This window comes from Tetrao urogallus (assembly GCF_951394365.1).
Source record: "Tetrao urogallus genome assembly, chromosome: 3".
Lineage (NCBI taxonomy): Eukaryota > Metazoa > Chordata > Aves > Galliformes > Phasianidae > Tetrao > Tetrao urogallus.
In genome coordinates, this window is record NC_136815.1 from 66,705,713 (window position 1) to 66,777,801 (window position 72,089).

General features: G+C 38.7%; 1 protein-coding gene across 1 annotated transcript; it reads left to right on the forward strand.

The window, feature by feature from the left end:
- Nucleotides 1–2,813: 2,813 nt before the first annotated feature.
- On the forward strand, nt 2,814–54,236 carry FIGNL1 (fidgetin like 1; the record flags this gene model as incomplete). The annotated part of the gene is made up of 16 exons (XM_079533897.1): nt 2,814–3,014; nt 7,674–7,787; nt 8,432–8,551; nt 13,218–13,352; nt 16,934–17,077; nt 22,471–22,537; nt 25,102–25,196; nt 26,950–27,017; nt 31,875–31,951; nt 35,864–35,883; nt 36,585–36,683; nt 43,189–43,290; nt 47,331–47,542; nt 50,130–50,397; nt 51,953–51,968; nt 52,162–54,236. The coding sequence occupies 16 exons, from the start codon at nt 2,814–2,816 to the stop codon at nt 54,234–54,236; spliced, it is 3,813 nt and encodes a 1,270-aa protein (XP_079390023.1).
- Nucleotides 54,237–72,089: the final 17,853 nt, after the last annotated feature.

A 72,089-nucleotide genomic window follows, 5' to 3' on the forward strand; every position in this document is an offset into this window, starting at 1 on the left:
TCAACTTATATATTGTGTTGCAATTAACTCATGACTGATTTGGGATGGATGCTTCATTTTCCCTTTTTTGTGTGTGTGTGCACGCCTAATCTTCTGAGATCAATTACTATCCCATGCAAAACAGTGAGTTTCCCTCGTAATTTAATTCTTTTTCCAGAAGTTCGAGAATGCTGTTGTAACAGTGTGTTAATAAGAGAAGCAGTGCAGCCACGACAATGTTAGGATGAGCCACTGGACCTTCCATTCTCAGGAATAACGATAGTTAGCAAAGAACAAATAAAAGCTCAGTGATTATCTAAAGCTTGTATTTGGTGCAAACAGCTGACAAATTTCATTCCAGTGGTGATAGGCCCAAGACACAAAATATGTACGTGATGTTCAGATCCAAACTTTATTTGCTTAAGCTGATATCCAGAAAGAGCTTTGTCCAATCTGCTATTAATAAAAAGTGGCAATGAATTGCATCAGTGAACTATATAGGTATAAGATGATGCAAATAACTTATAATACAAAGAGATCTCAGATCAAAAAAAGCTGGGCAGTAGAAAAACAGTCACAAGCTGTATAATGTAGTGTCTACAGTGTATTAATGTGGTAAATTACATTTATTTTTATCTGTTTGTGAGCTGTTCTAAGCTTATGCATGATGCTATTTAATCTACGCAATTTGATTTGTATTTCGGGAAAAGACAAAGTGATGCACAGACATGGTCCATCTTTGAGTAATATCAAGTAAAGCTAGAGAGCTAATGAAAGGATAGTGATGCTTGTATCCGCTCTGACATTGCACTAGAATTCATTGGACACAGACGCTTACATGATGGTTAAAAAGAATAATGTAGTGATGATAGAGTAGCACTGAAAAGGGCTATTTCTATATCTGCGGTGCAGATCCCCACTTTCCTAAGTGGTTGGTGACCTATAGCAGCACCCTTCTTTCCTAAATAGAAGTAGCAGCTACTTCACAGCAGTCCCTCTATTTGTGGCAGCAGAGGTGTTTAGAGGACGATGTTCATCAATGATGTCTTTCTTCTGTGATGGGACAGTGCTGAGTCAAATGTAGTAAAGCCCTGTAGGGCCTCTTTCCTCAGTTATGATGCCTTCAGTTATAAGTGCTCAGCAGAAATAACCAATACCTAAAGAAATTGCCTCTTAATTACATAATATTTGCATTTTGCTTAATGTAATTATTTCCTTACAGAGCGAAGGTCTTGAAGGTATGTGAACTAAGCGTAGTAATTATTCATAGCAGCAGTGAGTATCCTTGTTTCTCTTGCCAGTTTTCTTTCTGGATCCTGAAGAACAACATTACTCACTCCATGTGAGTTCATAAAGATGCTTAGGAGTTTTTTTAGTCAGTGTTGTATTCACTGAGCTTCCAAAATGCACAGCCACATAAAGCACAAAACCTGGGTGGGCTGGGATGACAGGAGCAGGCACCCTAGCAATACAAGCTTGTCGGCACAGCTTCAGCTCAGTCATCTCAGCCATACAACACCTTGAGTATACTCGCCCAGTTTCTTCCTGGCTCAGAGCATACGTTTCCTGATGTCTTGGAAACAGGGATTGCCCCAGACAGAGCTTCTTTGCATCCTCCTGCAAAATGCAACACAGATAACTCTAAGTGAATTTGTACTGAAACCTCAATAAGAAATAAGGTTTTATTGTAAGCACATGTGTGTATTTACAGTGACAGAGTAAGGCTGGTGAACGTTGAAGCAAGACAGGAGGCAAGAAGTAGATAGAATGACAGGGCAGCCAATATAACTGCAGTTACTATAGCTTGGTGTTATGGATTATAATAGAGATGTGTTGCATGCTATTTCCTTTGGTCTCTCATTCAAAAGGCAAGAGGGAGCTGATTACAACGTGAGCAGTGCCACATTCTTGTATTGACCAGCTGCAGTAGGGGTTACATTTGTGATTTCAGAATCTTCATCAGTGTGCCTCTGCCTGTGTTAATCTAATGTACTTCATAATGTAGACATCAAAGCTTTAGTAGCATTGTTTACTCCTAAGCAATGTCCAGCAAAACTGGAGTGGAGCAGAATGCAATGTTGTATGGATATTGATACAATATGCAGAAATAAAAGAACATGTGGTCTTGGTTTTTACAAAGGACTGTGAGAGTGATCTTATAAATCACCTGAATAAGAGGTCTGCATTGTGGACAGAAACAACTACACTATATATCTTAATAGTAAGAGAGAAGCAGGAATATATTTATTGATATATTTTAAATATAATGTAGTGATTTAACAGCAACTTATCAAGATTTGAGGTTGCTTGATAATTTACTGTGTAGAGGTTAAGGTTAAACACACACATGGAAGAGACCCTCTTAGTGAGTGGACACCTTTGCTTTCTAAACTCCTTGAACCATGAAGGTAATGAGCCCAAGTGCAGCAGAATCCACTGTTATTCCCAGACTTGGTGAGCAGTTTATGTCTAAGGGATTATATGTGCACAATCAAAGAAATAGAAAAGCTAATGAAGCTTGAAATAAACTATTAATCACTTAGTGAGGATCTGTATCAACAAGGCATTTTGACATCAAGGTGTAAAGGATCTCTGCAGCAAGTGTAACCTCCAGAGTCATCCCAGCTGAGGGGAGATCCTCTCACGCAGCCTGATGCCATGCAGGTGAGCAAGGTCAGGACAAAGCAGGAAGTTGGAAGAAAGAAAGAAGTGTGGGGGGAAGCCCAGCATCACAGTCTGAAACCAGTGATATTTTTTTTTCAAATGGGACTTTTCTTTCTTTTTAGGTTTTCGTTTTGTTTTATTTTTCTGCTAAGTCCTAGACTGTGGTATCCATGGATGCTGCAGAGTTCCGCAAGAGAGGGAAGGAGATGGTGGACTACGTTGCAGATTACCTGGAGAAGATAGAAAAAAGACAGGTCTTCCCAGATGTGGAACCAGGATATCTGAGGACTCTCATTCCAGACTGTGCACCACAGGATCCTGAGAGCTTTGAGGATGTCTTTAAGGACATTGAGAAGATCATTATGCCAGGGGTAAGGAAAATAGATCTGTAGTGCAATATTCAATGCTGCATCTGGGATTTCAAAAGCAAAAAGAAAAGTGTGGATGAAACTTGTGCAGATAAACTTTACAAACAGAAGTACCCACATTACTTAGCTTTTAAAAGGGAGGAATCTGCTATGTATCTGTAGTTAAACATGATCCAACACTTTACTAACACTTTCTGCTCTTTCTAGAAAAAATAAAATGATTATTTTGCTTCATGTGAGGCTTGCTTTTGGAGATAATCCCCTTTTCTATCTTGAATGGGTTAAGGCAGATCTTCCTGCCATTCCATTTTATGTGCTACTTTTGCTGTTTGCAAAGCACAGTGAATATTTTCTAAAATGGAATTTTTATTAGTCTACTGTACATAAAATGTTCCTTCAAACTGATCTTTAAATATTGAAGTTCTCTTCTGAGATTTCTTTTTATTACAGATCTGACTAGAAAGGATTCTCTCCAATACTTGTCATGTTGACATATTCTCCTAAATGCTGACTTCTTCTAGTACACTTTAAGGCAGATGGTCATTGCCTAAATATTAGTCTTTGGATAGATTACTATTGAACAGACAATGTAAATCAAAGCATCTGGCATTTGTTCAGCTCTGAATCTTTCTTGTTTCTCCAGTCATGCTATACATTTTTTATTTTAAATATATATATATTTGTCTTCTAATGACTTGAAACAGCTTGAAAAGGACTGGATGATTAATAGATGTTAATTAAAAAATATCCTTTGGATCCTTTCAATAGTAGTTTTATATTACTTTTCTGTGTGTAGATAGGTGATACAATTGTTATATGACTAAACATGGAATCACTGCTCTGTAGATGCTTTTAGTCAGTGTACTTTAATATCAGTTCCTTTTCATTGACCAGTGTAAATATTTGATGCATTTTTTTATCGTTTCCCTCGGTGCCAACCTGCTGTCGTTTCACCGACTAAAACTCCACTGAATTCAATGAAAATTGCTCCACTCTTCACAAAGGTCTGTGGATAAAGTCTTAAATCCAAAAGAATTAAATTAGTGTAAATTCAATAAGAGAATTATGGCCAATGCATGCAAATACTTTGTTTCTTATAGCACTGTTGTTTAAATATGAAATGTATTATAATACACTGCAGTTCATTTTAAAGACAGTTTATACCAAATGCTCATACTATGTGATGATAATAAAATGCTAGATATGAAAATACATTTAGTTTTGACAGCCTTTTCTTTTTCACTGGAGGAAAATGTTAACCATTTGTTTTTCTTGAAGTAGAACAGAGAGCACTTTGCTAATCAGAATACTTCAGAATGCTCAGTGAAATAATAACAAATTAAAAAAAATAAGAGATGAATCATTTGAGACTAGAATGTGAGACACTGAATTCCAGTTATTTCATTTTGTCATGTTTCCTCTTACCTAACGTGGTTTTGCAAATAAATAGCAAATAACTACTGACTTAGTGAAAGTGCATTTTGAACAAAAAAAGTTTTATCCAGAACTTTCATCTGGTATGAAATGTTAGTATTTGTGACACAATGAGCGTGAGTATATAAATCCTAGTTCTAGTAGTAACTCTGATTGTGCCTGTGTTGTTTAAATTAAATACTGAAATCTCATGAAAACTGTGTCACAGGATAGCTTAGGATGGATAGCATCTCTGAAGATCATGTAGTCCACCTCTATGCCAAAAGCAGAGTCAGTCAGAATGTGGCAAATTGAGTGTTGAACATCTCCAAAGATTGTCTTTGCTACCTCTCTTTCCTGTTCCAAAGTTTGGTCATCCTTACAGTAAAAGAAGTTCTTACATTTAAGTGGAATTTCCTGTATTTCAATTTGTTGACATCTTGTCTTGAAACTGGATACCTCTGAAAAGAATGTGGCATCTTTTTTATGTGCTCCAGTGAGGCATTTATACACCTTCACAAGATCCCTCACCTGGGTTTTTACAAGCTGAACAATCTTAGCTTCTCAGCTTCTTGTTATATGAGCGATACTCTAATCCATTAATTGACTTCCTGGCCCTTCATTGGACTCACTTCAGAATGTCCATGTATTTCTTGTATTGAAGAAGTCCAGAGTTGGATACAGACTGCTGATGTGGCCTCACCAGCGCTGAATAAAGGGGAAGGATCACCTCTCTTGACCTGCTGGTAACAGTTTTCCTGATGTAGCCAGGATGCTGTTAGCCTTTATTTGCCAAAAGGGCACATTAATAAACCATGTTCCAATGTATTTTTCCCATTATCCCTAAATCCAGTTCTGCAGAGTTGCTTTCCAGATAGTTGATCCCTGGCTTATGCTAGTTCAGGGTGGAACTGAAGGAACAGCCAGACTTTGATTTCTGCAGCAGGAAGCCAAGTGGAAGGAATCTGGGTACAAAAAATATCAGACTTCTGTCTCAGACTTACTTTGTTCTTTGGAAATATCTGCCCTCTTTTTTTGGAGCTAAAAACGCTCAAGTTTATCTGTGACTGCACGTAGTGCCAAGACAATACTTTGCAAACTGGATTCCTTAATCTGTGAGCTTTCTGCTGAAGCACCTACTGCTACTATGTGGTGAAGGAAGACTTGTTCAGTCTAAGCAAACCACAGAAAAAAAGACATCCTTAGATGAGATCTGTGGGAAAAAAAGTCTTTGAAAAACACGAGTATGATAATTATTTAACCGAAGACACTTGTGTATCATAGTTTATCAGTACAGGGCTAAATAAACAAGCATCAATGGTGTCATACCCTTTGCAATGTTTGACTAAGTGTGTCTGCTGGCAAAAGAGATGAATTTTAGAGCTGATTCACATGAAAGGGAGGCAGGAGAGGAAGAATCACAGCTGCACTTGCCCTGGGGCTTTTGGCTTTTTCACTCCGTGAAAGTGGTGCAAATTGTATTTGCTGTGTTTCATCAAATGAATGGCTCCCAGCAAGTAGGCAGTTTAACCTGATTAACCCAAGATGAATGTCAAAAGTCTTGCAGATCACGAAGGATTATAGCTGGGTAGATGAACGGTAGCAGCTCTGGTTCATTATGAACGTCAGTGAAAGTCTGTGCATGTGGGTCCTATCAGAGACTTCTGTTTATTGGGTATTTTTAATCTGTTTTGTGTTTTGCTGTTAATAACCATATCCCAACCCAATTTTTTCTGATTTCTGAAAGAAAGTGTCTACCACTAGTGCTCTAAATCTTCATTGCAGCAAAGAAATATCACTACTGTATAGAGCAGAGACAGACAAAAACATTTACAGTGGCTTGCCTTTGAATTTGTGATTTGAGTAGATCTGAACGTAGTGACTGTGAGAGTGAAATCTTGAACGTACCATATGCATGGCTCTTTTAAGCAACAGAAAATGTAATGAGATGGTTTCATGTGAAGGGGCAGGGGCATCTGAAAGGTATGTATGGTATACTGCAGTATAGAAAGTGACACCTGATTCATTATACACATCTAAGACAGTTTACATTAGCAAGGTGTATGTTCCCAAGAAACAGCTGCTTGTTGGCATGAAGAAGGTTAGGCGAGGAAAAAAAAAAAGCGTGTTTGCAGCCTGTGGAACAGTGGGAATACATGCAGAACAAATCAGTAAGAAAGACACTGAGATCAGGCAAGAGATTATGTGTGTTCCTCCTATTCTTCACTTGTAACAGAAGAACTCCAATATTAAATAACAAAAAAAAACCTAACGGTTTAAGGCAAGGCTAGCTTCAGTAACTCAGCAGCCTCCAGATTTCTTGCTGAGGAAAAGCACTTGTAAGCAAAAATTCAGCAGAACGCTTATAATTCACCTAATTCTCTAAAAGCATTTTTTTTCTTAAATTTACCTATTATCTTGAATAAGATAAGCACTTTGTACCTTATTACTTCCACTGAGCATTACAGTGTGGCAGAACATTTCTTGTTTTCAAATTTTATTAGATTGGAGTTGTGGAGCCCTATTGAGTGTCTTATAAAGTCTTTAAAATTGCTTAGGTACTGCAAAAAAATGCTTCTAAATGTGGTTGCTGCAAAATGGTCACCAGGTTTTGTGCAGTTATTGTGTTTTTATTAGTATGCACAATTTAAAATTGTATATAAATCATAATCTGTTACTGGAAGGTGATAGTGTAATTTTCTGGAGAAAGCACTGGGTATTGGAATGGGTTCTTTCATTTTGGGGGAGGGGCTATTTGGTCAGATTTGGTGCATGAATTTGAGATAACGGATGCAAGGCATGGGCGAGAGAGGTCTGCGCATTTAAGGACACATTTGCTAAATCAGTTGCATGACTGAGATCAAATAGAGAACTCTGGAGGAGTCTCTGAAAACAGAGGATCAAGAACCGTACCCTGCACAGAAACTCATGCTGCCACTGTGCAAACAGTTCTTCTAGGCTGACAAAAACAGAGCTCTGATTATGGGACTGTTAGGAAGCAGGGGCAAGAACTAAATTCAGCCAACATTTTCTTTCTAATTTGAGTAAAAAGGAGACTTTTTTTTTTTTTTTTTTTTTTTTTTAAAGAGAAAAACAAGCTAAGCTTCTCTTAAAAAAACTGGATCCTATGTTACAGCCATGTAATGAAGAACTGTTGACTGGTCCTTACCTCCTGTCCTCTTCTGATTTTGTGACCACTTGTTTGTGCTTCTGCATTAGTTATAAATGACTGTTTTTCTCTTACTACAGGTGACTCACTGGCACAGTCCCTACTTTTTTGCCTACTTCCCTGCAGCCAGTTCCTTCCCAGCTCTTCTTGCAGACATGTTATGTGGTGGAATAGGATGTGTGGGCTTCTCTTGGGTAAGTTTATTGGGGTATATATAGCTATGAGGTAACGACACTTCCCCTTGCCAAGATTTAAAGTGTTTCAATGACAGTCTTCAGTGAAATTATTAATAGTAATGAAGTCACAGGACTATTTTTTATAACTACATTTCCTTGACTTACTAAGTGCTTTCACAGAGCACTACTTCCTCTTGGAAGTTCTGTCCTAGAAAAATTGCCATCATTTAGAATTAGTAGTAATAGTGCAAGCTTACTGGTTACTAGCTGCATAGTATGACCATGCTTACTGCCTGGTTATGTTATTTCTTGTATTGTGGAAAATTATGTTAAAAAAAAACAAAAAACATTAATGCCAGATGGTCTCTTCTCAGAAAAGGTTGGTACTGGATGTGGAAGAAAAGAAGAGTTCTGAAGATACAAGTCCTAGCTTTGACATTTGACAGTCACAGTTCTTCTATATGAGGTCCAATTTGACATTTTTAAATAATCAGGCATGCCATTTATGAACTGGTTGCTAGGTCCCTAATTTAGCTGGTAAAGGAAGCGAGTCTTTTCCTCTGTATTCTAAAGATAGCAGGAGAATGATGCACCAGGGCAAGGCTTTTGTTTCTCTTCATACCCTAGTGAGGTTATTTTCTCTGTACTTTTTTTCATCACAGGCTGCAAGTCCAGCATGCACGGAGCTGGAAACTGTCATGCTGGATTGGCTAGGGAAGATGATTAACTTGCCTGAAGAGTTTTTAGCTGGAAAGGATGGGCAAGGTGGAGGAGTCATTCAGGTAAGAGAAGGAATACAGGTTAAGAAAAATACAAGATGAATTTCTGATCTTTATGATTTTGTGACACCACCATACCAAAATATTAATAAAGGGTATTTTTGTTGTCACTTGGGTGGATTCTTTTTAGGCTTTCAGAAACACTGATGCATAGGGAGAATGTCCATGGGTGGGTAGGAACATTCATGGCAGTAATGGAAAACAAACAAACAAACAACAAAAAAGCTCTGAAATACTATTCTCCATGAAAAATTGTTATCAGCAACTTAAGAAAGCTATCAACAATATGCAGCAATGTTTAATGCCTGAAAATGACAATAAAAAATCTTCTCAAGTAGAAATATATGTTAGGATTATAAATAAAAGGGTTTACGAAAGCTTATGTGAAGTTCATCTTGGACATCTTTGAGTATTTGTTTCAGCCTTCCTTTTTTTTTTTTTTATTAGGGATTAAACAATGGATAAGAATATAGCAGAGAAACTACTTGAAGTAGAAATAACTCAGTGCAGTAGAAAGTCTGTCAATCTTTTTCAAAGAAATTGACATAATTTTAAGAAGTTTTCCTTATATTAAAAAAAATGGAAAGTTTAGAAGTAGATAGTTGGAATAAAATGAAGCTGCTTAAAATTTGAACCAAAAATGTTTTGTCGTTAGATAGCACAGTTTTCAGTCTACAGTTCCATATCCAACATAAAACTCCAAACTTTTGGAAAGTTGTGTCCTTAATGAAAGCCCACACTATCTGAACAGAGCATCTGTATGATAATGAATATATTATCAGTGGGTGATCTTGCATGCGTAATAAAGCTGTATAGATTGTTTACCATGGCTTGCTCCTGCACTGCATGATCTTTATTCAAATGCACAGAATTTGGTTGTGGTTATTCACCTAATTAAAATAGATTTCTGCCATGGGAAAGACAGAACTTTTAAATATTTTTTCTTTGCTCATTTGGTAATTTCTGAAGTCCAGTGATTGGAGATAGGCATAGTCTGTTTTATGCTTTGTTTTATGCTAAGATTGGCTTCTAAAACATATCTGAGCTACATGCTAAAAACGGGAGCTTCTTTCTTTGATCTCAGCTGCAACCACTTGAGGCATATTTCAGTAAATTCTGCCAGCGTCTTCCCAGGTAACTCCAAATTTAACCCAACTGCTGTAATTCTCATAGGTGGACCTGCACCTACACCTGTGTATTTTTCAGAGTAACTTTACTCATTCTGCTTGCTTTGTTGGGATCTTTTCCATTACAGTTACTAGGCAGAGTGTTTGAGAAATCAAGCTTTTGTCATGCATCTCTAGCATTTATTTGGTACCAAGTAAAAGCAAGCAATTATGCCTGATGGTTATCGGCAGGAAAAATTGCCCTTCCAGGCTGACAGTGCTGGATTGCCTATAATTTTCATCAGACACAAGTCGTTTCAAGAATCGAAAGTAAGTTCTGTGTTCTTGCTTACAATGAAGTCATTTATGCTGCAGATCTTGTCTTGCTCTTGAAACAGTAATGATACAAATAAGAGAGCATGAGGCAAAAGCAACGTGAGAGTGTGAAACTGCCAGTCATTCCCTTGGCAAATACCAAGTAATTGTTGCAGTATTGGGTAAAACTGAGCCTGTGAAAATTAGCTTTTAATTACATCTGAAAGCTTATGTCAATATGAAGCACTGTGTTATTGTGAGCGGGATGACACTTGAAAATGGCAAAAGATGAAAGAAAATTTCAGTTCAGAGCTCTGGTGGACATGAACATCAGCTCTTACTGATATTTCTTCTGCCTCTTGAGCCTGCTTGCCATGGCAACCTTTGTTTGCTTGCGGTAAAAGGAAAGGTATCATCATCCTTCACTTAATGCAGAATGCAGCATTCAAGAGCAGAAAAAAACAGCTTTTAAAAATGAGAAAACTACTTTCTTCGTGAAGCTTGTCTGAGTACAGCACACATATCCTGCTGTTCATTCTAGACAAACTGCTGAAAAGGTTGAATTTTAAAAGAGTTTAAACTCTGCAAAGAAGAAGTATTTTAAGAGTGAAATAAAATCAGACTCAGCCTATCTTTGGTTTGGTGAGAAATATCCTGATTTTCCCATCAGTAAACAGTAGTCTGAGAACCAGAGGATTTTTTACTCAGTCATTTAGGGCATGACTGTGGTGCCAAGTGAATAGATAAACCCTACAGACCACATTTACAAACATTTTTAGTCCAAAAAGGGGACTAATGGAATTGAGGGAAAGGTGGGAAAAAGTCTGTTTCTGTTATGAGCCATCAAAATGCATTTCCAGGTTGCTTCTAGGCCATATTCCAGTTTCTCCAGCCAGTAGGCAAGATCCAGCTGCATAGATGGCCTCTTTCTGTCTAACTATGCTTCCATGAAATAAGATTTAGACAATAGCTGTTGTATTTGGTGTTTAGGCACCAGGTGGGTGAAAGATAGTCAGGATACCAGAACAGATCATGGCACTTCTCAGAAGATGGAGGCGTTTCCTGAGCCCAAGTGATTTGCCCTGATTAAGCCCTTAGAATAGTGGGAGCTTAGATTTCCAAATATCAAAGTAATGCCTTAGCTTTTGGAATTTCCTACAGTCATTTTCCTGCATATACTTTTGCACACTTATTAAAAATACAAACTTATTATATGTCCTAGAAAGATGCTAAGAGTTTTACAAGGCCTTATCTTTGCCAAAAACAAAGAAAAAAAAAAAAAAAAAAAAAGGATTTTTCCATATATACTTGAAAGATGTGTCCTCATAATCAAGTATTTTAATACTTTAATAATAAGTTATACTTCCTCCCAGATACTGAACGCATGGATGCTAGAGGAAACTTTACAGTGAAGAACTGTGGTTTGGAAAGGTTGCTCTGAGTGACTTGCAGAATTAAGATAAAACCCACAGATAAGTTTTATGCTGCCCGACTTATTTCTGTAGACATATAACTCATCTGAAAGACTGTGTGAGCACCACAGTAAGTTGCAGCAGTTTGCACTGTATTTTCATCTGCTGGAAATGATGTTTTGGACGGTGTAGTATGGCATGGGGATTCTAGCATGTTACTTTTTGTAGTCAATGGACAACATTTCTTTCACCCTTTGCCTCACAAAGAAGTGCTGCCTTACTTGAACCAGGAGTGATATATATCTTCTTACAACATTCTGCATAGGATGTATGCTTTCCTGTAATGTTCTGTGTATATTTTTCTGTAATATTTCTTTGAGATACTGTGAGGCTATGAGCAGCATCAGCAGCTAGGAGTGTTTCTTACTCATCTTTGTATTTTGCTACAGGCTCTGGGGTTTACATCCTCAAATCCCACACCCCTGGGAAGACAGATAAAACCTCTTAATCACGGCAATGCATTTAATAAATATTTAGAGACTGTACTTTTTCCTGCTCACTCTGTTCACTTTCAGCTGCTTTAAGGGCTTACTCACTGTTGATGTGTAAAAAGCAGCTCTGTCTCTTGATAATAGCTCAACTAACTTCAGTATTAGCGAGGAGGAAATCTAAGTTCACTGGGATCGTTCTCATGTATAAAATCTGTAGTATCAGGTTTATTACCAGGGAAGAATTAAGACTTCCTAAATACTTAATTACTTTATAATTAGTAAGTATGCACAGATCTTTAGTAGAGAGAGGATAGAATTTTGGTACAGAGCAAGAAACATCACTCCAAAATTATCTTGTTGACATTGGATTTTTCTGAGGTATAATCATTAATATAAGGAGGTGTATTCATTGCAGTATTACGTGCTTGGCAGAGGAAGACTTGCATAACAGTAGCTCAACTTTGAAAGTACCTAAAACCTTTGCATATGCACTTGCATATGCACACCCAAAATATGGACATTTATAAACATATGTTTACAGAAAGTTTCTTATAGTTTAAAAGAGCAGTTTGCAGCACATTTCATCTGCCTGATCCAGAGAAAAGCATACAGTGTAATTTGTGGAAACTTGTATTCTCCTCTGAAATTTACAGATCAGTTGATACAAAGAAATTCCCTGTCTTTATAGCCACAGATTACCTAATGCACAATTGAAATTCTTTTTTTTTTTTTTTTTTTTTTTTTTTTTTTAAGTCAAAATGCAATTTAGGAGTATCCTTATGTTTTTGATGACAGGAAATTATATAAATAATCCTTCAAAAAGCAGTCATCTATATTGAGTCAGAACTTTTTTGTTTTTTAGTATTTTTTCTCTTGACTACAAGGTAACTCTCCTGACTCTGGCTAAGTATTAAAAAAGCGCTATAGCTTTTTTTTGACAGAAATGGGAGTTGTTAGATTCTGATTGAAGTTAAACGTGAAATCTAGAGTAACAGAAATCAACAGGTACTCTACTATGGCCACTGGTCAACAGATGGTCAACATCTAATTGTTGAGAGCATTTTCATGTACCCTTAATTCTGTGAGTCTGGCTTTCTAGAATTGACTGCAAGGTTGGTGCCTACAATGAATAAGCATAGAGCAGACAAGCAGAGGCATCAGGGGAGAGAAGACAAAGGTCAAAAAGAGATTCCTCGCTTGCTGTCACGCCTTCTCTTAGAAAGCATTAGATCGTGCAATTTCTCATATGCAATTTCTATTACCAACTTTGCAAATTCATATAAAAGAATATGGTGCTTTTCCTCTGAAATGTCTTCCTTTTGAACTTTTCTTCAATTTGTCACAGGGAAGTGCAAGTGAAGCCACTCTTGTTGCACTGCTTGCTGCAAGAACAAAAACCATCAGACGGGTGCAGTCAGAAAAGCCTGAGCTAACAGAGGCAGATGTCATGGGCAGGCTGGTGGCCTATGCTTCTGATCAGGTGAGTGTCCTCCAAAAGCATGAACATCGAATCATGGTATTTATACTTAAAATAATTAGGTTGTCTCAATTGGCAGATTAATTAACATACTCTTTGGATTAGGGAGTATTTGGTTTTGCTTGCTTAAATCTTATCATACAGCCCACATAAGTGAGCTAGAATCTACATGTGCTACCATAATATAAATAGTAACTACTTGGAGGTCAGTGTCATGGAAGTATTGGTTCTCCTGAAGTAAATCAAGATATTTGTGCAAGAGATTAATTTCAGTTGTGGTGAGTAAGCCTTGATCATATTTTGTCACTTATAGGCCTGTGTGTCCATGTCTGCACATGCAAATACACACACGTATATCATGCCCCTGTGTGCGTGGGTGCAGATGCTTGTACACAGACAAACCCACTGCATGAATATAAGACAAATTTGTCATACTGCTTCACAGAATCACAGAATGGCCAGGGTTGGAAGGGACCTCCATGAGGATCATGAATCCCCAACCCCCCTGCCACATGCAGGGCCACCAACCTCCCAGTTCAATACTAGACCAGGCTGCCCAGGGGCCCATCCAGCCTGGCCTTGAACACCTCCAGGGGCAGAGCATCCTCAACCTCTCTGGGCAGCCTGTTCCAGCACCTCACCACTCTCTCTGTAAAGAACTTCCCCCTGACATCCAACCTAAATCTTCCCTTCCTCAACTTAAAACCATTTCCCCTTGCCCTGCAGTTATCAACCCTTTCAAAGAGTTGATACTTCAGGAAATCCAAAACATTCTAGAACTCCTAAAATCTCTATTAATCTAGCTGAGAAATCTAAGGAAACAAAAATGCATAATCCTTGTTTTCTGTGAGTGGTGCTTAGCAGACTGAACGAGGCTAAACTCTCAGCAGGTCAGGACTGTGAGAGGCTTTTACTGTTAATTAAAGCAAATTGTAGTTTTGTGAGTTCTGCTGCTCCTACCTTCCTAGCACTCTAATCCTATTGAAGGGCTGAGCAGTGTTGCTCCTCTCAACAGCTGTGACATTTTCTTAGTTAAATGTCAACGAGATAGAGGAAAATTTCTTAGCACTTGATGTTTAATGCAAAGTAATATCTGATTATGCAGAATAAAACAGCCTGGTTTCAAGTTTGCCTTCATTTACTACTGTTAGTTGAAAAGCATTGGAAAGAAATTTAAGAGTGCATTAGGAGGGAAAAAGGACTTGTTGCATGAGATCAGTCAGGACAAGTAAATATAAGAACAGACAACTGTTTTCAAAAGGCACAAAAGATATTTGTTCTTTTTTTGTCTGGATCCTAAGGTCTGTGTTCTGCTCAAACTTTGACCCAGTGATGCACAAAGCCTGCTACTTGTTTCCCTTTTTCTTTTTTTCCCCATGTAAATGACTGACTTGAAATGAGAACTGACAGGCCGCCATGTATGCTGAAGGTCAGGGGATCTTGTGTTTACAGAAGGATTTGCCTTAAGATATTGCTGACCTTTAAAAGCAGATTGTTGCAGAGCTCGCTGGTCCTTCTGCATTAAGAACAGATCTGTGTGACTCATAGCAATAATCCACAAAAGAAAGTAAGCCTAAGGCATTCTGAGGGAGAGAAAACTGTGCACCAGCAGAGCAAAACAGTGCAAGACTGCAGTAGCAGGGTGGCAGAAAGCTGGTCAGTAGGGAGACTCAGATCTCATATACCTTGGGAGATGATCTTAGATTTTATGTTTTTCAGGAAGTCTCCCTGAAATTGTTCTGCTCTGTATTAATGAGCACAGAGCAGGGCCAGTGACTTTCCACAGTAACTACTTGAGGGTCTGGGGACAACGTAAGTGCCTGGGCTGAGGCACCTACTGCAAGGCCATTAACAGTGAGAGCTCGGAGCTTGAAGAAGCACCCAGCTGCCCCTGGCAGTAGATATCTGACTGGGACCAGGACAGAAGTCAGGGAAGTTATTTGATATCTTCCAGTTTTCTTAGACCATTACCTTCACTGACTTTTTAAAAACATTGATTGATTGATTGATTGCTCTAGCTACCTTAAGCAGCTGCCCACTCATTTCATTTTTAGTTCATTTTTCTCCTATAGGATAATGGGAGATGTCTGGGTACATTGCTGAGCACTAGGTCAGCAGCACGTCACTAAAGATTTGCCGTAAGCCAAAGTCATCTTTGTGGTTTTAACCTCCAGTTTGTGAATGGCTATAGTTATCATAGAGCCTTGTTCCAATGTGAGGTACTTGAAGCAATTCTTAAGTTCTTACCAGCTGAGAACTTCTGTAGTTTACTTATTTAAAATTCTTTCTTGTATAAATTATTTATAAAACACCTCTTTACGTTGTATACTTAAATGAAGTAAGGTATTGCTACAGTAAACGCACCCTGTTCTACTTCAAAGGCAGACTCTGTGTCTAGACTTCCACATTTTGTCCGGCTGGAGCCTAAGTAGTTTACCAAAGTACTTTAACAAGAGGTGCTGTTGAGGTACAAGTTAAGATAAATCTACCTTTAAAATGCATCATTCCATGGATAGGCGAAGTTGAAAGTCAGAAACTATTTCATTTGGTATTGTTCAGCCTATGTTTTGGCTTAATCTTCTCCATGTTTGCATGCTAAATTAGAACAGAATTGTTAAGTGCTCTTGTAGACGCTAGCAAGGCTCAAGAAGGGTAGCATGGAGATTGTGAGTGAGATTAGTCAGGATATGAAAAAGTGAGAAACTTCTCTTTCAATTGATTGATGATTAATGAAATATTAGAAAGGTGAAAGGTAAAATTGGTTGTTGTTTTTTTTTTTGGTGTTGTTCTTGCTTTCCCATGCTTTAAATGAGCATTTTGTTGCTAACCACACCTTTTACTATTAATAGAATTACTATTATATTATACTTCTAATTTTTGAAGATTTCTATGTGGTTTCTTTATTTTACTTTTCTGAGATGTGCTTTATGTTCTTAAAAAAATATTATTTTTAGGGATAAATAAGATGTGTTATAAATAAAATAAATTATTGGGAATATTCCTTAATTACCTAGCAAAATAAATGAATGAACCAGAATTTATTCAGTAGTTAATTAAAACAAAATGATTGTGTAAGAAAATATCTTAATCTATATCACACTTTGTTGTATATATTCTTTTTATTTTTTGGTAAAGGTGAATACCATAAAAATGTGCTCTTGAGCAACTAACTTATTTTGAGACACGATGTTTATCTGTGTAGTTTTTGGTTGATCTGGAGCCAAATCCTGAAGCTTTTAATCAATTCTACCTAATTGAAAATATGTTAATTAAAGATCTCACTGATGTTTATTGAATTCTTGTCTGGATGAGACCATGGCAATGGTTTCAAGAATACTTCAGGGTTTCTAGTGGTGTGTTTGTGTGCATGCACATGTGAGTAAATGTGTATATGTATGTGTTCTCATTTGTCTATCTATCTGAAAGGAAAGAAAGAGTATTACTAAGTGTTAGATACCAGCAACAGTTCCGGAATCTCAAATGTTGCTTTACTTGAAAGAAATTTTTCTATTTTTCACATTCAAATAAACTCCTTAAATTCCAATAAAAAATGGCTGTCTTAAAACTTGCCTATTTCCTTGCAGGCTCATTCATCTGTGGAAAGGGCTGCGCTGATCAGTGGTGTGAAGATTAAAAGTGTTCCTTCAGATGATACTTTTGCTGTTTGTGGTTCAGCCCTAAAGAAAGTTTTGGATGAAGACAAAGCTTCTGGTCTTATTCCATTCTTTGTGAGTACTGGATTTTAAGTCATCAGTGGATTTATTCTCATCAGTTATTTTTGGGAGAATAGATGATCTTATTCCTAAAAGAGGGTTTAACAGGCTTGAATATTAATATTAATAGGTTAGAATATTACGAGTTTCCATGAATGTTCTTCATGCACATGAGCTTTGCTAGAGACATTTCAAGTATTTATATGTGCAGAAAAAATAATTGTAACTAGAGGCATTCTTGAAGTTTAAGAAGCATTAATTTGCAGGAGGCGCAACACGTTTGAGCAGCTGGTTGCACTTCTGAGCAGAAAGAAATTTTTAAAAGGAGATGAATTTGTGCTAGACATTTAAATAAGTGCAGGTGAATTTTCTACTTGTGTTTATCTAATCCTGCAGCGTTATGGTCTCCTAACACTTGAGTTCCAAATGGCCTCTTATACAAAGAATAGTTGTTTATTTGTCAGATCAACTCCTTTCAGCTCAGAACACCATCTCATCATTTCAAGTTAAAATGATATATATATATTTTTTTCATGGAAGAAATAACCTCTGTTTTGTTTCATCAACAAAACAATTTGCTCATTTCCAAGCATTATACCTCGACAAAACTTGATTTAGACCGTGATCTGCATAGATTTAAAAGGGGATGCAATATGTCAGCAATAATATATTTTCTATTGACTTTCCATTAAATAAAAATTAGAGCTTAAAGAGTATCTTTTAGAAATTCAGAACTCTAGAAATGAATTTTTAAGGAGAATAAAAAATGTCACTTCCCCCCCCCCCCCCCCCCCCCCCCAGAAAAGTCATGTCTGACAACAGTTGTTCTTTTCTTTCATGTGGTAACATTTTGAAAAGTGCTAACGTGACTTAGAATTCTTTGAACAGTTTTTGGAAAAAATAGCTTTTTTGCCAAATGGGAATGAGGTAGCTTGTATTTCCTCAAGCCTTTCGAAAATGTAATCTTTCTGCTGTTGTTATTAAGCTTTAGTGTCTGATCTTATGTATTATGAGAATGAGCAGAATGAAAAATGTTTTTCATATAAGCTAGGGTGTCAAGAATTAGCAAGTCATTGGCGTAACCAAGCACATCCCGTCAGCTGCTTTCCTGCATGATGAGTATGACAGAGAGACAAAGCATCTGTGGGGTTGGCTGAATGGACTTCCTTCTTTTGAAATGGAGATGTGCCATAAGGTTTCATGTCTGTTATATTGTAACAACTCGTAATATTTGATGCAAAGTCCTACTTTTTTTTTATCTTACTATAAATGTTATATGATTCCAAATATAGCACTACATCACATATCTATGCACTAACAACAAAGTTAATGCTTTCTCCTTATCTTTTCTCCATTTGCAAAAAAAATGCATCTTGCCCCTCTTGAATATTCATTTCTTATTAATATTCCTGTGTGTAGCAAGAGGAAATCAAAAATTCTCTTTCATGCATTCAGCAACACCTTTTCAAAAGGTAATTTAACTGTTGTTTATTTTTTCCTCTGTTTGCTTAGCTGTGCAAGAGGCTTTCAAAGGCAGCACAGGCTCAGTCTGTGTTAATATGGCCTGTGCCAGGTCTTCCATTTATTTGTATACATAAAACATGTCAGGTTAGATTAAACTAGATCTCATTATCCTTATGGCTGGCCTCTTAACTCCAAAGGTGTGCTAATTCTCTGTCATGCTGAACAGCAGTCCATGCGCTGTATTAATGCTCCCTTTTCAGCCTTGCAGATTTCAAAAACCTTTGCATTTCTTTTGTTCTTTTGGTGCTATTTTATTTAGTTCTGGTGACAAACTGAGGCACATTGCCAAGGAGACTCCTTATGCCACTGTATTCTTTGTCTCCCTGTTTTCACAGATCCTTTACTAAGGAGAGTGATTCAACATCAAAGCAGAGTTTAACAGAGGAAAAAAAATACAAGCAAATTTCAGTGCTTTATATACAGAATCTTGCTCTTGTACTCATTTATATTGAACAAATGAGAAGTCGTTGTATTGAAGTTTCTTGAAGAAGTGAATGGTGAATCAGGAGTGCATTTCCATGATATGAAGGAGGTTCTGTCATTACAGCAACCTGTTAATTACATGTTTGTTTTCCACATACATAAGATCTAGTAATCAAGCTTTTGGGGGGAGGGAGGTAGGGGGTGGTAAGGGGGTAGGAGTGAGACATTTAGAAAGAGCCTTTGAATTCCTATCCACCATCTTTTAGCATTAGTAATGTGTACGCTACTTTGTTAGTGTAAGCTGCTGCCGAACAGTGGACACAGAACATTGCTTTTGTTTCCTTTACAAAAAAAAAAAAATAAAAAAATCAGACTTGTGTTGATTTCCCTCTTTCAAAATACTTGTGAAGAAATTGAAATGCAGACATATTTTGATACAGTAAAGCAACCAGACTGTAAAATGCTTCTAACTGTGTCAGGTAAAGGGGAACTGAAGTTGTCATGATTTACCATGGAGCAGTTTCCTAGTGTGTCTGATACTCAGCCCTGCATCTGGCCATCAGTGAAGGGAAAGCTGTGTCCTGAAATCCTGTGCTGAAGTTGTGCTCATTTCATTACTTATGAACATTAACTAAAGGTTAAGTGCATGATTAAGTACTGTTCTCCTTTAGGACCTATGCTCCCAGTTTGAGATAGGATTAAATTGGATGAGTGTTAATAGAGATGCCCAAATGTGGTGAGTCATGCACTGCTAAATTCAGAGGTAGGGTGCACTGCTTTAGAGCCTCCTTTACTTGAAGTGTGTGATAGTCTGTGGGCTTTATCCTGTCTGTCATAAATTAGCACAGCTATATTGCAACTGGTGTATATATTGTACAATATACTTCAACAAACTCATCCAATGTCAGGCTGCTGCAGTGGGATGCTTTTCCTGCTTAACAAAGGCCCAGCACAAAATCTCTCAGATTCTACTGAAATGACTCTTCTGAAGGATGATCTGCAGGAAAGGCTGTTTATATCTGGACACATTCAGGAAGCAACAAATCAGTTGGACAGAAAGAGGGGACATCTTTTCAGTAGGTGTTAGCTCTAAGAGCCTAACCGCAGATTTCCATTTGGAAGGAGTATTCTTGAGGCACATACAGATACCCAGGGTAATGTTTCTTAACCCACGCTACATGAGTACAAGCTGGGAAAGAGCTGAGTTGGAGAAAATAAAAGTAAGAACATTGGAATTTCTGCCTCAATTTAGTGGACTGCAAATGGAAATTTTTGTGGTGAAAGTATGCAAAAGGTATCTGTATCTTTTTAAGAAGCTGTCAGAGGTCTTCCAGTCGAGAAGATTGAGTCACTGCTTTGAGGCTTCATAAAGGTTCATGTATTATCCCCAGCATAACTCAATTTCAGGAAAGTAATATGTGCGAAGACTGATTCAAGCATTTTAGCTGCTTTGCATTTGCAGCTGACTCTGAGGCAAATCTGAAGTGCACAACCTATGGATGGAGAAGGCCTTCAGGCTATACTAAGCCATCAGCCCCATTTCTGTGATTCAGCCTGTCCCCCGCCCCCTGCATAAATGTGATTTTCCTGATGTTGTACAGGTTACAAATTCAGTTAGGTTTGTTGGTTAGCACTGAGGCAGGGTAATGAGAGCCATGACAAGAGCAGGTGCTGTCATTTTAAGTGGCTGCTGAGAATTAAAACAAGTAGCTCTTGAGGCTTAGACATTACAGAGAGGACAACAAAATTATTTCAGTAACTGGGGTATCCTTTACAGAATAAGGCATTGTTCAAATGACTTAAGCATATGTTTGAATTCATATAACCTCTCATGGAAACAGCGTACTCCTTACACTATCAGAGGGCAATGATTTAGCTGCATACAACACAAATAACAACTGTTTCTAAGTTTCTCTTGTGAAATCGCTGTGATTACTTTAATTGCCGAACTGACTAGCAATTCACTCTAATCTTATCAGAAAGTCCACTGCCTATTATTATAAAATCTATGCATAAGAGCAGAGCTAAGTCTGTAGTTCGCTCTTTCTCTTGGTAGTTTCATTGGAAAAGTCCCCTGCTCCTCCTGAACCCAAAGGCCCTGTCTGTCTACCCATTATGGAGCTGTGTGACACAAATGCACTGTATGAACTAACTTGTAACATACAACTGTGTGTATATTTTGCTAAGACAGAGTGTTTGTTTTCTGAACGGTGTAGTAGATGGACAAGGATCACACAGGTGTTCATTATTCTTTTATCAGGATCTCTCATGAGTCCTTGGGGGGGAATTGCATATGCACACAGTAGAAAACCTCTGCAAAACATGGCTAACTGTTGGTGTACAGGGAAAAACAGAGGAAACTGAAGATGGTGCATTGACAGTATTGGCAGAAACAAATGAATAACAGCCAAAAAAAAACCCAAGTACAAAAATAATAATAGTTACAAAATTCTGGTGAGGTATTCATAGTCATCTGGCTGGGCTATGATCTACATGTAACCCTGGATGAACGATCTAATTACTTCGTACCACTCTAACTATAAAACAGCATAATTTATTTGTCTATACAAACTGTAAAGTATATTTTATCATATAATGATTTCATACAAGGCAAAATTGACTCCCAGCCTTTATCAGTAGTTACAAAAATAAGACTAGATGTTTAAAATGTAAGGGGAGCAATAAAAAATAAAATGTCAGCTTAAATGCGCTTGAATTTTCTGGGCTATAGCTCTATCTGGATTTTCTCAGTACATTACTGTAGCTCATTTTCACCTCATTACATTCTTTTACTACTGTGATACTTTCTTCAGTATTTATGTTGCCCTGCTTTTGGTCTTGCAGCAGGAGACGCTAAGTGAGAAATTAACACAATTCTAGGATGAACCTAGGAGGAAAAAGTTTAGAATGGGATTAAATTTTGCAAACTTGACAGTGAACATAAGCTACTAGAGGACAGGTCCCAGGCTGCAGATCCCTGGAGTGTCAATCAGTTACAAATATCTGAGTCTCTTCAGTTCAGGCAGTAACTTCTAATTTGCTCAAGTTCAGAGATTTCCAGTATAGCATTAACTGAAAATCATTTTGATGATAATTTTGAATGTGGGACTGGAATCGGGCCACATGATAAACATGTGGCAAATACAGAAAATATATAAAATTTCTGTTAATGTAATACTGTGACTGATTAATCAGACAACTTTATAAGGACACTTGATTTTATGCATTTGACTCCATAAGAAGCAGGAGAGCTTTGAGGTAAAAAAAACCTCCTAGATTCACAAAAGCTATACTGTAGGACAAGTATTGGTTAAAAACAAATGATTTTATCCTATAATATCTATTCTTTCTCTTTACAGTTGCCTTTCCAGACAGTTCTTCTGACTTGACAATTTTCTTTGCTGTGACACTTAACAGTTTCTTGCCTTTTTTTTTTCTTTTTTCTTTTTTTGGTTCTGCAGTTTTGTGCAACGCTTGGAACCACACCTTGCTGCTCCTTTGACAAACTGCTAGAACTGGGTCCTATTTGTAAGTCTTTATCAGCTGCTACTTTCTAAAATTGCAGATACCAGCTTAAGCTGTGCTGAGTCATTTCCAGGGTATTGTGTAGTGTCACTGCCTGAATTCAGTAAAGCTACTTACAGATGAGACTTTAAGTGACAATTTTCTTTCTAATATTAGATCAAACAGTCTCTGACCACTAAAGAAGACTGAGGACATCGCCTCAACGTTTTTGAAGGAGCATTTTGGAATGCTTTCAATGAAAACACACTGTATTTTAGTTTGTAACGTTTAGGCCTTTACATGCCAAGATTGTCTAGAGCAATGGAGAAGATCACGGAAAAGCTGACCTCTGAGTCTCCTTTGCACCCAAAGCTTTGTTTCTGTTTGGTTCTAATGACTACAGAAGGCAGGGAAATTATGCACCAAAAATCCAAATGTATTTGTAGTCCTTCCTCTCTTCTATGCTATTTCTTTCTTACAAGAAGACAGGACAGGTACCAGTGTGCTGAATACAGTGGACAAGCCATGGGCTTTTCCTGTGTTTTCTGAGTTAATGATCTGCTGAGGCAAGCTTTGATCTGCAAAGAAGGTTGGTCAAATGAATACACTTGCTGGCTGATGAAAATTTGACAGAATTGCATCATATATATTTCAGTGTATCTTTAGAGCAGGCTATTTATAGGCATGGAACTTTGATCTTTTGTTCATTTATTCAAGCAGAGCCTAAAACAGAGTTTAGGCGGTGGTGATGTGCTTTAAGTTCCCTGCTTCTCAGCTCAACCCCCAAAGACTCAGTGTTCTAGTTCTCCTTTCTGAAAAGGTTTTCTAGTGACCTGCTTAGCAGCTTGAAATTGTTTTGCTCTTCAGATAATTCCTACAGACCTGATCTATTAAAACAGTAATACCAATACTCCTTGGATAGCAATTAATTGTGACTGTTTTGCAAAGTGCTCTCAGTGTCTTCCTGCTTATGCAATGGAGTCCAGCAGGATTACACACTAATCACATCATAAGTCTTAAATTAAAAATTTAGTCTTAAATTTTATTTATTTATTTATTTTTGTGTAGAGGAATCTTCTTCTTGACATAAATGACTGGAAGTCCTATAAAATAAAGGCAGTGTCTCAAACCAAATGTAGCCAAAAATAAATAATCAAATGAACTTTGAGCATTTCTTCAAATAAGACTGCCTTATCATAGAATGGTCTGGGTTGGAAGGGACCTTAAAGCCCATCCAGTTCCAACTTCCATGCTGTGGGCAGGGACACCTTCCACCAGCTCAGGCTGCCCAGGGCGGCCCCGTCCCACCTGGCCTTGAACCCCTCCAGGGATGGGGCACCCACAGCTTCTCTGTGCAGCTGTGCCAGGGCCTCACTGCCCTCTGAGTGAAGAATTTTCTCCTAACATCTGACCTAGATCTCCCTTCTTTTAGTTTAAAACTGTTCCCATGTGTCCTATCACTGTGCATACATTTGAAAAGTCATTCTCCCCTTTCCTTGTCAGCTCCCTTTAGGTACTGAAAGGCTGCAGTGAGATCTCTCTTGGGCCGTCTTCTCTTCAGGCTGAACAGGCCCAGCTCCCTCAACCTCTCTTTGCGGGAGAAGTGTTCCAGCCATCTGACCGTATTCATGGCCCTGCTGGAACTGCTCCAGCAGCTCCATGTATTTCTGGCACTTGGGGCCAAGACCTGGATGCAGTACTCCCTCAGGAGTGCAGAGTAGATGGGAACGATGACGATCACCTCCCTCACCCTGCTGGCCACCTCTCTTTTGATGATGAAAGGAATAATCTTATGCAAAATGTAGTTTGCAAGAATGCAAATTCCTGCATGACCTTGGTGCCCCAGTGCAGATCTGAATGGCATGTACAAATATGCATTAGAGTTAGTTTGTGACCAGTGGGCTTCAGTCATCAGTTCCTGGACTAGCGCGTTTACAGTGTGAATTAATACAGAGGATTAATAGCAGAGTGTGATTATGTAATTGCAGAAGGTACATGAGCTGCTCAAATGCTGAAGTATTTCTACAGTGAGTAATCAAAACTGGTCCTTTCTTAACCTCTAGGACTTGCTCTTGAATAAGCGTATCAGTCCTCAAAAGAAGTAGTTTCACATGGTTCAAAAGCCTGTATATGCACATATCAATATGTGACGAAAACCTGTTTAAAAATGTGTGTTTATTTGTGACTTACAAGTTAAAAGCAGGGAGCAGAGCTAGAACTCTAGCTCTCTCTTGCTCATGTGGTGTTATTAAATTAGGAATGAATACCTACATTCTAGATGCATATTTTTAAGTATATTTTAGTGGTTCTTCCATTAAAATTGTTTAGTATTTTATACTGCTTAATAATAATAAGAAAAACCTAAATATGTAGGGACTCTGCTGCTCTAGAAAAACTGGACAGGAAGAATAACATTTTATGTACACATCTTAATGTAGTAATGGAAACCCAAATAGCAGCAATGTTTCATGTCTTAAGTTTAAGTTGGAAAAATACTAGCATCAAAGAAAATCTCTCAAGAACTTTGTTTTACAGTTTTTAATCTTCTGTTTAATTTATTTTTCATTCAATTATTCTTTTTTTTTTAGGTAATAATGAAAACATCTGGATGCATATTGATGCAGCCTATGCTGGGAGTGCATTCATCTGTCCTGAATTCAGGCATCTTTTAAATGGAGTGGAGGTGAAGTGAGCCACCTGTTAAAACCTTGCTCTTCTGTAGGCTCTTCCTGTTTAAAGAAACATCCAATATTAATGGCTTTTCTAGAATCTCAAAGTATTCTGCACTTCAGCTTACACTACAAATCCCTTCATGTTCTATTACCTTACTTATGTTTATCTACTACTGGTTTATTCTGGAAGTATGCAAATTATTATAGTATGTGAAAGTCACTCAAGAATGGCAAATGGTAGTAAACCAAATACCCTCAAGAAGAGCACATCTGTAACACCCTTATTCTATATTACAAAAAGAAAAAAAAGGAAAAAAAAATTAATGTGCTCATTATGCCTGATTTTTACTTGCATTGTGAGAGTCACGTAGAATACAGCAAGTAGCTGTATCTCAAAAAGAGAGAGTTTAATAACCAAGAGAGCTAAGTGAAATATTCCCCCATCAGCTCTTGTGTCCCTTTTCTCCTCCTCACTTGCTAAGCTACTTGGCATTCAGTTGCTTAGATAATGATACTTCAATTTCCTGCTGCTCCCCTTGGGCAGTCAGATAAGTCCTTGTCTTCCATGTCAGTGGAGAAAATATTGCTGTTTGGTGAAGGCAGAAGTTTAAACACAGCACAGATAGATAGTGACTAATAAAGAAGAGGAGGGAACCCCTCCCCCCAACCCTCCAGCAAATAAAGCATTTCTTTCTGTCTCTTTTTTATCAGCAAATGAAGCTTGTTGTAATTTCCTGTGGGGGGATATATTTTAACTTACTGTTATTGGTTCCTGAAGGAAATGAAACAGCATCCCTTGTCTGGTCCAGCATTTGCCGTAAAAGTAAATATTTAACAACCGCAGATAGGTTTCTTGCCTTGTGCAGTGTGGGGAGATAGATCAGTAGCAGAAAGATAGATAATCTCTTATGAGATAAATTGTTAATTGTCTACAAGTAACAAGGAAGGTTTGAGAAGCAAATGAGAATGAACAGTGCTGCATGGAGTAGTCAGACCCTGGTGCTTCCAGGCCCCCATCTCTCCTTACATTTGATGGCAGATTGCCTCTGCCTTTCTTAACACACAGCCTACAGAAGAAGCCTTTTCCACATGATGTCTGTCTCACCTGAGTTTCCTCTGATGATGCCAAAACTGGCCTTTCCCATGATTTATATAATGTGTTGTGAGTGCCTGTTTGTTCTATGTACACTTTTTTCTTTCAGCTTTAGAAGAAAAGATGATTTCCACTAAAAGAGAATACTTGGGCCGTAAAAAAATAAGTAATTTCCCGATCATTTGTAATTTGATGGCTAAACATGATCCACAGATTCTGAACAAAATACATAGTTTGTTTCTCTACGTGAATTTTGTGTTTATATGTCAAATAATCTTGGAAATAGAAAGCTTAGTCAATCACTTTGGAAATTTGATATGACCTGCAGCAGCTATTGCTGACTATGTTTGTGTTTATTATGTGAGAAATTGTTTAGTTTATACTGAAATATATACTTCCGCATACCATACTTATCTGAAAGGTGTAATTCTTAGCAGATGCTCCAAATTTTGATGATAACAGTAGTTTAACTGCATAATAAACCTAAATTCAATTCCCAAAATGAAACCAAGATATAACTGCAGTAGTTAATAAGTAAGGTGGTATCAGTATGAATGTTACCTAGAAAGCCCCTGTTTGGGAATGCATTCATAGTTAAGGTGTACTCAGATAATTTGATTAAGTTAAATCATGCACACTTCCATAATTCTTATTTATTTATCTGTTCTCAGTTTGCAGATTCATTTAATTTTAATCCCCACAAATGGCTCCTAGTGAATTTTGACTGCTCTGCTATGTGGTAAGTATTATAGAAAAAGGAAATGTTACGAAATACAAAAACCATATGTTAAATGAATCCACCTTTCTAGTAATAGATGTTTATTTACACTTCTGTATTGAAAAGAGCTGTGGATAGCTTTAACTCTTGTAATTTACAACATTCTCTATTTCATATAATCCAATTTTATAACAAGTACAATTTAAAGGAGGAAAAGAGGGCCAAAAAATTTAAAACTAGAGGGATATGTGGCTTTGTTTTTGTGAAACTAATGCATCAGACTGGTTCAATTGTAGTGGCTGCAATTCTTATTGAGCTCTCAAGGTGCTCGTCAGAGATTTTTGATCTAATTTTACTCCTTCTGTGCTTCATCCTTGACAACAGTTGTTCACAATTCTATCTACTGCCAAAAAGCATTGACATAAATAAGGTGTGGTTGTGAAGCGAGGGGTATTCTTCTTTGATAAGAGAGGGCTTATACAAGTCTAGTAGAGAGATATGATCATTTTTTTCTTTGAGGTGAATGTCTGATTGCAAGTCTATAAGTTCCATTTCTTCTGCAGTGAATGTGCTAACTTATTAAAGTAATTTATGAAATAACACAAGCCCAAGTTTAATAATTAAATAAGAAAACTTACATGTCTGCTTAAAAACAAAAGATACATTTTCATAAACACGCACACATGTGAGTAGGTTGAATTAACATTTCTGACCATCCCTGTGTTTTAGAGAACAAGCACGCGTGACGTGTGACATTACACACGTCTTTTTCACAGATCTTTTTCTTCCTTTCCATTAAGGTTCATGTCGGAGCCTTGATTCTTTCAAAAGCTTCTCTAAGAATGGTTGTGATTTACCTGATGAAAAGCAGTTAATTTCAAAAAGGAGTATTTTTGCAATTTGGTACTGATTTTCCAATTTCCCCAGATGACAGCAGAGATTACATTTTGATATGAAAGGATGCTAGCGTAGAAACCTGTAGACATACTTTGAAACAAAGCAAATTAACCACAGCAGTAGTAATAACATTCCATAATAGATGATCCTATTGTGTCCTAGAGTGGAATTTCCAGAACATAATGTCTACCAGCATCATGACTAATGGGTCTTATTATCAAAACAGCAGATCAGTAAATGCAGACTATTTATCAAGATAAATTAAAACATCACTTTCAGTTATAATTGAAGATTTTTGTAGAATTGAATCAGGAGGGAGAACTGAAAACTTACTTTAAAAAGAAAACTTTCAGACGTCATCGAGAAAAAAGTCACCCTTTCCTGGAAGAAAAGAGGCATGACAGTGGTTATTCAGTTGCTTTTGGTTAATCTTTGGCTCCTTTGAAATTCTTAACAAAGTTGACATTTGCACAAATATGCGTATTATTCAGCTTCTATGGTACATTTTTGAATGTAAGATTGTTTCTGACATAAACACTTCAAATATTCCAAGCCTATTTTTTTCTCTTCCTTAGATAAATAGCTTAGATTCAACTCATTCATTAGTAATGGCAGTGATTAACCAAGGCTCCAGTTTGTAAGTTCCTCATAACTAGCTGTCTCTTCATACGAAAACAGGGAGAAGATGGGACTCCTTTGCCAACTTCTCCCATCTTTTTCCTGTTATTTGAAGACGTTGGTGGCAAAGTAGCCACTCTCAGAAATGATAAAATTCATCATCATTCTCTTTAATGTTTGCAGGACAATTAGGAGCCAGTCTTGTCCCTACAAGTTAAATTTCTCATTAATTCTGCTCTCACCTATACCCCTGTGCAATCATGTTAGCACTTCTTACCTAGTTTTCTAGGAAAACTAGATATAGACAAACATACTTATGTTTCCATTTCAGGAGATTGTAGTTTTTCCCTATCAAATCTTAGACTTCAGATGTAAGGGAGTATACTTTCAAAGTGCTTTTCTCCATTTTGTTTCCTTCCTTTTTTTTTTTTTTTTTTTTTTTTTTTTTTTTTTTTTTTTTGTGAATCATGACATAGAATACATATTTTTTGTAGGTATGAAGATTTCATTTCAAGGAATCTTAAAAGACCTTCCAAATGTCTCCTTACTGAAAGCTGCACAACTGTAGCCTAATACTCCTAATACTAAGGCTTTGTTTCATCAAGGCATTTATATATTGGTGTTATTTGCTTGATATGGAATGAGGTATATAACTGAAGTCAAGCTCTTTGTCTTGAAGTCATATATGTAACCAAAAGACCAGCTATTTCTGAGGCCTTTGCCTGGTGTTCACTACTGTTATTGGCCTGTAATGCTGACTAAAAAGATGAAAATTCATTTGGAATGTGATAATAAGAGATGAAGGAGCCTGGTAGGAAGAAATAAACGTGATAGCTACATAGTCCTTTTAGGATCCATGGGAAGTATTAACCATGATTTTGTAGTAATACAGATAGAGTTCAATAAATAACATGTCAAAGTCAAACTGAATTCCACTGAAGGTTTCTAATTCACCCCCACTTATTTAGTGGTTTCAGCACTTTCTCGAATGAATACATTTCTCGTCCTTGCAAGCTGATGAAGAAAATCCAGCCACTAGAACAGCAACATAATTATTTAACTACTTGGTGCACTATGATGCACTGATGTCATCTGGGATTTGGACGTAATTTCATTATCAGTCTTTTGCAAAATATTCTAAAACTTCTTGATGTACAAAACAAACAAACAAACAAACACAGATCCTAAGGAAAAAAAAAAAAAAGAATTTAATATAATGTTTCTTAGAAGGGTACGTTCTCCATAATTTATATATTGAGGTCTTTTAAAATACTCTGCTTTGAAACTACCAGGCAGTTTTGTCTGGCCTGTTTAGTCAGTGCTCTGGAATATTATAAAAGAAGAAATTTCTTCTTTCAGAGAGAGTAAAAGCAATCCTCTTACAGAAGTCTTGTTAATTTTGCTTTTCTATTGCTCTTTTCAGGGTTCAGGTGTTAACTTTTGTTCAGAAAGTTTGTTTTGTGTTTAAGGGTAGGTGCTAATAGGAAATGTTCTTTTGTAAGTGGAAGCAAAGTGTTCTTGTTGGCTTGTAATATTAAGCCATCTCTGTTTTTTTTTTTAATCTATTAAAATTGTAATCATCATTAAAATATACAGAATAGAACGAGGCTGCTGAAAGCTTCCAATGTGCAATACAAATTGTTTCCTTTTCACATATTTTCACTGCTTTATCCACTATAACTTTCACTATGTATTTCAAATTATGCTTACTTAATATGTGAATTTTATGGCATTGAAAATAGATCTTAATAGCCTATTATTATCACATCAAACTTTTAAAAAAAAATCAAGTTTATGAAGAAAATTTTTGAAATATATGTTCAGGGCTCTTCAGTCAGTCTTGGGTATTTGCAGAGAAAGTAAAGAATACCTCTTCTCTCTGTTACCAGACCACACAAGCACTTACTGCAAAGAAGGTTAAACACAAAGGGTGAAATCCAGACAGGGTGTATAGAGGCGCAGTTCAACTGATTCATATACATTTATGTCCAAGCTTTGGATTTATTTTAGTAATCCTATTAGATAGTTTTTTATGGTTGCCAGATTATGACCTGCAAACTCTGAGCTGGAACAGCTACCATCTTTTAAAAATGCAGGAGCATCACAAAGATCACTAATGCCACTTTAATAGCAGTCCATGCATCAATCCACACTTGATAGGGATGTTAATATCTTCTAACTGAGCAGATACTCCTGCATAGTTGTTATCTGTTTTATTGTTTAGCACAGCATATTACAGGAGAAGGAGTGAATATCTCAGAATACAACTAATAATACTGTTTATAACTTGGGTTTGTTGCCTATGGAATGAGCTACACAAATATATCAAAGTAATCAAACATATGAACACAATAGAGCAATTCAGAGATTTTTTACAATATTTAACCTAATTAAAATCGCTTTTAGACAATAATTTAGTTCTTTATATGTATATGTGTATATATAAAATCAAAAATATTCTGAATGTCTTTTACTATTTTTTAAATGTGCATAAACTTATGTATCTTCAGCTAGATACTGCTTGACTGCCTGAAGTCAAAGTAACTTTGGTGCCTTCCTTATTCTTAAAGTGAGATGAAGGTTTGTGTGTATAAAATGTTTCATATGAGTAGTTTCATGTGCAATTTTACATTAAAAAAAAAAAAAAAAAAAAAAAAAACCAACCAGAACATAAAAAAGGATACAGAAAAAATGACAAAAGGTTAGGACTTTTGCTGTTTAGAGTACCCCCACATTGAAGTAATTATTGCTTGCTTTGTGAAATACTCATAGGCCTAATGGAATTACGTAGTGGTTTTTCCTTTTTTGAATTCTAGTTCTTTCTGCCTGCCTTTGTAGAGGTGAGTCAGTCTTATGCATAGAGTGCTTCCCACTGGTGAAATTGAGCTTATTTTCTCTCTGAGGTGGCTACACCATGCCAGTGGCGGCAGCATCCTCAGAGCCCCAGCCCTGCTCCACATGATGTCTGCGAAGCGACAGCTCTTCCCACACTGCTTTGTACTGCAGTAATTTGCAGGCAACTTCTGTTGACTGCAAACATGAACATTGCTTTAACTAGTCTCACATTCTGGTGTGATTGTCTATCACCATAAAAAGATCCTCTGCGTCTGTTTCTTATCTGTTTTTAAACATGCAGTTATGCAGTCATGCTGCCCGTTCCTGCTGAGCCTTACACTTACTGCTTGTAAGTACAGTACTGATATTGCTGTGAAAAAGTACTGAAAATGGCACAGGCTGTGCTCAGGAAATATGCCAGTTTAAATACATTTAGCTTTGCTTCTGGAAATCTAATGCTTTAAATTTTAATTCTTACATTTCTCTCTCTCTCTTTTTTTTTTTTTTTTTTGTCTTCCTTTCATACAGGGTGAAAAAAAGATCAGATTTAATTGGTGCTTTTAAATTAGAACCTCTTTACCTGCAGCATCACCACCAGGAGTCTGGTAATTTTATTGTTAAATACAATGACCATTATTTTATTTGCACACTGATATTTAACATTAAAAAAATGGTTTAAGATGACGACAACCGAAATTCTTAAAACTAGCTAAGTTGTTTAGCAGCCTATTTCCATATTCAAAATGCCTTAGGAAGTGAAGTTTATTGAAGTGCAAATACATGTAGTGAGATTTTAGTTTGTAGAAAAAACAACTGAGGGAAAGCCATTTCATGAGACATTGTATTAATCATTTTGTATTAGGATTTCTTCCTCTCCATATTTACCACTGAATCTTTTTCCAAGCTATGGATTCAAGTTCTAACTCAGATTTTCAAATACTCGTGCCAGGAACAAACATTCTCTGAAACTGCAAAGAAAGGATGGGCTGTGTTTGGTATCTGTGCTCTGTTTTCTGTGATAGCTATCTGAGACACTGTCCTGTTACACTCATGTTCTTAAATTGATTGTAGCAAAGGAGGTAAGTGCAGATTATTGGTCTTGTGCAAAATTCTCACAAAAGCTCCTCCTGGAGTGCTTTGCTTGAGGTATAGATCTTAGACCTGTACAAAGCTCCTTTACAGATTAGCATTGCTCCTTGCACATGCCTAGCAGCTGCAGAGTGGCATTTGCTATCCTGAAGGTTGGCTATGCACATTCAGTTGGTACGTGATTAATTGTGAAGGTCACAGCAGTCATTCATAATGACAGAATTACAGAATGATTTGACAGGGGTTGGAGAGGACCTCTGGGAATCATCATAACCCCCTTGCTAAAGCAGGTTCCCTACAGTGGGTTGCACAGGAAAACATCAGTCAGGTTTTGAGTATCTCCAGAGAAGGAGATACAGCCTCTCTAGGCAGCTTCTTCCAGTGCTCTGTCAGCCTTCAAAGTAAACTTTCACCTCAAGGAGACTGTGCATGTTCTTTCCATTTGTTGTATCTCATATATTTCCTGGAGTTGGTGGTGCTCATCTATGCTCAGAACTATATTCTGAGTGCACTGCTTTCTGTTATAGCCATGAGCTCACTGGCATTTAAATAGAAATTACAGAATCATAGAATATCCTGAGATCCATAAGGTCCATTGAGTTCAGCTCCTGTCTCCACACAGGACCACCCAAAAATCAAACCATATGACTGAGACCATTGTCCAGGCACTTCTTGTACTCTGTCAGGTTGGGGCGATATAACCACTGCTCTGGAGAGCCTGTTCAGGTGCCTTCCACCCTTCTGATGAAGAATATTTTCCTGATACCAGATCTGACCCTCCGCTGAGGTGGTTCCATGCCATCCCTTCAGGTCCTGTTGCTGCCAACAAAGAGATGATGTCAGCTCTGCCCTTCTTGTGAAGAGCTGTAGGCCACTATGAGGCCGGCCCAGTTAATTAATACATAATAGAACTGTTCACAAAAATCTATTCCTGTGCCTTAATTCTGACCTGTCAGAGCTTTTGTGTTTTATACCTTTTTCTACATTTTATTTTTCTACATTTCCAGGCAATGCAATTATGAAACATGGCAATAAACAGGAAAATGTAGTAATTCTGAAGCTGAGGTTCACCCATCAAAGGCTAGAATTATTAAGAAAAAAAATGTACTTTTTTTTTCTTTTTACCTTTCAAAGTGAAAAGTGCTAATTATTGCAAATATACTTGTCACTAGCTTTTAATTAACGTATAAGAAAAATGTTTCTTTTGAGAAAAAAAATCTGAAGTTAAAATTAAGGTGAAAATACATTCTTGTGAAAATTGACAGCACTGATACCAGCATATTAGGGCTTCCCCATGTTAAATGACACCAAAGGAAAATGAAACCTTTCTTAGTTGGCCTGAAAACTTAATCTCCCAGGTGGATAAAAAGTCATCCAGTCTTTGCATTGCCTCCCCTAGCTGTGTTAGTATTTCATTAGATCTGGACATAAAGATTCCAAGTAGATCAGCTGATAATTAGCTGTCAAGCAGCACTAATATTTTCTTCGCTCTATTGCTATTTGCTGACAGTTTTCCAAAGATCTGGAGAACTTTCCAAAAGCCAACACCTCTAGTTGAACTGTCAAATCCAATCCACACATATGCCTTCAATCAAAATGTCCAGAGTTTCAGGGTGCGAGGCTGTTACAGTCACTGTTGATCCCTGCGTGATCTATGAGACGTCAGCACTCCTGGAAATAACATTTGTCTAATGGAGGATATTATTTTCTGAGTATGTCTCAGGACTGAGAATTCCCATCGTGGTTTACAAGGCAAATGAAGTAGCATTTTTGAATTCACTCTTCTCTCACTCAAGAATTTAAATGAGCGGAAAAATATATCTATCTGTGAGCAATTAGTCTTAATAACCATATGGCAATTATGTGTGCCCTCAAGAGGAAAATCTTTATTTTGTCATTAATTATAATTTTATGTGATTTGCATCATCCCACCAGGAAGATCATACTAGCTTGCCTGGGAGCCCAGGATATAGGTCAAATCCTAATGGCAGTGTAAGAATAGTGAGCTCCGTACTCTATTGTAAATGCTGCATGTGCTCCCACAATGCAATTCCTCCCGGTTAAATACAGATGTAAAGCTAAGGCTTGTAATCAAAGACTAATCATTGACTGCATTCTGCTTCACAGCTTGTGAAAGGCGTTGTTGTAGATCATTAGACATAGCCCCTTGCAGCAGCGTAGGATTATTTATCTATCACCAGTTGCTTTACTTTCTTCGCTACCAACCTTGCAGCTATCAAATAAAAATGGCTGTGACAATGCAGTGCACAAATGTTATCAAATTACTCTGTTGCTGAGCTGAGACAGCCATCTTAATTCTCTGAGGTCCAGAAACAGAATAACGATTGTTACTTTTTTTCCCCCTTTTGGAAGATAACCTAGAAACATGCTAAAGAACCAAATGGCTGGGTGTTTCAGGGAGGAAGGATCATGTGTTTTGGCTGCATGCATGTGAGAATGTTGGCGGGGGAGTTTGTAACGCAGGAATTTGAATCTTTTTTTTTTTTTCTTTTTTTTTTTAAGAGTCCCAGGAAATTGGAAGGGTATTACACAAATGATGTAGACTGGCCAATTCATAAGCCACAGTTCTATTTAGTACCTGAGAGCAGTTGGACTGCACTTTTCCATGGAATTTAAGTATATACTTTCCTGTGAAGATTATGCTCCACTGTAGAAAAATAAAGCAGAATGAAAAAGCTAAGCAGCTGCTTCCACGTGTTGCTAAAGAAGTGCTTAAGATTTTAGGTCAATTTAATTTTTGTCACCGGCTTACTGCAAGTAATCCAGCTTTACCGTGAAATTAGCCTAATGACCTGATTCGATGCAAAGGTAGAGGCATCTTGGCTCTTTGTGGTCATATAAAAGACAACAAATAATACCTTCTGCTTGCCTCCTTGGACTGCTTTGAGGCTTGGTCAAGCTGCGTTTTTATTAGGTTGTTTTCAGTACATGAAATAAAAAGTCATAAACATGCAGAATATTATTCTCCAAACAGGAAGAGAGGCAAATTCCTCAGTCACATTTTCCAGTCACTTATTAGACGAGCTGAAGAATAAGCAACAAATGCATGAAGGGGCGTAAAAGGTAGTCAGGAATGCATTATTTTGAAAAGCATCAGTTTGGGGATTCTACAGAACAAAATTAATAAATGCTGCTTTCTCTTTCTTTTCCTTACAAGGGGAAAATAAACACAATACTGAGTCTGTGATCACTATGGGATCATAAGTCTAACAAAAAGGAAAACTGTTTAATTTGTAAGCGGTATATTCTGGCTAGCCCAGGAATTATGTGTGTTACCCATTGATGCTATGGATGCTTGTTTGTAGAAAACATCTAGCTTAAAAACAACATGTTCAATAGTACTAGAATGACTGTAGGTTTTGGCTGTTATGATGAAGCAGTGCAATTGTTTTTTCTTTAACTTCCAGGCCTCGTAACAGACTACCGGGTAAGTACATCAATATAATCCCTAATATTGCAGCTTGTATACTCTGATTTGTCCAGGGATTTTATTTTCCATTGATTTCATAAACTTCAAAACATTGCCTTTCTTTTCAGGATGCATTCAGCTTGTTAAATTTTTAACATTACTCAAGCTGAAACTGTAAACTCTCCTTTTGGAAAACAAAACAAAAGCCACACCATATTTAAAGGCAGAACGTGTCTTGCATATTTAATATTTCAAGGTTTAATTAGTAGAAAGAAATTTCCTAAAGATTTCATTTTTTAGAGTAGTAGATAACACCTTTTTTTAAATGCACTTTTTAACCTTGTCAATAGAAAATCTTTTGTTTTGAAGTAGAAAACAAGTCAGTCATACTAGAAGGTAGCCCCACAGCTGCAAGCTAAAACTTACTTTTTCCAAAGCCCTCGAGGAGAATTCAGGATGCAAATAGACAGTTGGTTTTGGCTTGTGACCCTTTCATTCTGCCAACAACCTTCTTTTCTGCTTCTCATTTGAGAAACTTGAGTATTAAACAGTCATAGTAGGGCACGAGCCAAAAATCGCCATTTCTGTTTTTAGTGGGCCCAACCCTAGCTATGGTCTCTAATATCTGAAATGAGCTTAGAAGTCATTGCAGCATATACACTTTCTGCAGTATCACTGCAAGGCTGACTTCTAATGTGGATGCCTCCCTCTTGCCACAGCACTGGCAGATCCCCCTGGGGAGGAGGTTCCGCTCCCTGAAGCTCTGGTTTGTGCTGAGGATGTACGGCGTCACAGGACTGCAGGAGCACATCCGCAAGGTAACTGCAGCGTGTTTTCGTGGGTGGGCTGCTTGGAATAGCAAGGGAAAATGAACTTTGTCCCTGTTTTCCAAAACTTTTGTATGCGTCAGAAAGCAATGGCTTTAATAGAGCTCAGGTCAGTAGAAGTACTGCTTGTTTGCCCCAGTTCTATGTGATAGCAGGATCAAAATTGTCACCTGTTTTGTATTACTGTTTAGAGAATACAAGCATCGGAATTTGAAATGTATACAATGCAGCACCATGCGTCCCTCTCAAATAAATTGGAGCCAGAATATATTGATGTTTTTTTGGGGGGAAGAAAAAACATGAAAACAGACAATGCATGCCTATGTTATGAATAGGCATGCATTGATTGCATGTTTAGATTATAATTAAGGTCATTGGGCTGCATTTATGTTGCATTAACTTACAGGGTATGCCTGCCTATCCTTGAAGTGATAATTTCTGCTGGTTCTGCTTCCTGTTTAAAATGCATTAAAAAAAAATAATCAAAAGCCATTATGTGTACAATTTGCAATTTGTTAGCATTGCTGTGAATAAGTACTAAGTTTAGTCTTGATTTAGACCTGGCACCAGTCTAAATCAAATATATACTTCCTCTGTGGCAGTAAAATCAAATTCAAGCATGCTTTTCCTTTTTATGAAGTTTAGGGAAACTTCTAGTGAGAGAAACTCTGTGATTTGGCTGTAAATATTTACAAAAATATCCATTAGCTGAGAATCTGGTCTCATATACCAAACTCTCACAGACACACATTCCTTTCTGTTGTGGTGCTAAACAGATTAAGCCCTAAGAAAGGCTTCTCCTGTGGTTGTAAAAGAACTGCATGAAAACATCTCTTGCAATTTGGGAAGGTTCTGGGAGGGACAGTGTCCTCGTTTTTATTACAGTATATTTTTCAAATGACTCTTAACTCTCAACTGAATCACTGACTTAAATTATATTTTTATTCCTAATAAGGTTGTCAGAAGCAGATTTTGACAACAGTGACAAGCCTGATGTTCTGTTGTCCTTCTGGTAACCTGATACATACCTTCCAATGAAAAATTGATCTATAGTTTGTTACTGCTTTACTAGACTGCCACTACAGTTCCTCATGCTTTGCTCTTTCAGGTTAGATTTTTGGAGACTGCAATAATTTCAGCATGGTGCCAAGTTTTTAAATAGGGCTAAATCTCTCCCTGGGAAAACTGGATTGGAAGCCCCATGTTAATTATATGGCCTTGATCAGGCAGATTTCTGCAATTTAATACTCACATTCAACAAGAAGCTTTGCAGTTTTCTTGTTCCCTACCTTCCTGGCCACCCGGACAAAAAGTGCTTGTGTTCCCATAATCTTAGCTGTTTTTATATTTTCTATGACAACACAGTTCAGGAAGGGAAAGCAAATCAATCCTTCCTTAAAGATACTGACTGCTAAGTTGGAACCATCATATGATGCCTTATTTGTGAAGATAATCAGAAAGATAGATTTCCAAGGCCTTGTTGAACTGAGTGTGTGTTTAGTATTTCTTTACGGATGAAAGTGTTCCTCTGTATACAGAGGGAAAAAAGTTATCAACTTTTTTTTTTTTTTTTTTGCAACTTTGGAAAAGTAGTAAGGGTAATTAAAAGCTCAATTTGAGCCACTGTATACATCTGTCAAACTGGAGCCTTTAAGTCCATTTCTCCTCACCACCCCCCTTGATTAGTGCTAATTAAATTTGGTGCATCTCAAAGCAGCTTTAAAAAAAAAAAAACACACAAAAAAAGAAACCCCAAAAAACAGTCTTTCTATCTCCAGCAGCTCATAGCTGAACATACATATCAAGAAAAAAATTGCATTTCCTTTGCTTCCAGCTTTTGTAGAATTTCAGTAAAATATGACTTGCAAGTTTGCAGATGTGTTGGTGAGGTTTTATCAGTAGTTGCAAAATAACAATTATGAATGTGTTTTATATCTTACCCATTTTTCTCTCTTCTCAGGAATTATCCTGGGCTCCAGATATATTTTGATAAATCTTGATCATGTGCAAATGAAACCAACCCGATGCTGGTTCACATTTTCTAATCTATGGACAAGTTTTTAAAGAAAAAGTAAACGGGAGTTTAACTAAGCTTGTTCTCTTCACATTAACATTGCTTGTCCTAGCACTCAGCCTTGAAAAGATGCTTTCATTTAAACACATCCTAATATCTTGCAAGGGACAGTATTTATGTATTTATGTTTCCACTGCTGGCAAAGGCAATCTTTGAAGACAGTAGCCACTACTGGATCTTGTGGTACTTCTGTCTTAAGGGAAATGCTGTAGTGCCAGAATTATTTCTAAGGCTGTATTTATAACAGTAGGTCATAGAGAGGCCATTCCTAGCATGAGATCTAGGCTGCAATGGCAGGAGCAAGTACTGCAACCTTCAGGTGGAGAACAGATTCGAGCTGGGGAGTGGGAAGTTCTCTCTTTCTCATGTGCCCCAAGGAACAGGCCGTGCAAATAGAATCAGGCAGAAAATCAGTTTACAAAGAGTTTCTTGAGGTGATATGTGGGGAAGAAGATGCATGTGCATCTCACTTGTGCAGGAGGTAGTTCTCATACATCAATGTTCCTGTGTGTAGGCCATATTGTGCCTGTTCACCCCATATAATTGCAGCTAGGACATGACTGTTCAGGTGCATGACTGGGCCTTGTTAAGAGATTGAGGACCAGGAGTTTCAATTCCTTTCTGGGTTTATATAAATCTCAATGTGAATGGTGTGATTGCCTAGCGAAAATGACAACTCAGCTCCTCAGTCACAGAGCTAGAAAGATTTATCCAGCATTTATAGACTTCTAGTCAGGCTTCCTTTTGCACTTTCTTCCCAGAAAGCATGTAATATATTAACCTGTTGTAAAGAATAGATTTTAAAGCAGTGGCAAAGGGAGTCATTTCTGATGGATATGGGGAGAGAAAAACATGAATTTTGGTGGAAAGCTCACAGCTATTGAGGAGATGTAAAGAGGGCAAAAACAACAATAAAAGTCTGATTCCAAACACTCAGAATTGGTATAGATGTGAAACCCAAACAGTGCATTTGTGAACAGCACATTATAAACTTCTTAACCATATATTACTCCTTTGTCCTTTTAAGTCATCGCAAATTTCTCTGATGTCTTCTGAAAAGTTAGAAATTAACATTCTTGTAGGCAATTCTCATGAATATTTCGAGTCAGATAAATCATAAATCCTTTGGAGGCCAGAAGAAATCACTTTACCACCTTCTCATCAATGATCATGAACTCTATTAAAATTGTACAACGGAGACCAAGAAACTAGCACAGCACAGAACAGCAGTGCCAGAGAGAGAACTACAGTTGGGGAGTGGCATAGTCCAAGTGGCTAAGTCCAAGTTCAGAGGACACTTTCTGCAGCATTTGGAGAGTTGTAGTGAGATATGAGCTAAAGCAGGCACAGAGGTGAAATCTAGGAAGAAAACTTTCAAGGTTATGCAGATATGTGTACTTATTGTGGTGCTTCTAAGAAACTCCCTTGAAACAGAAGCTACTTTAGTTCTGGAAGGATTTGTCCTACAGTGAATTCTCAACTGAAGTATCTAAATGCTGGAGCTCACACATGTTTATATGTGCCCCGGACCTGGAGGCATTCAAAGCCAGGCTGAATGTGGCTCTGGGCAGCCTGGTCTAGCAGAGGGGCTGGAACTAGATGGTCATTATAGTCCTTTTCAACCGAGGCCATTCAATGATAAGTACAGATCTTCTGTATGGACTGCACCATAATGTCTCACGAGTTTACTCTTCTCATCAATGATTATGTAAGGCATTTTCTCTAATCCTGATGAATCACAAGTTAGTTGCCATTTTTTTCTTATCTCACTGCAAAAAGGCAATAGTTATTTACCAGAGGTAGTGAGACACAGAAATCCCTTGCAAGCTTCAGTGTTTCCATCTGCTAAATGTCACTGTGAAGAGAAGTGCCGGTGTTCAGCTCCTACATACTGACATTTTTCAATAACACAATACAATACATATGATTCCACTTTAGGAACCGATGTAATAAAGGGTTTTTCCAAATGACATTACTAGAAACAGTATGTGAGTTGGTTTGTGTACATACTTTTTTTTTGGTCAAAATATACAAGGTAAAATACTTTTTAAAGGTTAAATGCAGCTTGAATCAACTTTAAATTAATGATGCTAAGGGTGCAGCATGGTGATTGTGTCAAAACCATTGGGAGAGTTACAATAACCACGGATTTGTACATATTCAGCAGAAAACTGAAAAGCTCATTTTTCAGTTCTGCAAACAACACTTGATTTTCATAGTTTACTTGCACATCTTGAAAATCAGGAGTACTGAAACCACGGGTGTACCCCTGTGAGCTATTACCATACCCATGTCCAGAAATGGGATACAGCTCTTTGAGTTGCAGAGAGACAGATGTGAAACCTACAAGCCCTTTGAATTCTGCAGGCTTAGTAATGTTTAACTTTATTGAATTTATTTATGCTTATGTCAACAATGTTTGTAAGAGCAATTCAGGTTAAGAGCTTACAAAGGTGCAGGAGTTCAAAGGTGCAGGGTCTTGGATCACTCTGTGAAGCAGAGCTGCACAAGTGAATCTTGTTGGTCCCAGCTTTCTCTACTTCCCCGTCCTCTAAAAATCTAATACACGTGGTGCCCCCCAGTGGCTTTCACTGTTATTGCTATTCCTTACGGCTTGCTGTGGATAAAATTGCTTCCATATATGAATACTAAATTCATAGAATTTTGATTTGTGTTTTACTGAATAGTCCGTTTTCCCCTGATTTTTATCTCTCAAAATTCTTGAAAAATCTCTTAATGTAAAATAAAATAAAAAGGATAGAAATACCTGCTAAATACTACAGCATCTGTAGTATCCTTGTAAAAACTACTTGCAGTAAGCCAAACCTTAAATTATTCTCTTATTCAGTTATTGCCAGGCAGATTTTGATTAAATTTGCTTGGTGGTTGCACTCAGATAAACAAGCTGTGAAACTATCATCACATTGAACAGAAATTTCTTATGATCTTGATGTCCAAGACTTGGTATATGCAGTGTGGAATTTTGCAGAGCTGTGTCAAAAGCATAACTTGTCCAATGCTATAGAAATGAGGGAAGGAGGCGACAGTAAAAGATTGTTGCAGCCTTTGTGCATGTTGCATATATGCTTCCCATGCACTTTATGCGTACAAACGTGTGGATCTATATTCTGGTCAAATTTCATAGTTGTAAAACCATGCTGTTTATGTTAGCAGAAATGCCTTGGAAGGGATTGGGCATGCTGTTGTTCTTGCTCCTGATTCAAAGAGCGCTCAGTCTGATTTCAGGGAGAGATGAAAGATGGATGCAATAAAAAAGCAGAGAGGAAGTGGTAACAGCAGTAGGACTGGCTGGTTGCAAGGGGTATTGGCAGCCAGGCAGTGCACCTTGAATCACTGTTCTTATTCCATGTAAACAGTGTTTTTCTATTTTAAGTAATAAACATTAGGAAAAGATGTTAGAACTGTTGTTTAATTTTTGTTTTGTTTTGTTTTGTTTTTGTTTATAGGAAAGCCATGATAATTTTCTATGTAGATCAGCTACTACAGACATACATACAAACAAATTCTAGTAGCCAGATACTTTTGTTATCTTCTTTTTTCTGTATAACGAGCATGAAGTTGATGACAGCCAGTTAGGGGGCTGAATACAGTACTGCAGGTAGCTGATGTGAATGTGGGATCTTTTGTTCAAAGTGCTTTTATATTCATTTTCTGTTTGGGGGGAAGCAAAATCTGCTGTATACGCTTACAAACTTCACTGACTGACATTAGAACTTCCTTGCTGGTTGTCAGTATGCCTGTTGGTATTTTTTGTATTTGTTTGATTTTGGGAGAGCATCAGTCTTCATACATTTTGGAATAATAAATCTAGTTTGGTAACCGATTTAACTGTTTATCAGGCTGAGGTGTGCTGTCTGTTTCCTTTATTTTACTGTTACCACTGTTCTTTTCAATGGGACCTGAGCACCCAGGCCAGAAAGGGTGAGCAAGTTATCCCCCTCACAGTTATTCTCATGTTAAGGGAACTGTTTTAAAAAGCCCGTCTGTCCATCTTGTTGTCCACTGGAATTGTGGTCATTTTCTCTGTATAAATCCGTGCATCCTCCCCTTTCCTCTTTTCAGACTCTGCAGCCGTTTTCGACCAAAACTGAGAATGGCAGAAAATGTAAAACAGAACTCTTGCAAATATTTACTATTAATATGGCATCCCGAAAGGTATAAAACATTTCATGAAGAAGCAGACCTGTACTCCCTAAGATAAACTGAGCAACCAATATTGTTACAGCTCAGTATGGTCTCCGACAGTCATACGCGTGATATAAGTTAACATAAACAGATGGCAGTGTGTGAATATCATCACCTATTAGAAGAGGGAAATGAGAAAAGAGATTAAGGATGGAAGCAAATCATTTCTTTGAATGAATCAAATTTATACAATAGAGACACTCTTTTTCTTCTCAGCATGTCAGGCTGTCGCACCAGTTTGAGCATTTAGTCCTTCAGGATGAGAGATTTGAGATCTGTGCTGAAGTTGTCTTGGGACTAGTCTGCTTTCGACTGAAGGTAAGGCAGCTGAGACTTATTACTTCTATCATGTTTTATAGCACTGCAATCACCTGCAGTAGAATACAGTCTTTGTAGTTAATACAGTTAATTATTTTTAAGAAAAGCAGGGAGAACTCATGTAGATCATAGTGGATTAAAGAAAGAAGCCTAAGACATTTTTCTTAAAATTAAAATCAAACGCTTGCAGGAAATTTAAGCATAATAGAGTATGGAAATCTGTAGTCAAGGCAAACAATTAGTCTTAGTCTGCCCAGTCATACCAAATAGCTGTTGTATTCTGTGCTTGATGGACTTTGAATTAGGTGGTAGTTTTAATATATTTCCCAACACATTTATTTATGATGTGTCTGTGTGTGCATTAAATGCTTCTTATTGATTTTATATGTCTGTATATTTAATAATTTTATATATATGTATAACATCTGTCATGTATGAAGACAGAGTAATAAAGTTTTGTTGTTGTTGCTGTACTTTAAAGAAAGCATCAAACATTAAAAGGAGATCAGTGTCTTGTTTTTGATAAGGAACTCGTTTAATAAAGGAGCTTGCAGCTAAAGCTGCTGTGAAGGGCTTATTGTGACCCTGAATCTGAACACCAAACAATAAGAAAAATGCCACTGGTGTTTTCTGTTTCATGTGTTTTTTTAGGTTAAGTCTCCAAATGAGCTTTTGGCTTTTCTGAAAGCCCAGAAGCACATCTTGGCATCTTCTAGGTAGTGTGTTATTACCCCTTTTCTCAAATTCTTTTCTCAGTCATTCAGTTGCCCTAGTTACTACCATTTAATAGTTTTTGTAACAGTATCTGTAACAGTAAGGCAATGGTAAAACAGGAAATGTAATAGGAAAATGGTTTCATTTGAATTTATGGTGTTTAAAAGAAAAAAAAAAGATCTGCTAATAGGGGATCAGACATACTAAAAATGCAGGGTTGTTCCAATAAATGGAAATGTGAATCTATTTTCTTTCATAATGAGAACTTTTCAAAATTGTTGAGGAGTAGGTCCTGTGGCTCTTACTGCTCAGTTACAAGAGGTGGTTGGAGTCTGCTCTCTGACTTGGTCAAGGAATCTCCAGTTTTGCAGATTCAGAATCAGCTGTAAGTGCTCTTTGTTTAATTTAAAGAAACAGTTGGTCCTGGTGAAACAGAGCTTAGCCACACAGGAATTGTCATTTATGATCAGATCAGTTCATCCATATCTGGTCTCCTATCCTTGGTGTTCCATAGGAAGAAAACAGGTCCACAGGGAAAGACAATTAAACAAGTGAAGATAAATACTGGATATCTAGCTAATAAACTTTCAGGCAAGTTGTAGAACAAAGGCATGATTCTTCTGAAATCTAATGCTGAAAGAGCATTAAGTCTTCCCTGTACAAAAAGAAACAAACAACCCAAACCTAATCTATGTGTGATTTTTATATAGTTAGAGTAATGCTGAGGGACAGGAAACTTGAACTGTAATGCTGCACAGTTGTAAAATAACAGCAGTATTTTTCCTTCCTTTGTTCTTGATAAACCCTTTTTTTCTTAGCTTTTTTTTTTCTTTCTCCATGTTGGAGAGAGATGTAGTCATGATCTATGACTTTCATATTATAACTGTTTCATCAAATTTCAGAGAAGAAATCCAAGTATCATGCCAAAGGGTTAATTTTTGGCCTTCTTGTCATGTCTGTAGATGAATACAAGCCAAGCTAATCATTTCTCCAAGGGAGTGAGAACACTGGCTTATTAAAACTGACAGACTCGATCAGAGCTGGCTTCTTTCTTCTCAAAGCTCTGGGAGATGATTTGTCACTGCTAACTTCAATTTGATGTGACATCTAAGTGTCACAGCAGTCCCTGGGTGCAGCTGTGAGAGTAGAACAGAAGAAAGATACAGAAACCTTTCTCCTTCTTCCTCTTACCCCTGCCAAGGGCATTAGCATCATATTACCACTTGTATTGCTTGAAAGTTAGCACCGGGCATTTCTTACTATAAGCAAAGATCATCATTTTAATGATGGATTACCTTAAATAAGAAAGCAGGAAATCATTGTCACCAGTGATTGTCCCATGGTAGGCGGGGGGAGAACGCAGGGACATGCAAAATGTTGATGCTGGTCCATCTCTTAGAGAGGAATGTTCATGATACTCTAAGAAAAGTTGTGTGAACAGCTCCTAAGAACCTAAGTCACAAATTTCAGGCTCTCACCCAAATTCCCTAACAGCTCATGCTAAGTCAAGACAAGGCTTTGTCTTGGGTTCAATTCCAACTGTAATATGATCCAAAAGCACCCAAAGAATTCATTCGTCTTTACTGCCATGGGAAGCCATATCTCTCTTATGCTTTGTTTTCTTTTGGAGAAGGCTAAGAAGGGCAAGTCACAGTGGTGTAGATTTGAGATAACATTTTCTTATGGAAATATTTTCAAGAAGAATATGGCTGCTACAGTGAAAAAAAAAAACTGTACTCTTTTGCATGTTGTAGATGAATTTGTTGTTTTGTAACTCTAATACTGCAATGGACAATAAGAGATCACTGGAACTCCCAGCATCTCTTGCAATTCTGTGTCACCAGCAGTGTAATGGAAAGAGCAATGGCAGCACAATAGTTAAGATATTTCTCCAAAGAGTAAAATTATAGCGCTAGAGATCAACACAGTATATCTTACATTGTTGTGGCAAGCTGCCAGCAAATCTGAAGGCATCAGGCTGTTGATATAAAAAATTAGACATATGGGTTCCTTTTACTTAGGTAATAAAGACTGTCAAGAATATGCAGTCATCATTTCAACCTGCATTGCTAAATCAGAGCCAAAATCCCAAGACACTGCTGTCATTGTTTTCATTTAAAACAATTTACTGCTGTTTCGGAAAATCTGATCACATCTCTTGCTTTATTCTTAACTGCTGATGAAGATAACTAAGAAAACCATTAATTAACATCAGCTGAACCTGTAAAAGAATCAATGCTTTTCTGTTCAGTCCTGTTTCTTTTGGGAGTTGGTAGTAGAAGCGTACATCTGCTCTAAAGGAAATCCTCACATTCAGTAGTTGAGTACAAGAAGAAATAAATACAACAGAAGGAGATAAAATTCAAAACTGCATGCATGTAGAGTCCCTCTGACCTTCTACAAGTTATTTAGCACCTATACCTGTGTGTCCCTGAATTCATAAGAAGAATGGTTGCTGCCAGTGGAAAGAGGGCTAGTTTACTGCATTTCTAAATTCAAGTAGAAAACGCTGGAATTCTGAGAAGGACACTTCCTATAGAACCTTAAGTGAATACTTTTTTTATGGTGCTTTCTAATAGGGCAACCCAAATTTTGATTCCTTAATTTTACTTATGCCAGGGATACATTACCTTAATTATAACTTAACAAAGAATAAGATTTTCATCTTTATAGTCCAAAGACTCTAAAGGCAACCATGCTAAAGTGAAGACTGGAAGATTTGTTTTACAAATACTGGTCGAGTTCATTGCAAAACTGCCTTGCATTTTTATTTAAGTTCTTTACTATGAGAGTGGTGAGGTGCTGGAACGGGCTGCCCAGAGAGGCTGTGGATCCCCCGTCCCTGGAGGTGTTCAAGGCCAGGTTGGATGTGGCCCTGGGCAGCCTGGTGGAGGTTGGTGGCCCTGCATGTGGCAGAGGGGTTGGAGATTCATGATCCTTGAGGTCCCTTCCAATCCAAGCCATTCTATGACTCTGTGATTCTATGAATTAGATCTAAGAAAATTGTAATTAAATGGATACAATAATCAATGATTTTCAATGAAGCTACCTAGCTTATGACCTTAGGTCACGAGAAAGTAGCCAGCTATTGCAAATGCCATAGAGTGAAAACAGCTTCTAAACTACAGTTAATTTATAAATCTCTTTGCGGCTGAAAAATGATCTCTAGAGCCATCAACTTTTTGTATAATCCTTTGATGGCAAAGCATTTACAGATGAGAAAGTGGCTAGATGTTACTGGAGACAGGCTTGGATGCTTGGTGGAATTTACATATTCCAGATTTCTGAAATTCATTACCTTATCTGTTAAATTACAATGATTTCAGGGCTCAAATGAACTAAATAAGGCACTTCTTAAAAGCATAAATGAGGCCAAGAAGATTCATCTGGTCCCATGCCACCTGCGAGAGAAGTTTGTGCTACGCTTTGCTATTTGCTCCCGCACAGTGGAATCCACCCACGTCAAGTTTGCCTGGCAGCACATCTCACAGCTGGCAACCGAGCTCCTGAAAACATGGGAACAAAACCACCACCAGCAGTAACAGTGGTGAGGTAGCAGCAGGGAGGAGGTAATTACCTGGCTTTCTTTGTGTTGCCAAGTTTAATTTTAGGGGCAGGTGGGAAAGTCGAGTTATGAGGGGAAAAAAATCAAAAGCTGTTGCTACATAGCCCAGCTGCAGTAGCAAAATCCTTGCCAACAAGTTGTGTTCTAACCTTAGTGATTCATTCTCTGCGCTGCATTTTCATCTTGCCTTTTTCCAGAAGGGACATATCCATGGCATCTCAAGCTGTCATTTCTTTCCTGTTAGTTATCAAGAGCATTCATTGATCCCAGCAATGGAAACAGAGGGTTATTATTCCCTCTAGTCTTGACATTAAGCCCCCAGCACAAAAACTCTATTCCAGAGATAAAAATGTAAGGTGTCATCACCAAATAATTTGACATCATAGTGACTTCAGAAAAAAACAGGTTGTAGGAAGCTCAGTCACCTGGTTATAACACTGTTTGGGTCCTATTCTAAGTAGGCAAGCACAGATGTAATGAGCTGGGTCACTAACATGCTATGACACACGTGCTGCTGTATTTTTTGCAAATGAAGTTAGAACTTCAAGACTCCTTTCATTATACAGTCAAACTGAGGGAGTGAATGCTTGCTGCCCTTATGGCAGGTTCTCTCTCCTTAGAAGTTTCCTTCTAAGACAGTGATTTTGTCAAATCTCAGCAAATTGTTTATGCTGCTTATTGGTTTTCACTTCGGTCATTCATATTGATGCTCCGTCTTCAGAGTTGGGCCAAAATCCATGTGCTACCTGATGTTCTATATTTTCAACTCAGTTATTATAAGCAGTAACTAGTTGAAAATAATCTGTAAGCTATGTTGTGTGAAATAGAGTTGTGACATCTTTTGATGGCTACCACTCCGCTTGTTTCATTGTTTGACAAAGAAATATTTGTCAAAATAAAACGTGTACCAGGAACAGCTGGCATGGCATGCAGGCTGCTGCTGGCCACATTTTGTCTCTGTGACATCCCAAGGGAGAACCAGACTGGACACGAGGAAAAATGTATTTACTATGAAGGAGATTGAATACTGGAACAGGCTTCTTAGAGAGGTGGCTGATGCCCTGTGCCTGTCAGTGTTCAGTGGCATTTGCACTCAGTAACATGCTTTAATTTTTGGTGTCCCCTTAAGTGATCAGACTGTTGGCCTATTACATGATCTCTGAAAGTCCCTTCCACCTGGCCTATTCTAATTCTAATACCCACAGAACTGCATTTCCTCACAGCCAGCACAATACAGAAATCTGAATTTCACAGTTCTTGTTTTTGTTTTCTTCTGAAATCTGGGGATGATTTGAAGCTGCAGTCAATGAAGGCTTTTTTAGCAGTCAGTCTCCCACTGCCTCTTCCCACCATGTGCTTTGCAGAACATTAATGTTAAGTTGTGTTAAGAACATTGATGTTAAATCATCTCAGAAAAAAAAAAAATAATAATCTGGGCTATGTAATCAACTCAAGAACAAAATTGTTAAAAATAATGTTTTTGAAAGAAGGACCTTTCTGTTGTTTCTGTTCTGTAGCTTTGCAATATATTTGTAAGTGAAATGACTTTTGGTGGGAGAAACACTGTATCTATGAATAGTTAATATGTGAACCTTTATCTCTGCGCCTTGTGTTCAAAAGCTAGTGCAGTCTGTTCTGATTGATGCTGTTAAAGATAATTACAAAATCTCAGCAAAGCACTTCAGTAGAATACCCACCTCTCAAAGGATGCTGTGCAGCTACTGGAGAAGAAGGGGAAAACATAACTTTTCAGTAACCATGTAGATTCTTTAACAACAACAAAAAAAGAGTGGAAGGCTACAACACTTACACTCTTCATCATGGCAGGTTATGTTTTATTACTGATGGTGAGATACCGAAAATATGTAGTTATGAAAGGTGTTGCTAATACGCTTAACATGAGGGGTAGTGGCTGTAAGTTGCCCAGGGAGGTGGTGGAGTCCTTCAGTGTTCAGTAAATGAGTGGATGTGGCACTGAGGGACACGGTCAGTGGGCATGGTGGGATGGGCAGATGGTTGGACTGGATGATCTTAGGGGTCTTTTACAACCTCAATGATTCCATGATTCTTTGTGAAACCCTACTCCAGACTGCACTGAAATTGGTACGTCTAGTTTTCTCTTGCTTCTGTGTGTCAGATTATGCCCGTGGTTGGTTGTCACTGTTATCACTGTGTCTGTCACATAAGCAGAGGGTGGTGGTATGTAAGTGACATCTGTGGAGACCCTGTAACCCAACTGGAAAAGTCATCTCGTGTTTGGTGGGTTTTTTTGTGAGCCGTGCGGTTCCTTTAAATCTCTGTCCGAAGTCTGTCAAACTGACATGTTGGTTTTATGAGCAGCACTAATAAAGGAAAAGAAAACCACGGCTGTTGTCTGTCTCTGCTGTTAAGCCCAACCTTTCCCATTTTGCCCACATCCACTGTAAGGGGTACCATCTCCTCAGCTCACTGTGGCATTCCAGCTTCACCACCAGTGATTTTTAACTTGTTCTCTGAACCAACTACGGGGCATCCAGGAGCTCCTGCGGGACGTTTCCTTTTTAGCAGTGCCCTTCTGAAGAGCTCGCTGTCCAACCACACCACAGCCCAGTCCATCTGGCACCAGCCGCCACAGCGCCGCGGAAGGCGTTACCGCGAGGCGCGCAGCCCGCGCCCATTGGTGGGCGCCCGCCGCAGCCGCAGCCAATAGGGAGCGGGAAGGCCCGCGCGCCCGCCTCCTGGCCGCCTCTAAGCTCGAGCTGATGACGTTAGCGCAGCGAGCCTTCCCCCTTCCCCCCCGCCCTAACCTTCCGATTGGTTGCGTCTGCCACAACGCTGCTATCCGATTGGTAGGGCGGGACGTGGGGGGCGGGGTCTGAGGCAGAGCGCGCGCGGGATCTACAGGGGCGGTTGTAGGCCGCCGCGGCCGGTGGGTGCTCGTGGTGTGGGCTGGGTGCGCGGATGTATCGCGGCGCGCTGTGCTCCGTCCTCTGGAGCGCTTGGTGACCGTTAGGCCTCCTCACCTCAGGAGTGAGGAGCACATTTCGGGGCGTCCCTTCGGCCAGGGATGGAGAAGCGAGTCCTGGCTGGGCGGGCTTGGCCTGCTGGGAGCGGTGCCGGTGAGGGACTGCCCCTGCCCTGGGTTGCGGGCGGGACGGGTCCTGGAGCCTTCCTGGAGCGGGGCGGCACGGCACGGCGGTTGGCGTGCAGCCTCCTGGAGTGGTGCCCACTGGCGGCCCGGCGCGTGTGTTGGCTGCTGTCGTGTGTTGGTTTCCCTAAACAGCCCTACGAAGTTGGGCTGAAAACCACATCGCGTTATGCTCACTGTGGTGCTTCGGTGATGCAGTCGCTGGGCAAAGTGTTTTTTTTTTTTTTTTAAGTAAAAAGAATGGGACGTCTCCCCATCCCCAGCGTTTCTTGGCAGCCTTGTATTCTGCACGCTTTGTTATTAATCTGCATTTGTGTGCTGCTTCTACCAGTGTGAATCTGTGCTTGAATCTGCAGCTGGATGCAGAGGCTTGTATTCTGTTTGCTGAGAGAGATAACATACCGACCCCCACCTTAACAGTTTTTGTTTGTTTTCTTTTCTCGTTGGAAAAACCCCGTGCACATTGAGATGAACAGACAGACGTTAGGATTTAATGTATTTCAGCCATGTTGAGGAAGTGCTCTATGGACAGATCAGAATATGAGAATTGCCTATCAGAACAGTGTAAACCCTGCAGAAGCAGCAGTAGACTTCTCTAATTTTGCTTTTGCTTCTTCATCAACTACTGAGTCCTGGCCCTTATCAGAGATATTTCTGCATGTGACCACAGAGAGACTACTGTGAAATCACATCAAAAACATGGTCTGATCTTTTCAAAGCTAGTAAAACGCCCCTTCTGAGCCAAGACTCATCTTTCTTATTTTTTGAACTTAACAGCAGCAGAAGGAATTTAAATTCTGAAGTATGAAATTGAAAAGTGAATATTGCTGTAAGCAGACAAGGCCTTTCTCAGGAATATAAAGCTGAGGGGGGGATTTAGTATGTTCTAAATGGAATAAGTAGTTAGAAATGTTTGCTACAAATCTATTTAATCAAGCCTATTCATTGCAATTTTTCCTCCCCTCCCAGTTTGCGAATAGTTTTACTCAATAACTTTGTTGTTCCTGTTTTATTGCCATCACTGTCATGTTTTTAACAATGACCTGTACTCAGACCTCCTCTGCACTGTGCACTGTCTTGTCAAATAGGAGCAAAAGCATTGCTGATTTCATTTAACAAAGTCAGTTTTTGCTTGGCCATCTGTTAGCATTCTTTGCAGTCTAGTTACTTCCCCAGGAGGCTACAGGTTAAAAGCAAACTTTTCCTCTCTTTTTTCTCCTTTTTTTTTTTATTCTTCTTTTCTTTCTTTGAACAAGGAAGAAAAGGAGCAGTGTAAGTGGCTTTTCCTACAGTGCTGCTTCCTTTTTGTAGTGTCCATTCTGGCTAAGCAACTTATAAGTTCTGCTGCACTCAATTAAAAATGATGTGTGTTTTCATTTATTTGCAATTCAGAAAGGGGCAAGCAGCCAAGTAAGCAGCTGTGAAACATTTTTTGTAACAACAGGTATTTTTATGTCTGTTTCAGTGTCAGTGATGGAGGCCCCGATGCATGGCACCGTGCACCTGAGCGACTGGCAGAAAAGTTACTTTGCTATTGCCTCTGGCACCTGCACACCCGGACAGAAGGCTGATGAGTACCGTGCCAAAATTCTGCGTATTCAGTATGCATGGGCAAACTCTGAGATCTCTCAGGTCTGTGCTGCCAACCTCTTTAAAAAATACACAGAGAAATACTCTGCAATTATTGACTCTGACAACATAGAGACTGGCTTGAATAACTATGCTGAAAACATTTTGACTTTGGCAAAGTGTCAACAAAATGACAGTGACAAGTGGCAATCTGCCTTGACAACAGAGAATGTATTTGGTTTGAAGTGTGTGCAAGAGAGGATGCAGGCTGGCAAAAATGTCCAGAGCTCTCAGATGGCACCAGCAGATGCCCTTGTACTAGCTGATAAAGGGGTCAGTGCCTCTGCTGCTCCAGGCCTTCCCAGGCTCAGTGCCTTCAGCAGCACCGGTGAGAGTGAACGCTGTGCTAGCTCATCAAAAAGTACAGGTCGGGGCCCACATCTCCTTGAGCATCCCTTGTCTTCAAAGTCTCTCCAAAGCAGTGTGCCTCCTGTGACCAAAACTTTGGATGTACTTCCTGTGTCTTCTGCCTCCTTAAGTGAACAGATTCATACGGGGTTCCAGGCGGCACCGCTGTTTGGAAATAAAGAAATGACAAGTGGTCCTTCTCTGAAAATTCCAGGTAACTGTAGTGATGGACAAAATTTGTCTCTTCCCAATCAGTCAGCTGTACAAGCATGGTCTGGGAAAAGAAAAGCATTTTATGGCTTGACTGATAAAGGCAGCACTTCCACTTCTAGTCTTGCTACATGCCAGGCTGCCAGTACTATGGAAGCCAACAGTTTTTCTGGGAGTAGAAATGGAATTGAAGAGAGTGGTGTTCCTGGTTTTAGAACTGCCAAAGAACAGCTGTGGGTGGATCAGCAAAAGAAACCTCAAAGTCTACAACAGCGTGCGCCAGTCTCAACATATGGAGGTGTAAAAAAGTCACTGGGTGCTGGTAGATCTCGGGGTCCATTTAGCAAGTTTGTTCCTCCAGTCCCAAAACAGGATGGAAATGAAAACGGAGGAATGCAGTGTAAGCCTCATGCCAGAGGGCCAACGGATCCTTTACTTCCTGTAGATGAACGACTGAAAAGTATAGAACCAAAAATGGTGGAACTCATTATGCATGAGATCATGGACCATGGGCCTCCTGTGAACTGGGATGACATTGCTGGAGTTGAATTTGCTAAAGCTACAATAAAAGAAATTGTAGTCTGGCCTATGCTGAGGCCAGACATCTTTACTGGGTTACGTGGTCCTCCTAAAGGAATTCTTCTCTTTGGCCCCCCTGGAACTGGGAAGACTCTCATAGGCAAATGCATTGCTTGCCAGTCTGGAGCTACTTTTTTTAGCATCAGTGCCTCTTCTCTGACTTCCAAATGGGTAGGTGAGGGGGAAAAGATGGTCCGTGCGCTGTTTGCTGTGGCACGATGTCAACAGCCAGCAGTGATTTTCATTGATGAGATTGATTCTCTGTTGTCTCAGCGTGGGGATGGGGAGCATGAGTCTTCAAGGAGAATAAAAACTGAGTTTCTGGTCCAGTTAGATGGGGCAACAACCTCCTCTGAAGATCGTATTCTGGTGGTTGGTGCAACGAATCGGCCCCAGGAAATCGATGAGGCTGCCCGAAGGAGACTTGTGAAGAGACTCTACATTCCTCTTCCAGAAGCTTCAGCTAGAAAGCAGATTGTTACTCGTCTGATGTCAAAGGAGCACAACTGTCTCAGCGAAGAGGAAATCGAGCTTATCGTTAAGCAATCAGATGGGTTTTCTGGGGCAGACATGACACAGCTGTGTCGTGAAGCTTCTCTGGGCCCTATCCGCAGTCTTCAGTCCATGGATATCACAACCATCATGCCAGAGCAAGTACGACCCATTGCTTTTGTTGACTTTGAGAGTGCCTTTGGAACCGTGCGGCCTAGCGTGTCCTCGAAGGACCTGGAGCTGTATGAAACCTGGAACCGGACATTTGGCTGTGGCAGATAGTTGCATTGTAACTTTTGCAGAAACAGTTCTTTAGCACTGTTGTGTATTAAACCTGTGATCATTTAGTGTACCTATGCTGCTTTTTGTTTTTATCTGTCTGTGTAATAAACACTCTAAATTTACGCAGCCAGATGTCCAGGTGTTGGCACGAGGTGTAGCTCATTGAAAAAACTGAGGAATTACAGAGAGCTGCTGTGAAGGATGGATGGATGAGTTTCACTGATGTTAAGGGGAAGATGATATCAGAACTAAATAATTTGGTTAGGGGTGTAGCAAAGCTGGAGCTAATGGGGAAACTAGGGGGCACACTGAGTTGGAAGGGAGACAGGAACACAGGAAGGAAAGAATCATGGTGGATGAGGAAAGAAACTCATGGAAAAATAGAAGGGGGGAGGAAAGAGAACAGTGTCGTGTAAATAGTGGTGTTGTTTGACTGAGACCTGCCTACATCACTGTAGCCTATTCCCAGGTTGTTATTAAACTCTCTTTCTGATTGCTTTTCTGTTTGACTTTGTTTTCTATTCTGTGTCTGTGTGCATGCCATGCCTCATCAGGAGGGCACCAACAACTGTAGAAGAGGCCAAGAGTCATAGGGGGCTGTAGGCTCCTAGGGCCAGCCATGGACTTTCCATATTGTGTAGGGGTAGGGTGATGTGATCCTCATGTCTGCGCAAACTTCTCTAGAAGAAATTACTAGCAATCTTCAGGTTGGACTGCAAATGGGAGGAAAGTAGCATCTGGAATGAGCCAAAGTATGACCTGTTGGCAGGGAAATTGCCTCCATCCCTGCAGGCATTCAAGGCCAGGCTGGATGTGGCTCTGGGCAGCCTGGTCTAGTGGTTGGTGATCCTGCTCATAGCAGGGGGTTGACACTAGATGATTATTGTGATCCTTTTCAATTTAAGCTATTCTGTGATTCTATGAAGAGGAGGCTCAAAGTTTTGCTATGACTATTGCATGAACTTAGATCCTATGGCAGTGCTTGAAGGACCTGTGAACATGGTGTTGTGAAGTGAGGGAGTGAGGAGGCCTGGGTGTACTGCTGGTGAGCTTCAATCCTGTTCATGTGGAGACAAGAAATGAAATAGGGCCGTCTGTAGTGCTGTTTATGCTGTTAGATAGGAAGAAGAAACGCTGTGTCCCAAAGTCAACTACTTAAAATGTTTTCTAATAACTGTGGTAAAATTACTAACTAGGTTCTATTTTGTATTCTTACCTAAGGGCTTGAAGAAAGGCTCTGCCATTTTGTTCAAATAATCCATCCTTGCCCACTGGCTGGATAGAGTTGAACTGAAAATACGTGAAATGCTTTCATTTTTGTAGGGCTGACTACAGTGGTATCTGGGGTTTATTTTCACTTTCTCTGAAGCATTTCTCCTTCTATTAGGAAAAAGCTGATCTTAAAAGCTAGTCATAAGATTTTTCTAAAGTGGGATAAATTATTGATGCTGTTTAGCTAACATTTTTTAAAGCCATTTGGGAACTGCAGAAAGCTATGAGACTAGTGAAGCTTAATTTTGGAATAATTTGGAAAGTTTAGCATTTCTTTTTGTTTAATCACAATGAGCCCTAACAATCAGTTCTAGTTTGTGTCTTCAGAAGCATGGGCTGTGTGAGGGATGGTTTTGCAGAGACATAAAAATTCAGGTATGCGAATTTATCTTAATTTTTGAAATAGTGGAAGTAGAAGGATTTGGTTATAAAAATAAACAATTTGTGTCACTTTAGGCCCATATAGCTCATGCTGGGGAGCAATAAATGTGCTTTAGGGAATATGTCTGCTGTCTGCAAAGATCTTAACCCCAGTGAAAATATGTTCTTTAATATCTGAGTAAAAACCCCAGAGAATTTTAACTGTTTTAGTAAATCTCAAGAGTTGTTCAAGAGTAATAAAAACTTCATCATCTTACGTAATTGCCATCTTTATGCTGAAAACTTCTTTTTTAACAGAGGACTTTACTGGAAAGACAAGTGAGAATGCATGTGACGATAGACAGTAAAGTGCCTCCTAAGATGGCAAGGACTGGGAAAGAATTGCGGTGCTGCTGCATTTATTTCTGCAAAAGAGAACTTGTGAAAGAGAGAAAAGATGGAACTGCAGCACCAGATAGCAGCATTCGTCCTCCAGCTGCTTATGCTGTTTATTACTCTGTAGTCCTGAACAACATGAGCGTGCTTTGTTCATGTCATGACCATGAAGTTCATGTAGAAGAAAGGAAACTTTCTTTTTTCTTCTTTTCTTTGTACTGATGCAACTATACGGCAGTCTCTTCAGTCATCTAGCAATATTCAGGCTTTGCTGCGGGATTCAAGTCAGCAGGACTTCCAATATTAGCCCAATATGTATTTCATAACCCACTATAACAGTGCCACCCAAAATTTGATTCCCTTGTAGCATAATTTCACAAAAATAGAGAAAATTGCACAAAAGTGGGGCATGATTGCAATTTAAGGGAAATGGTGCAGATAAATCCATTTTAATGGACCTGTTTATTGTATACAGAAACTTATGTACTTCATTATTTATTCTTTTTGGCTGGCTGAACTTAGAAATGCAGGACTCTCCTTTGGTTTTGTGGGTCAGCAACATTTGTTGCACAATCTCTTAGTTTCTCGTAAATAAAGGTAAATCATTTCAGTCCTGGAAAGGTGAGCTCTTTTTAATAATCATTGCAATCCACACTCTTTTCACCCTGTCAGTGCATCTTGTATAGCTAAATTGTCTTGGAGCATTTTGAAATCTGTAGATGAATGTACATTTATAGAAAACTGTGCCAACACAAGTAGGGAAAAAGCTGATGAAGCAGCAATGATTGTCATTTACTAATGGCACGTGGATGAAAAACAGACTGGCCTCTAAGAGCATTGGTAAGATTGTCCAATTGAAATAATGCAATTTTTGTTTTTCTGTTAGACATTACTACTCCCAAACCAGCAGGTAACTGGAGAAAAAAAAAAAAAAAAAAAAAAAAAGACACAAAACATACATCAGCAACAAAAGCACCAAATGAACAAGCAAAAAAAAAAAAATTCCTATAAAAGTTATAATTTTATTGGAAAGAGCAGACTGGTCATGGTGAGCACTTGTGTTTACTAAGAAGATGCTGAGAACTACTGTTACACAAAGAATGCCTTGCACTTGTCTTCAAGCTCATTAGCACACTTTCCTTTTCTATTTAAATGATAGCTCAGGTTTGGGACACTTTTGAAAGAAGTCTTAGGAGCAGTTCCTTTAACTAAAGAGATACTGGTGGGGTAGCTTTGCTAACAGCCACATGACCACACATCTGCTTGCTTGTTCCCCTGCCTACGGAATAGAGCAGAAAAGAGAGGTAGTGGGTTCAGGTAATGACAGATGGCTTATCAGTTAGTGTTGTCAGCAAAGCTGATTCAATCTAGGGAAAATAAGTTTATTGTCAGAAGAGATTTGGGTAGTGAAAAACAAAGGCAAACGTTCTAACAACCGCTTTCTTCCCTGCTGCTTTAAACTTCACTTCACTTCCACTCTTCTCTCCAGGTGGTACAGCAGAGACGTTATGGTCAGCTCACAGAGGTTCCTCTCTGTAGCCCCTTCCCTCTTATGCTTTCCCTCTGCTCTAGCATAAGCTTCCAGCACACCAGTTTTTTTCAGGGATACCTGATATCTACTCCAGCATGAGCTCTGTAAGGTCAACAGCATTGCTTTGCAGTCCAGCAAATATCTGCATCTCTGCCTTTCTCTTTGAACTTTGCATTCATTTTGCTGTTTCTTACTCTTTTCATTTCTTCCTCCTAGAGCTCTCTTTGTCTTGTTTTCCCCTGTCCTGTTCCTTAAATATGTTTTTTTTTTTTCCCAGAAACACCATACATGTAGCTGATGAGCTCAGCTGTGTTCTATAGAGGGTTCACTGTGATGACAACTGGAACCAGCTGTATCTGGCACTGGGCAAGTCCTGACCTCTTCACATGGGTGGCCACCCGTACCTCCCCACCCACTACCAAAACCTTGACACCTGCACCCAATATAGATGCCTTCAGGGGAACAACTCACATAATTATAGTGCTTAGTGAAGATGCTGATGATATGAGATTTTCAAGGCATAGATTTCTTTACTTGTTAATATTTTATTGCCATTTTTTATCTTAATTGCAGCAAAGCAATAGTACAGTGCTGTAGCAATAAGCTAAAATTGTACTGATGAATCAGTATTACCTGCTTTAGCCCCATTAAGTCAGAAAGTTCATATGAAGAGCCAAAATTGTGTTATTATAAAATTACAAGTCTAGGAAGCGCTCTAAGAGATCACAAAATTCTGATTTCACACAGAATTCATGTGAATTAGTTTTTGTGATTCCTGGTACTTGTTTTGCCCTTATCCAACAATTATAAAACTATTTGTCTCTTCTTGGACATAAGCTGACTTTACTTTGAATGCATGTGATCATGTGATGATATCTAGGATCTGCTCTACATACAGCATTTGCTGCTATGCAAACACAATTTGGTAAATACTTAATGTTTATTATTGGTAAAACAGTTCTCTTGACCTGATTCTTCTCTAGCGTGACTGAAGGAAGGCAAGATTCTTCCCTAGTGCCTCATCTCTGTTAGTATAACGTACACTTTTTCTGCTTTATCCTATTCTTATTACTCACTGACGCGGGGAAAGCTCTGCTCATCACCTTCTTAGCCACTACTGTTGATATCTGCTGTCACTTGATATTATTATACTATCTGGACCACACACATCTTCTACATCTTTCTAAAGATGTCCTGTCCATTAGAATTCTGATCGCTTCTGTGGGTTCATCTCTCTCCTACATTGATTTAGCTCAACTAGGACAGTGCTCATCAATGACCAGGGTTGGAACTAGTGTAGAACGGAAGGTCTGAATGTGCGTGACAGGTGAAGTATTCATTGGAGTATGATGCTTGTTTTTTCTCTTTACATTATAGGTCATCTTCAGAAAATTGTTCAGAAATTGTTGCATTTCTTCATCTTTCCCAACTTTGCCAACAACAAAGTTATGCAGTGGAACCTCTCCTTTCTATCACTGAAGTCGCTAAGGAAAACAGTGACAATGATGCAAGAAGGACTTGTGCAAAATTTTTGATGGTCTTTCAGTTCGGCTATAACTGCACTTTGAAAACGGTTTTACAATTAACTGCACTGGTATTGCAATAATTTAATAATTTATATTGTAAGAGTCGCAGAAGACTCTCGAAAGACTCACGGAAGGTAATTAACTCCCGTGTTGCCAAGGCATATTACCTGCTCAAGAGGGCTATTAAATTGTTTTCTTCTGGAGGAAATTGCAGCAGCAAGCAAAAGGCAATGTTTTCCAGAAGGCAAGGCTTGAGGAAAGTGAATATCAACTGCAGACATGTTGAAGAAGAAACTGAATATGCTTTTTGGGTGGAAGAGAGATGATGCAGTACCTCCTCATGGTAAGTTACTATGGGAAAGAAAGATTGCCATTTCTCCATCTGGGCATGGCTGGCATCATTAGCTGGGTGGGAGTCAGAATATAGTAAATCCTGACTAGGAGTAAGAGGGGCATGTGGTCTTAAATTCTTTACAACAACACTAAGCCTATGTTCAGACCAGAGCACAGCTTTATTTCAGGTAAAGTAGTTTGTAGACTTCATGGTTAATGTGGCATCTTATATTTGGTGCCCATTTCAACTAAGGACTGCTTACGCTTGCAAATCTGATGTAGTCAAAATTTCTTATAGGAGTTTTCATGCAGCAGCTTCTGCTAATGTACATAACACCCTGAAGAAGGAGAACTTTGGCCTTCATTATTATGTCAGCTGTGGATTTTTTTTTTCTACTATAAAAATAAAAGATGTGAGATTGACATAGGGAGTTTGAATGCTCTTAGTATATTGCATTTCTTGCATACCAATTATTTACAAGATATGGTGATTCAAGATAGAAGAAATTATTGCCTTTCTATTCCTCAGCTGCCTGAGTTTGCAGCCCACAGTCGCGTTGTATGTAGTAACAAGTAGTTGCAGTCTGTAGAGCACTGGGTTTTGAACTGTGGTAGCTGACAGATTCCATTTGTGTTTAGCAATTTGTGTTTAGTTAGATGGAAACATCCAATTTGTGTTTAGCCGTTGTGCCAGAAGAAGTTGCTGCTCTCAGCCCTCCTGCTAAACCCAACAGGGATGGATGACAAATTGGAGATACTGGCATGGCTTGCCAGAATGGATATAAATCTCTTGCAGTGAAGAACATAGCCTCTTTTCTTAAATTCTGAAGAGAGATTTTTTTTTTCAGAATAAGTGTACGTTCCAGGAAATGGTTTCTGCAAGCTGTTCTGGATGCCCTAACTTGACATCTAACTAGAAGAAAGGGAGAAAACTTAAAAGAAGTCAAGAAAGAAAATTGAAAAGTGTTGTGGGAAAACTGATTATATATAAAAATATAATAAAGGTGTATTTTTAAGTACTTCAGCAATGACAGTATCTTTTCAGTATCTGTTGATGGCTAAGCATTGTATAAAAGTGTCTATTTGGTATTTATGGTGTAAGACTAGAAAAAATAAAAACTACGTTTTCTAGAAAGTCACCAAAACTCTGCACTGCTATACCTATAACAGCAGGGAAGGAGAGGGTAGAAAATATGCTTGTAGCAACAAGGGAAGAAGTAGTAGGAAATTTGTTCCTACATTCTGTTCTTAGTCTGTTATTTTCTGAACATGCTGTAGTGATTTTTTTCAACCAGCTTATTGATAAATTGCTTAACGTGGTGCCCTACTGCCATATGACAGTAAGTCTTACAGTTGATTGAAAAAAAAAGTAGTAATTAAAATGTGATAGCAGAAGTTGCTCTAAAATCAGAAGTTTTGCACCAAAGCAATGCAAGAAGCTCAAGATCAATTTTTCAGAAACTTTTGATGTTATCCACTAGCGGTGTGTGCTAATGCTGTGTCTGTAAATGTCATAGAGCTTGCAACTAGAAACTTAGGTTTCTAGGCTGAATGCCTAGAATTGGCTATAAATCTATAAACTTAAATCCTAACTCTTGGAGAGTGGTGGATGTGATAACAGCCTTACTGGTGCCCCCATGTGGGACAGCCACTCTTGAGGTGCACTTATGTCCCTGGACTAAAGCTTACAAAGCCTTCGGAAGGCAAGTTGTATTGGATCCATTTCACCTGCTCCAGAAATTATACAGATTTGCCCAAAAATGGTATTCACAGGTTTAACTACAAAATTATTGCCTGTATTCTTCATTCTCTTACCCATCTGCTGCAGTTGGTGGGTTGCGTTGAGGGGAGAAAGAGAGGAAGAAATATCTAGCAGTGCCTAGAAAGCACACTGCACAGGAGAGAGTGAGTATTTAATAGTGAGACATGCATTTAAGGACAGCCTCGACAAAACTAAAAGAAGCCTTGCTCAGTATATCTTATATAAGGTTTAGAACTTTATGGAGGAAAAACTTACAATGAGTCCACTCCATGTCTGGTTAACTTCAGTCTTTGTAAGGGAAAGTAATGCCTGTAGTGTTGACTTGATCTTTTTATAGCCTGCCACCAGATGGAGATCTTTTCCCAAAGAAGTCCACACCATTTCTTAAGGAAAGACCAAGAGGAGTCAAAGTTATTCCCTTCTTTTGCCAGTTAAAATCATGCAGTATGAATGACTTGTTATTGTTACTTAATTTAGGATAACTGATAACTTGGTGGACTTAGATTTTTTTAAATTTTTATTTACTTATTATATTATTTATTTATTTATTTATTTATTTATTTTAATTTTGTGCAGGGAGCTATGTAAACCAGCTTAGCGTCCCTAGAACTATTTGTTAATAAACAGGACATATAAAAATTAATTCTAGCGTGCATCTCAGGCTGCAATGTTATGCTGCAGTTGTGCAAATAGGTGAAAATCCTGATACATTTCATCTGTGTGGATGCACGTCCTTGTTTTTAGGACTTTAGTAGCAGAAGAGAAAAAAAAAAGAGCAGGTGTGTGTAGTATTCATTTCATGATCTCCAGACAGTTTAGATAGGTAGCAGGGGGCTGAATCCAATTAATTCAACACTCAATTCATTTGATGTTTCATTGACAGCAAGTGGCATTTGTTGCTCTCTTCATGTTGTCTCACCAGTAAAAATCATTAGTGCAGTCGTAATAGGCTTAAACTTCTGGCACTACTGCTGCAGCAGCAGTACAGAGGCCTTCTTCTCTTGACTCATTTGACAGAAATCCCAGAGGGGTCAGCTCCTATGTGTTGGGTAATTAGTTAGCTTGCTGGATGATCCCTCCAATGAGGTTTGATTGAGTTGTCTTGGCAGGGTTAAGCCTGTCTGTTTGCGGTTGGTATTGCAGATAGTTTTTATGACTAAAGAAACCACTGCAGTGATTTGTGAATTTTGGAATTGGGCAGAATTCTCAGGAGATGCTGAAAACATCAAGGGAAACATGCTGATGCAATCAAAAAATCATTAACCAGAAAAAAGATATTTAAATATATATATATATATATGTATATAGATAAGATGTTTAAATATGGGTGGCTGATCTTGCTTTATCTTCCCAAGTCCTGCAGTTTCTCACTTCCCTGCTTTGTGGGTCAGATGCTTTGCAGCCAATTTACATCGATTCCTGGCACTGTTTTTAAAGGAAGCAAGGGGGAACAGTGAGAAGTCTCACTTTCTGCCAACAACAGGAAGTATACGCTCTTTGAGTCAGACAGCTTGTTTCAGCGATGCCTTTTGTTGAACCAACAAATTGCTGGACTGCACATCTGATCTTAACAGTGTATACTGCTGCTTGGCAAATCCCTGGAAATGCATGAGCACAGAGCAGTGTCGTGGATGGGCAAGTGAAAGGCACTATACCATTGCAATCCTACTTTTTCAGAAACAGTATGCACTTTACAGGCCAGCTGTCTGAGGGAAGAGAGGAAATGGTGATAATACCTTTCTCAAGAGATTTCCTGTGGCTCTGAATGTGCAGCTACTGAAATCTTGCTAGGGATGGGCACTGGAGTAGAATGAGGTCTTCTGTTAGCATTTCTGGTGATGCTGCTGTGCCACATAATATTGCTTTCTTGTATCTTGGTTGGAGAGTGACACTGTTGGATCATTTATTTCATTTTTCTGCCTGACATGGGCTAAAGAACATTATGAGGTCTAGAAATTTGTCCTACATTTTTTTCAAAAATCCCATAAGTCAGTTTGAAATCCTAATTTTCCTGATTCATAGTTAAGATTGAAACTAAAACAAGGCTAGCTTTTAGTGTTTTACTGTCCCACAAATATCTTTGTATTAAATTTACCATTCCCTCTGCTCTGCTCCCTGGACTCTCTGTGTTTGTTTCTCCTGGATGTATGCTTCGTAGCTCCATGACAGCAAACGTGCCAAGGTGTGCAGTAGAGGAGAACACATCCCTGTGAGGCAACGTAGCTGAGGCCGGCGGCTGATGGATACCTGTGAGGCAGTTGTCTAATGGCTGAGAGTCAGGGTTGTGGCACAATCTGCTTTGCTCCCACATCATTCTGTGCACTTGCTGCAGCTCTGACACTGGAGGAACAGATCAGCCTCAGCAGGGCACGTCCCAGGCTGATTGCAAAGGGCATGTGTAAGCAGTGGTGGGACTCCAACTGCAATGCTGTCAGGAAGCACTCATGGTGGGAGAGGTTACAGAGTGAGACTGTGTGAGGCCCTGTGAAAAAGCCTTTATTCTGCTTATCGGGAGTGAAAGCTCCAAGGATACCCTCAGCACTGAAAAATATGAGCTGTGCAGCATCCCGTGGTGTGGTGTTTAGCAGCAGAGAGATCTGGCCCTCCACTCCTGTACATCTTTTTGGAGAGCTGCTCCTCAGAGCTGCTAGCTGACATGATCCTGCCTGTTCTCATCACACTGGCATTTTAGCTTCCTAAAGATTAGTGCAGCATGTGTATTGAGTTCAGAGAAAGTTAGGTACTGATGTGATATTCCAATTATTTAAGTGGCCAGAGGCTCAGTGGAGAAAGCACATGGCACAGTAGCATGTGGAAAAGCTGACCTTTTGACTTGGATATTTATCTAATTGTAAAGGAAATTGGGCAAGCATTTCACTTAGGAGAAGCAGAACCAAAAGGAAAGCTGTTAGCTTTCCCCTTTGCACATACTGTTTCTCCAGAGAAGATGTGGTGATCCTGCAAAATTTGACAAGGAGGGTGTAACAAGTCCTTCCCTATTTTCTGGAAATCCCACCCTCTTTCCACAGCTTATCTGAAGTTTCTATTTTGCACGTTGGTATTTGTGCAGTTTCCAGTGAGCCTTCTGTTTTCTGCTGTAAATGTGCCTGCAAACTAAATTCATCATATGCTTCCTTTTCTTTGGAGTACAATGTTTCCATTGTTGTTTTTTTGTTTGTTGCTTTATTTTCCCTGAGATAATTGAGATGCTAAATAGAGCAGTTTGATGATCTTTTTTTTTTTTTTTTCCAGCTTAGAAAAGCATCCCAGCCACAAAACAGGTTTAGTATGTCTTTATATATGATACATCTGTTGTAAAGCTCATTATTTTTCTACAGGAAAACAGAAAAATCAGACAGAAGACCTCTTTTCCAGTATCATTTTCTCTTTTATCTATGCTTTGTTTCGAGACATTTGCAAAGCAAATGTTGTCTAACTGCAACAATTGATCATGGAAAAGATTATGTATCTTTGCATGCTAGGCCAAAACGTTCCGTAAATTTAGGTAGCGTAAGATCTTTCAGTAAAGGAAGGTAAAATGGCATCTGTTGGTTGAATATACACAAATTATTAACTGTTTTGAATTAGATCCATATAGTGCGCACATGCAAACACACTTTGATATAATTGAAAGCCCAATTTGAGCTCTTAGATTTTTTTTACAGCTTTTGTTTACAGCTCTGAGTTTAGTGCCAGGGCCTGCAAATATGGACTCCTGAGTTTATGACCCACTGAAGAGGAAGCCTAGCTTGTGGTTAGCAGATAAGCGAGTGGTAGAAGACCTGGCTGCCAGTCCTGATTTTGTCACTAACTCATTGCATGATCTTGCGTAAGGAATTCAGGCTTTGCCACAGTTTCCCTTTCAGGAAAGGGGGAAGGATTTAATAGTTTCACAGTAATGTTTCCTTTTACCAGCTCTTCTGGAAGCTATGGAGTAAGTTTAAAGATAATAAGATAAAATAGTATTCCTATTTTGTTCTGAGTCACTAAAGAGAAATCCATTTCTTGTAATCATTCCCCTCTTCTCACACCCAGTCAAGAGAGCTAAATATCTCCTATATTTGAAATAAAAATTTATATTCTCCAGAACTTTGTCTCCAGAGGCTGTAATACTAAGAAATATCAAAAGCAAATATTTTAGCATTGATGACAAACTGAAAAGGATTGTTAAGAAGGATTTACACTATGTGACTCTGCTTTGTCAGGTATTGCAGAAAAAAAGGAAGTATGAATGTATAGCAAGAACACCTGCATTGGCCATGTGGATTTTTTATTAATTTTTTTGCAAGGGGAGGGTGGGAAGTTGCTGATATCCAAACAAAAAGTGGTTTTAGTTCACAATTTGATTTTACGTTTAAAAATAATCAAGGCAAAGAGGCCAACTCTTTCATAGTATAAAAGATGGCCAAATATTAAGAATATTGTCTTTTTTTTTTCCTGAAGTGCACTGGTTTTGGCCTTTCTTAATTCTGTGGTAATAACCCTTATGGTAGAAAGTAATTTCTTTCTTCATCTCTGCTGAACTTGATGTGTTAATTTTTCCACCCAATTCACCCTTCATTTCCCTTCTGGTCTTCTCATCACTTATGGTACATTTGCCCCTACCTTCAATGGCCAAATTATGATTCAGCCATCAAGAACTGTTTTACAAACTCAAACAGATGCTTGTAGTCTCTCTTTTCTGATTCGGGCTCTGGAATTTCATTGAAAGTCTCTAATTTTAGATTTCTTAATCCACTAATGCGTGAATTTCACTGTCATCCTAATACTGCTCTAACATTTCCGTTAGATCAGCTTTCTGCTGATTTCTACTCTCTCTGCAGATTGGGATCCAGTCTTTGTTAAAGGGTCCATTACACGCAGTGTATTTATGACTTAGGGAGAAGCAGTGCACTGTAGATATGTGAACTGCAGGGTGTTTTATTAGTGAGTTCTTCATCAGCTTGATTATTTTCCCTCATTCACGTTTACTTGGGTTACTTCAGTAGAATTCTCCTGATGGGTACTATTTTAATATCAGACCTTTTAAAACTGGTTTTTACCTTAGGCACTTCTATTTAAAATGGTAAGGCAGATGTTTCCAAAGCAGAAGTAATCATTCTAATTTGTACTAATATTTAATTGAGCCTAAAAAAAAACCCACCCTACCAAGTGGAAGTGTGTTAAGTGCATTTGCTATAGACTATGCAAATGAAGTACTATATATATTGTTAGACTCTATTCATGTCAGCTTAGTGACTGGATGCAATGCAAAAATAGTTTTTTAACGTTTCAGACTAGGACTTCAGAGATGTGAGGGGTAAATCTTAAATGTGCTGTGCTAAAGAAAGACAGCAAGTAAAATTCATGTCTGTGCTTCTGTTACATGCGCCAGCAAATATGTTTTTCAGCAGTATTTAATTTCTCTTTTGATCCTACACAAGGGAGAATGTCTCGCAGTCTTTCCCTTGGTTAAGCACAGGCATCTCTGTACCATGATAAAAATACTTTTTTTATTCTACAACCACCAGTTAAACAAATCTGCAATGTTTGAATCCGTATTTAAACATCCCTGAATTTTAAGGATCTGTCTTTTAATTTCGAATGCATATAAAGGCTGCAGTATTTAGTCCTTATCAATGCAACGGAAATGCTACAAAGCTGCAGCCAAACAGACGTAACTACAATCTGCAAGAAAAATAGAGAGGAAGATAAAGAAAACCCTCCTTTATATGTAGCGTATCGTACATATGTGTTAAAACTTCTCCCTAAGTATTTATATTGTTTTCTGAGTTGTTCTGGTAAAGTTTCATTCCGACCCCTTTCTTGAAGCATCAGCACACTGTCTGTAGGCTCTGAGTGGCCCCTGAGGCCTTAGGGAGTGCCCTAGGGACTGCTGGGGAGGTGAGGAGAGGGGCTGGTGTGTTTGGGGTGCTTGGCCTTGCCCCTTGCAGGAAGGAACTTCCACGGGCTTCACCCCAGGCCTGCATCTCACTTGGTTCCCGTTGCTCTGGTGCACGCAAATAGAAGGTATTCACTCAGAATCTGTTTTACTGTTTGCCTGTGGAATGACGTGGAGTTTGTAGGCTTTAAATTGATAATCAGAGCCTGCTGAAATAAGTCACTGACATTTTCACCGGCTTAACAAATGAGGGTTTTGGCCCTGAAAGCTTCAGCGCAGTTCCCCCTGCCTGCGACGCAGCTTTCCCTGGGAAGTGCTGAGAGTAACCTCGGGCAGACGGGCGGCTCAAAATTAAAATTTAATCTGGTTGAACACCGAGTGGGAAACAAGAAGTGAAAACTGTCAACTGTGCCCAGATCCATTCAGATCACTTCTAGGGACAGTTTTGATACCAAATTATCCTTGTTATGCAAATTTCCTCACCAACCGGCTGGTTCCCAGTTATGCATGGGGAGAAGCGGTGGCCACATCTGCTTCCCGTTTTGCCGTTTCAGAGACGAGCCATCTGTTTGGCCTCATCCCGAACAGCCTGCTTGGTGCTGATTAACTTCCTCACCCCGCCAGCCCTGGGCTCGCTGTCTGCTGCAAGGTGTAGATTTTTGTGTTTTTTTTTTTGCTAACTGCTTATAAACCAGAACCTTCACTTCTCTCCCAAGGGACAGGAAGGCGTTGGTTTGTGTGATTTGCAGCCACCACCCGCGGCAGAAACAGCAGCAGCTGCCCTCTGTCACTCACATGCCTCATACGTGTGGTCGGGACAGATAAAACTGGGAATTGTTCTGCAACCTGGGTCCTCTCTAAAGCAGTGAGGCCTTACTTTAAATAAATTAGCAGTTAGCTCAACTCTCACTGCAGTTAGTAGTCTCTTTTAGCACAGTGTAGTTTCAGCTGTGCTTGCTGCAGTCCATTTTTTTTGGTTGGAAAGTGATGCTCTCTGAAGCCCATCTTTGTATTTCTCACTCCCATCTATCCCATTTTCAGTAAAACTGCTAATCCGTTGGTCCTCCTTTTTTGGAGGGTACCTATCTTCTGGCAACAGTGGCACGATTTCAGAAATGCTTTGCTTGAACAACTTCCAGTGATTTAGGTGAGAATTGTGCATTCAGGAGCCCTGGAAATTCAGAGTTGGAGAAAAAGCCAGAAGTTAAAACTAGGAAACTGGGATAATGGACCTCTGTTTAAAATTAAGACCTAAGACCTCTGTTGCCCAATTCTGGCACCTTTTACAGACCAGTTCTGATGGGTTTTGGTCCTTTATGCTGCATTAAGACCACAATTTGGTCTCGTGCACCATTTTCCTTCCAAACAAGCAGTAGGTTGTGTCTTTTGATTGCAGGTGCAACCCAGTTGGCAAAAATGGTGCAATATTTTCAGTCTGTTGGGAAAGTCAGAAGCGCTCCTAAGCACTTTTCCCCAAGTGATTTTTTTTTTTTCCTCACCCAGAAAAAAGTAGGAAATAATGATATTATCAGATCTCTGTACTCCAGATCTGGTTCTGAGTTCTTATTTTGATATCTACATGAAGAATCATGGCTGTTTCAGTTTGTTTCTTGATTTTAAAGACTGATCAGAGAACGTTAGTTGGTGAGCACATGCGTAGATGCTTAAATATGGATTGGGAATCCTGGCTGGGGACTCACAGCTACAAATGCTCACCGGTGTCTGTGTAACATTGCATATCTTCCCACCTACAGCCATTTCTGGTACCATTTAATCAAGTTAAGAGAGTAGGAAAAGCATAAGTAAGATGATTTGACAGAAAGTCTTTGAAACAAGAAGTACCTGCCGTGGGTTTTTAGCAATGCAAACTTTAAATCTGTGTAAGTTTGAAGGATTTAATAATTTCTACTGGTATATTACATTTAGTCTTTTTGTGATTATTATCATTTAATATCTCAATTTCTTGGAGAGCCATTTGCTGAAACTGAAGAGTATAGTTCAGTTCATTTACTGAGAACTGGCTGTGGTGACACTGGAATCTTCCTTCTTACAGAAAAATAGTAATAGTTGATGATGAAAATAAATGCAAGTAACTTGAGGAATATCTAGTTTTAGGAATCTGTAAAATAATTGATTACGATACCAAAGGGCTTTTTAAATCTCATTTTGTTCATAATAATACTGTTTTACAAACGTAAACAGTTCTAAAACTTATAAACTGTGCCTTTTCTAAACAAAACAATGATTCTTGTTTGCATTAATATGTGATGTGAAATTTACTGTGCTGGAATCTGAAAGAAACAGAGACACCCGCAGAGAGAAATCACCTTTGTTATGGTAAGTAGTAGAAATAATTTCTCAGTGTTTTCTTTTGAATTACCATGACTCTACATGCAGAAGTAATTGTGTTCTGTAATGGCTTAGTCTTGCTGATGGAGGAAAGGGCAAGGGCTGACTGGAAGGGAAGAAGCCTGCTTGAAGTCAGCTGCACGAAGCAGCTACCTGAGATTTTGTGGCCAAGGGCAGTGCTGGTGGGATGTAGCAAATCTATGCAGCTGGAAGTGGCTTGGCAAAGCAGCTATATGCAGCCTGTCAGAAGCAGTGTGATCTTTTTTTGGCCTCCGAAGATGGACTGGGAGGACAGCAGGGACAAACTCACCACAGGGTGTGGTACCAGAGGCTGAGGGTGATGCTGCCTATTGAGTGTCCCTCAGGGCTGTGCACTGCTCACTTACAACCACCCACCCATACAGGGCCTGAGCTGTACACAGTTGCTTCTTCACTGCTAGGAAAGCAACAGAAATGTTCTAGGCTTTCATGTCTCTTTTGGTTGTGGTGCTTTATTTCCTTCCCTCTCTTTCTCTCCTTCTCTCTCCCCTTCTCTCCTTCTCTCTTTTTTCCCCAACCACATTATCTTACAACATACATACATCTCACTTTGCAGGCAAAACTTAATAACATTTCACATTTTTTATAATTTTTTCAAATACAGTTTTCTCAAAAAAAAAAAAAAAAAGTTACAATATAAAATCACAGCAAAAAAAAAAAAAAAAAAAGTGTAAATGCAATGTTTCTATTGGAAAAGGCAGTGCCCAGGGAAGGGCTAGAAAGTGGTTCTTTTTTACCTTTTTTTTTTTCCACACAGGTATAAACTTAAAGCCATTCACCATATTTACTCTTTTTCTCGGCTCAGTTAAACTATATTAAGTTATTGCACCACAGCAAAGCATAGAAAAAAGGGAGATTATACTAAGCTACTTTTCTGAGGGCACAGTTTGTTTAGATGTACTTACACAGCATCCTACTTTCATGCCTTCCTGTCATGTGCAATAAAATTATTGAAACATTTGGTTCTAAACAAATTGAAGATGATTTGTGCAAAAACAATCCAAAAAATAACCCCCCAAATCCCCTTCATGAATAGGAAATGCTGTTTGCCCCTGCCTTTTGACTATGCCCTCTGATACACCATATCTTAATATTACTTATACCACTGTACTGTTTAATATACAACATCAACATGTTCTGTTATAGTACAAATAAAGAAACTCCATACGCAGGAAAGAAACCCACTGTGATTGACAGTGCATCATTATGTGATAGGAACCATTTTAGATATATTTATATATACACACACACACATATATGTATATAAAATTCGTGATACACAAAAGTATGAATAGAGCATGTGTCTGTTGAGAAGTAACATAGAAATTCATACACACACGTGTACACAGAAATGTTGCAAAGACAGTGAGCTTGGTCAGAAATCATATTTAATAAAGCTAAGTCCAATGAAGTTTTGAATTCAGCTGGAACTGTGCTTGTTTATATGGTTAATGAATGTTGCTTTATTTGTATTTATTTGTATAGTAAAAAAAAACAAAAAAACAACCACCTGAGTAAGCTTTTGCCACCTCCTCTTTTATAGCCTGGGGTGCCTTAAAATGAAGAGTTAAGAAAATGATGACATGGGGTGTATAATGGCCTATATCTAAGAACAGCCAAAAATAATCGTCATAACTCTACACAAATGACATCCAAGAGGTAAGAAATTACTTTGTCCCTTCTTAGTCTGGATCAGTTGAAGGTTGAGAGGGACAAGAATGGGTGAATATGTATGCCAAATAACTGCAGAAAAAATGAGCCCTCTTAAACTTTATTGAAATAACCCAATTACAACAAAAACAAATGAAACCATCATCAGCGTAAGTTTCTCCCTTGAAGGTCTTCTCCTGGTCATCCCTACACGAAGTATGTAAGTGATGGCACCTTTTACCTTGTTGCCACATGTAGGCTGTCTTGAAACTGAACACGTAACAGACATGCTGACAAAACCCACGCTTGTGGCCTGAAATTGGCCCATGATCCTTTAGTGCCTGCAGCCAGCTTGGGCTGTAAGGTGTCAAGCAGCCAGGTCTCGTGACTGAGGTGAGACCTCGTGACAGGGTGTTGGGAGTGCTCAGCTTTGCACCTGTACATTACGTTACTAAGGTTTGGGAGGGGGGCACTGGATATTTTGTATGTGCTTTTACTACCTGAAGTGTACTATATAGTTTGCTTTCACTTTTGTAGGTGTGTGCATCAGCATATGGACATCCCTACACAGCATTCACTTCTGGTAATACAGCTACTCACTATGCATACTTGCATGCACACACAGTGTAAAAATACTACTGTGCATGTGTCCGACCACTGCTGTGCAGACCCAGCACATGAAGAGTGTAAGAGAATGTATTTGTAATTCATTATTTCATCAGTGTTTTTCCTCTAACTTCTGTGGTATTGCTCC